General features: G+C 38.8%; 1 protein-coding gene across 4 annotated transcripts; it reads right to left on the reverse strand.

Moving 5' to 3' along the window:
- Window positions 1-32,574: 32,574 nt before the first annotated feature.
- On the reverse strand, window positions 32,575-47,263 carry LOC107816983 (tyrosine decarboxylase 2). 4 transcript variants are annotated; one of them, XM_016642741.2, is made up of 13 exons: window positions 47,010-47,263; window positions 46,776-46,896; window positions 46,459-46,531; window positions 46,110-46,340; window positions 45,589-45,752; window positions 45,225-45,365; window positions 44,340-44,399; window positions 42,987-43,151; window positions 42,626-42,682; window positions 41,908-41,972; window positions 40,853-40,976; window positions 33,086-33,223; window positions 32,575-32,964 (listed from the first exon to the last, which is right to left on the reverse strand). In XM_016642741.2, coding segments are annotated over exons 1-13 (1,464 nt in total). In that variant the 5' UTR covers window positions 47,012-47,263; the 3' UTR covers window positions 32,575-32,841. The 4 variants fall into 4 exon arrangements, with proteins under 4 accessions (XP_016498227.1, XP_016498230.1, XP_016498226.1 ...); XM_016642744.2 differs by having other exon boundaries at window positions 46,110-46,374; window positions 47,010-47,178; XM_016642740.2 differs by having other exon boundaries at window positions 46,110-46,382; window positions 47,010-47,178.
- Window positions 47,264-72,089: the final 24,826 nt, after the last annotated feature.

The raw sequence follows: 72,089 nt of genomic DNA on the forward strand, positions 1-72,089 counted from the left end.
CAGTAGAAACTTTCAAACCGAATTTTAACCAATTCAACTACTCAAGCCATTTCATAATTTCAGCAGTAAGATCATGAAATTTCCAAGAATTCTACACTACTAAAGAATCAAAACTGTGAACCAGAAGCAGAAATTTTAGTCTTCAACCAAAACGCAGAAGTTCCAGATTTTCTAAGAAAACTCAGCTGTTTTTATTTTCAGTATTTTTTTCCTCTCTATCTCTTGGGTCTGTATTTTTAAATTCTTTCAATCCTTGCCTTGAAAGGCAAGATAGAGATGTCTTTATAGGCAAGGCATTAGGGCAGGCCTTAAGAGTTCATTTTTGCCCTTTGGTCCCTTTTTAATTTTCATTTTAGCTTAAACACCCCTAGTTTAAATTCTGTTTTTGCAAAACAGTCCCCTCCCCAGCTTCCTAGAAGCTTCCTCAATCAGTTATAGAGAGATTCTCTACTTACAATTCCCAGATCACCCTTAAAACCCCCTGTTATTTACCCCTCAATTATTAACAAGGGTTAAGATAAACCACAGTCCAAATAAACCAACCTCTTAACTGGGTCAGTGGTGACCATAATTACTATAAGAGGCTTGAATACTCGGAAACGATTAAACGAAACCATAGAAAAAGAACAAATCTAAAACTGGAGGACAAACTCAAACGCTTCAGATTTTAGGTATGCATTAAATTTAACTAATCACACTCAGAATTGCACTTGACTACTAAAGATCATCAGAAAAGAAACAAATAAAAACTAAGCACATGAAAGCAGGAAATACTACAACGTATAAAATTAGTGAGAAAAAAGGAGGGGGGAAATCAGAAACTTAATCCTAAAACTAAACAAAAATGGACAAACAAAATCAGGGCACAATTATTAGAAATTGAGAAGAAAGAAAACTAAAAATGAAGGGAAATAAATACAAACAAACAGATTAACCTAAAGGGGAGAAACTAGGTTCGAAACTAATTTCAGTTAGAAGAAGGCCCAAATACACGGAGAAGAAAAAGAAGAAGAAGAATAAAAGGTGAAATAACAAGAACGAACAAAAGACTAAGAAAACTCACCGATTATATTCGAAATCCATCGGAGACAAAAGCCCTAACAAAGCTAAGGTCGATCGTTTGAACTTCAAAACTCGAAGAACGGTGCCTTCTGACCATGCATGTACCGGGATTGACGGAAAGTGGTTTTAAACTTTTGGGGTTGACCTCAGATTCAAGATTCGCGGAGCTCCGGACAGATTTGAAGGAGAGTAGTTGTGGATTTGGTATGAGGGGATCCTGGGGCTCATGGGGTGTAATTTTGGGGCCAATCGGATGAGTTAGGTTTTCGGTCATTCCTTTCGACTCAAGATTCGAGAGACTGGGTTAGGATTTGAGAGTGGGGATTTGTAGATTCGGAAAGAGGAGAAGGAGGGGAGTGTTTGGTGTAAGTTTTGTGGCGATTGGACGTCGGCGCCACCATCAATGGTGGTGGGGAATCCCGGAGGCTTCTAGGGTTTCTCGGAGGGGATTTGAGAGAGATGAAAGCTGGGGGGAGGGTAACATTTGGACATTAATATATTATGTGACCCAGGTTTCTCGTCCATTCGATCAAAAGACCTCGACGGTCCTGATCTACTACCCCTGAAACGACGTCGTTTCGTTTTGGAGGGGGGAAGCCGGACCGGGTTAAGGTGGTTTGGGTCAGGTATTGGGGCGATTTGTTTTGGTCTGGGGACAATTAATCGGGTTTTAGCCCAGATTTTCCTTTTCATTATTTCCTTCTTCTTCTTTTTTCTTTTTTCTTTTTTTTTCAATTCATTTTTCTCTTAAAAATTCTTTTTTCCAAAATTAAAATTAAAACCTAAATTAAATCCTAAAACAAATTATCCCACCAAATTAAATTAATTAACCCCAATAATTGTTACTACAAATAATTAAAAACCAAATTAAAGGAAAAACTACCAAAATTCAAAAATAAAAATTAAAAGTGCAAAATAAACTAGTTTTATGATTTTTCCCATTTTTATAAAATAACTAACTTGTCAATTAATCCTAAAATATAAAATTAAATCCTAAATGCAAATGCAATATATTTTTTGCAATTTTCATTAATTAAATAAAATAAAAATGCACAGACAAATGCAAACAATTACCAAAAAATGCCACGAAAATCCCCAAAATTGCAAACACTGACAGAAATTATTTTGTTTTGAATTTGTTGGAGTAATACATATAGGGCAAAAATCACGTGCTCAAAGCTGCCCCTTTTTGCCGGGAAACATGAAGAGTTTTCGTGCAAAGATAAGTGAGCGGATACGAGCTATTTTTGCCCGTTTGAATGCTCTGCGTGAAGAATTTTTGAAAGATTTGACCGAACCCTGCTTCCGAGGTTGCCTACATATCCTTGGCTAAAAAGGAATCAGGTTAGTGTAGTTCAGGAATGTTTGGTAGCTCGGACTACCATGAAGTTGGGCTTCCACTGCTGCTGCTGCTACTGCTTACTAAACCTCCTTATTGCACCATGTCAAAACAAAACAAAAAGCTAGACTAGACTATGATCTAGGGATTACAAAAGTCCTATCTTTATCTTCAAATTTGCTCTTGTGTTTCTTGTTGTCCTCTATTCTCTCTGTGGAATCTCTTTGTTGTCAGCTTGAATTGTAATCTGAGATATTTTCCCATTCTCCAGGTGGACGCCTGATTGCTGAACTCGAATTGTGCTCTGAGATGCTTTTCTTTTCTCCAGGTGGGTGCCTGATCATTGAGCTCGAACTGTATTCCCATGCTATTCAGGTGGGCTTCTGACTCCAACTTGAAATGTATTCCCTACTCTCCAGGCAGGCTCCTGACTTCAAAATAGACAAAATCGAGAATTTGAAAGCTAAAAACTTAAATTGTACTCCCTTGTTCTCCAGGCGGGCTCCTGACTGTTGTGCTTGAAAGTATTCCCTGCTCTTCAGGCGGGCTCCTGACTTCAAAATAGACAAATCCAAGAATTTGAAAGCTAAACACTTAAATTGTACTCCCTTTTTCTCCGGGCGGGCTCCTGACTGTTGCGCTTGAAAGTATTCCCTGCTCTTCAGGCGGGCTCCTGACTGCTGTATTTGAAAGTATTCCCTGCTCTCCAGGCGGGCTCCTGACTTCAACTTGAAATGTATTCTCTGCTCTCCAGGCGGGCTCCTGACTTTAACAAAACAGACAAAAACAAATAAAATTTTCTGCCCCAGTTTGGTGGCTGGGGACAAATGTGATTGTAAAGCTAAATCATATTTCCAAGCATTACTAAGGATTTGAAAGTTATGTCTCATTATTCAGGGGGGTCCTGACAACTCTTAACTAAACGCCAATTTAAAATCTAAGTTATATCTTCTACAGGTGTGACTTCTGCTAAATCTTGCTATCTAGAAGGATCTTTAAACAACTCCCAATTATCCAGGAGGGTCCTGAAAATCAAAGGTCAAATTTTATCTTAAGGGTGACAACTTTCATGTCTGAATTATACTACCCTACAGCAGTATTTACGCTAAATATTGTTATCTAATCGAAATCTTAAAGCTAAGTCTCATTATTCATGAGGGTCCTGGAAACTCTTAATTGATTCTTACCTCAAGCATGCAAACTTCTAAACCAACTTATATTCCTTTGGGATACATGTATGCTAGATTATGCTATTCCTGAACTTTAAACTAGGTCCCATTTTATAGGAGGGTCCTAAAATCAAAAATCAAACCTGTTTGGTGACTGCCTTTCTCAACGGAGGGTTTCTCCGAAACAACTGAAATTTCCTGCCCCCATTTCAATCAAAGAAAATTTTGTCAGTTTAAAATGGTGGTTAGCTGATGGCATTCTTGCTGAAGATCACTTTGTTGCATTGTTTTGTTCTGACTGGCTTCCCCGAACTGACCTTGAACCGATTTGCCTTTCTGACTGATTTTCACACCCCATGACCTTTGACGAACCAAATGTTCTATACCCATGTTGATGTTCTACCTCTGACCCCCTTTATCCGAACCTTTGCATCCCCCATGACATTACCAATCCATTCCACCGATGAGACTTCCGGTGATTCCTTGTACCCTCCCCTTACATCATGTTATCCTTAGTATGCTACGACCACGATGTGCTTTGCAATTTTGGAAGTTGGTAGTGAGTTTTGACTTGCTTTGAACAAGACTGACATTGAAACATCTTTGACAAATAAACCCAAAGAAAAACAAAATGCCATGACTTTGCGGGTTAAGGATAAGAAGAATCCAAAACCAGATGACTGCTACAAAAGGAAAAAGAAAAAGAAACTTATCTGAGTGGAACAGTTGGTACCAATGATCATGACATGCATTTCGGATTAATCGGCCTAATATGTCCAACCAATCAACTTTTAGTTGTCGTACTTCGTTGCCCTAGAATTCCATGACCTGATTACTTTACCCAAACCTTGACCTTGTTCATCCTGCGGTGCCTTGAAAGATTTTCACCAGCAGATCTCTTTCATTCGTTCATCTCTCAACTCACTTTCGCCTTACGGTGCCCATGAGGGTTTTCACCAATAAGACTCTCATTTTAATTTCTCTCAACTCCCATCGCCTTACGGTGCCTGTGAGGGTTTTCACCAATAAGACTCTCATTTTATTTCCCTCCTTGCTTGAACCAGAGTGTTATCCCTACATAAATTACCTTTACCTACTTGACTTTGAATTTCTCAAAGAATGATCAGAAGGTCTTTCTTTGAACCGTAATATAGGTTTTTGGACAAGGTTAAAAAGAAAGAGTATAAAAGACTCAAAACAATTCAAATGGGTTAGAATTACAACTTTCGGAATCAGGTTTCTCACAACAACCACAACTTCTGCCCCAGTTTCTTGCTTGGGGACTTTTGGATTTTTGTCTTGATGGGACCGAACCATGAGGCTGTCTACGTATCCTTAAAAGGAATCAGGTCGAACGTAGTTCATGTCATAGAAATTACTTTGTCGTTGTGATTTTTCTTTTCTCTCTTTATTTTCTTTCTCCCTCTTTTTTTCTTTTGTTGTTCTTCTTTTTTCTTTTCTTTTCTTTTCTTTTCTTTTTGCTTTTCTCTTTTCTTTTCTTTTCTTTCTCTTTCTTCTCTTTTTTCATTTTTCTTCTCTTTTTCCTTTCTTGTTCATTCTTTCTTTTCTTTCCACTTACTTAACCTCCACACTTGCGTTTCTGAATTATGTCGTTGATCCCGAAAGAGGGGTATGAAAGAAAGTAAATAAGGCTCGAAAGGGGTGACAAGGGATAAAGTGTTTAGATAGCAGAACAAAATGCCTTCGTCATTACAATCTTCGAAATATGCCAAATACAAACAAGATAATCAAACAAAGAAATCATACATAGTATCTCTTGACTACATCGGAATTGATAGCCATTTCTACACATTTGCCTTCTATATCTGTCAAATACAATGCGCCATTGGACAATACTCTGGAAACAACAAATGGCCCCTGCCAGTTTGGGGCAAACTTTCCTTTTGCTTCAGCCTGATGAGGCAAAATACGTTTCAACACTAACTGACCCACTTCGAACTTCCGTGGATGTACCTTCTTGTTATATTCCCTCGCCATTCTCTATTGGTTCAATTGGCCATGACCCACTGCAGCCAATCTCTTTTCATCAATCAGACTTAATTGTTCCAAACGGGTTTTGACCCATTCAAGGTCATCAATTTCTGCCTCAGCGACAATCCGAAGGGATGGGATTTCAATTTCTGCGGGTATTACTGCCTCCGTGCCGTACACCAATAAATAAGGAGTGGCCCCTACTGAAGTATGGACAATAGTGCGATAACCCAGCAACGCAAATGGCAGCTTTTCATGCCACTGCCTAGAACCTTCCACCATTTTTCGAAGTATCTTTTTTATATTCTTGTTGGCTGCCTCGACTACTCCATTCGCCTTAGGGCGATATGGGGTGGAATTGCGATGTATAATCTTAAACTGCTGACATGTCTCCTTCATCAGATGACTATTGAGATTAGCACCATTGTCCGTGATGATTACCTTCGGAATCCCAAACTGACAGATGATATTTGAATGCACAAAATCGACCACTGCTTTCTTGGTCACGGATTTGAAAGTTTTTGCTTCAACCCACTTGGTGAAATAATCAATGGCTACCAGAATAAATCTATGTCCGTTTGATGCTGCTGGCTCGATTGGCCCAATGACATCCATGCCCCAAGCAATAAAAGGCCATGGTGCAAACATTGTATGTAATTCAGATGGTGGAGAATGAATCAAATCTCCATGCACTTGGCACTGATGACATTTATGCACAAAACTGATGCAATCCCACTCCATAGTGAGCCAGTAATAACCTGCTCGGAGAATCTTCTTTGCCAGAACGTACCCACTCATATGCGGTCCACAAACTCCGGAATGTACCTCAGTCATGATAGTTGTGGCCTGTCTTGCATTTATGCATCTTAGCAATCCCAGATCTGGAGTTCTTTCATACAATACCCCTCCACTGAAGAAAAATCCACTAGCCAATCGTCGGATTGTTCTTTTTCCGATCACCTGTGGCCTCTAACGGATATACTCCCATCCTGATGTATTCTTTGATATCATGGAACCATGGCTCCCCATCAAGTTCTTCTTCCACCATATTACAGTAAGCATGTTGGTTATGGACCTGAATCTGTAAAGGGTCCACATAAGCCTTATCTGGATGATGTAGCATTGACGCCAGAGTAGCCGAAGCATCAGCAACTTCATTATGGATCCTTGGGATATGCTTGAATTCTATCGACTGAAACCATTGGCAAAGATCATGCAAACATTGTCTGTACGGTATGAGTTTCAAATCCCGTGTTTCCCATTCTCCCTGAATTTTGTGCACCAGGAGGTCCGAGTCACCCAAGACTAAGACTTCTTGGACACCCATATCCACAGCTAACCTCAAACCCAGAATGCAGGCCTCGTATTCAGCCATGTTGTTGGTATAGTAAAAACGAAGCTGAGCCGTAATAGGGTAGTGCTGCCTTGTTTCAGAAATAAGTACTGCTTCTATCCCCATGCCCTTCATGTTTGTAGCCCCATCAAAGAAAAGATTCCATCCCGGCCTCTCAACTTGTTCCAACTCATCAACATGCATCACCTCTTCATCAGGTAAATAAGTTTTCAAAGGTTCATAATCTTCATCAACCGGATTCTCGGCCAAATGGTCCGCCAAGGCCTGTGTTTTCATTGTAGTTCGAGTCACGTAGACAATGTCAAACTCTGTGAGCAGGATCTGCCACTTTGCAAGCCTCCTTGTGGGCATAGGCTTCTGGAAGATATACTTCAATGGATCCAAGCGAGATATGAGGTAAGTAGTATAAGATGACAAATAATGTTTTAGCTTCTGTGCCACCCAAGTTAGGGCGCAACATGTCCTCTCAAGATGAGTGTACTTAACCTCGTAGGGTGTGAATTTTTTGCTGAGATAATAGATGGCCTGCTCCTTCCTGCCAGTGATATCATGTTGACCCAATACACAGCCGAATGAATTATCCAATACCGTCAAATATAGAATCAAAGGTCACCCTGGTTCTGGCGGGACCAACACGGGTAGATTTGACAAGTACCTCTTTATCATATCAAACGCCTCCTAACATTCATCTGTCCACTTGACCGCAGCATCTTTCTTTAACAGTTTGAAGATAGGCTCACAAGTTGTCGTGAGCTGAGCGATGAACCTGCTGATATAATTCAATCTCCCCAACAAACTCATCACCTCGGCCTTGTTCCTCGAAGGTGGCAATTCCTGGGTGGCCTTGACTTTCGATGGATCCAGTTCAATACCTCGGCGGCTGACTACGAACCCCAACAACCTTCCAGACAGAACCCCGAATACGCATTTTGCAGGATAAAGATTGACATTGTACCTGCGAAGCCTTTGGAAGAACTTTCTCAGATCTCTGACATGGTCAGACTGCTTTCTAGACTTCACGATCACATCATCCACGTACACCTCGATTTTCTGGTGTATCATATCATGAAATATTGTTGTCATTGCCATCATTTAGGTTTCCCCAGCATTCTTCAAGCCAAATGGCATGACCCGATAGCAGTACATTCCCCATGGCATGATGAATGCCGTCTTTTCTGCATCTTTCTCATCCATTAAGATCTGATGATAACCCGCGTAACAATCCACAAAAGAACTAATCTCATGTTTGGCACAATTATCAATCAATATATGGATGTTTGGCAGGGGAAAATTATCCTTCGGACTTGCCTTGTTGAGATCCCGATAATTAACACACACCCTGGTCTTGCCATCCTTTTTTGGCACCGGCACAATGTTGGCCAACCATGTGGGATACCGCGTGACCTGAATAACTTTTGCATCGAACTGCTTGGTGACCTCTTCTTTGATCTTTACACTCATATCCATCTTGAACTTTCTCAGCTTCTATTTGATAGGAGGAAATGCCGGGTCAGTGGGCAATTTGTGAACTACTAAGTCAGTGCTTAAACCCGGCATGTCGTTATAGGACCATGCAAAAATATCTTTGAATTCGAGCAATGCTTTTATTATCTCCTCCCTGAGTTGAGGTTCCAGATGGATGCTTATTTTAGTTTCACGAACATTATCTTGGTCCCCTAGATTAACTGCTTTTGTAACGTTCAAGTTAGGTTTGGGCTTTTCCTCAAAATGACTTAGTTCCTTACTAATTTCTTCATAGGCCTCATCATCATCAAATTCCAACTCGTCATCACACTCAATTTCTTGTATTATTATTTCAGTTGGATTGGCTTTTAAAACTGGGTCGGAGATTCGTCATACATGTCATGTCATTGATATCAGCATAAAAAGAACAAGACTCCCTCCGGATAGGAAGAGGAGTAGCTTCCTAGTTGTTGACTTTTGCACGTGGTCCCACAAATTGCACATCTGCCTTGCTGGACCCTTCCCCAGCCTGAACCATATTAACCTCAGCGAATGAACTTTCGAACCCCTTCTCCAAGTCTCCATCGGCTTCAATCAGTGGTCCAGAGACCTTTGACAACAGTTGCTTTCTGGTACCCGGCCTGACGAATGACCTAGACAGACTGGCTTTGGCAAAGCCCATGCTTTCTTTTTCATTTTCCTAGATCTTCTCACGTATGCAACGGTAGGGTTGAACCCCAGACCAAAAGTATCTAGATTCCTTGGAAGGGAGACTGGCTGCACAATACCTTGCAGAGATGTACCCAAACCCTTGCCCGATACAAAACTGTTTTTCAACATTTCGACAGCTACCATGACTGATGCCGCAACCATCTTTGGAGTTGGCACGCACTTTCCTTCCAAAATTTTCTCTACCGATACTGTATCGGAAACCTGATAAACACATGGTCCCTTGACATCGTCAACCTCTATGAACGGAACAATGGCACCATTGGGCACACATAAATTATCTTCGCCATGTACAATAATTTCCTGTCGATCCCATTCAAACTTGACCATTTGATGCAGAGTAGACGGGACTGCTTTGGAAGCATGGATCCAGGGTCATCCCAACAACATATTGTACGAAACAGCCACATCGAGCACCTGGAATTCCATAGTAAATTCAACTGGCCCTATTGTGAGCTCAAGCACTATGTCCCCGACTGAATCCTTCCCTCCACCGTCGAATCCCCAGACGCAAATATTGTTCTTGTGAATCCTTTCATCCTACACTTGCAATTTGTTCAATGTGGAGAGAGGACATATGTTTGTACTAGATCCATTATCAACCAGCACCCGAGTAACCACGGAATCTTCACATTTCACCGTCAGATAGAGGGCTCTATTGTGCTCGGTACCCTCCATGGGTAACTCATCATCAGAAAAAGTGACTCAGTTTACCTCAAATATCTTGTTAGCTATCTTTTCCAAGTGGTTTACTGAGATTTTGTCAGGAACGTGGGCTTCGTTCAAGATCTTCATCAAAGCACGACGGTGTTCGTCTGAATGGATCAGTAATGACAAGAGCGAGATCTGAGCTGGTGTCTTCCTTAACTGCTCCACAATGGAATAGTCTTGCGCTTTCATCTTTCTCAGAAATTCTTCTGCTTCTTCCTCAGAAATTATCTTTTGACATTGGATTATCCTTTGAGGTCTTAGCTTTTTTCAACTCTTCGGGAGCAAAGCATCTCCCCGATCGAGTCAAGCCATGGTTCTGACACACTTCTTCTCTGACCTCTTCCCCCTTGTAAGTTACTGTCACTCGTTTATAGTTCCACGGGACCGCCTTGCTGTTGATCATTGGAAGCTGAGTTACTGGTTTTATGATAACAGGCTCTGCGTGAGCACCCTTCACGACCACAACAAGTTTACTTGTAACCCCAGGTACCACCACTTTAGCTTTTTTTGGTTTCATTGTGACAGCGCTTGACGACCCTTTCCCGGTTACCACAACTGGCTTATTATCTACCCCTTTCAACTAGACCACTGATTTCCCACTGGTTACCTTTTCCTTTGAACTGGTTTCACTGGAGCAGATCATCATCACCGTCTGCGAGGGTTTCTTATCCTCCCCTCTCTTGTGTATCAACTCAATCATATGGGTCTCATAATGAGCTGGTAGCGGATTCTGGTTGATATTTGGTATTTCTGGGGCCTGAACCTCGATCTGATGAGTATCAATGAGCTCTTGTACAGCTGTTTTTAGTTTCCAGCATTTCTCTGTGTCATGGCCCAGGGCCCCTGAACAATACTCACAACTCATCGAGCGATCAAGATTTCTGGGAAGGGGATTCGGCATTTTGGCCTCGATCGGATTCAACATACCCAACTGTCTCAGTCTGTGGAATAGGCTGGTATATGATTCTCCCAATGGAGTGAAAGTCTTCTGCTTCTGCAACCTTTCATTCTTAAAGTCTTGATTGGGTCGAAAACCTGTTCCAGGAGGGGTTTTGTAGGCTTTTGGGGGTGAATGGGTATTTTGTGGAGATTGGTAGGGACTTTGTGGGGCTGGCTCACACCATTATGCGTTAGCGGGAGGTTGGGTATAGGCTTGTGCGTGATAGACAGAAACATGGGGATCTGGCGGTGGGTAGTAGTATTGTGGTGGGCTATATGGAGTGTGGGAGTATGTTTGGGGATAGGGTTGAGGCTGGTTGTAGAATGGTGGAAGGTTCCTGGATCCACCTCAAGCTGCCGATTCGATCGTTACAACATCTTCTTTCTTCTTCTTTCCGAGTACACCCCCAGTACCGTTTTGAATGGCCTGGGTGATTGCTTTGATTGCTGAGTAACTCATGTTCTTATTGGAATTGAGTCCCTCCTCAACCATGCCTCCCATTTTCACAACTTCATTAAAGGACTTGCCCACTGCTGACACCAAATGACCAAAATAAGTGGGCTCCAAAGCCTGCAAGAAATAATCAACCATCTCACTCTCTTTCATCGGGGGGTCAACCCTCACTGCTTTCTCTCTCCAACGGAACCCATATTCTCGGAAACTCTCACCGTGCTTCTTCTCAATATTCGTTAATGACAGACGGTCTGGGATGATTTCAAGACTATACTGAAAATGACAGGCGAAGGCTTGGGCCAAATCATCCCATGTGTACCACCTGCTATGATCTTGTCTGGTGTACCATTCTAGCGGTGGCCCACTTAAACTTTGGCTGAAATATGCCATCAGCAATTCGTCTCTTCCACCTGGCTCCTCTCATCTTACTACAGAATCCTCTCAAGTGATCTACCGGGTCACCATGCCCATCGTACAGATCAAACTTGGGCATTTTGAACCTTGCTAGCAACTAAACATCTGGGAACAAACACAAGTCCTTATAGGCTACACTCACTTGACCTCTCAGCCCCCTCATATCTCGGAACGATTGCTCTAAGCTTTTAACCTTTCTGATCATTTCTTCATGCTCGAGATTTTTGGGCGGTTTCTCGGTCTCTACCGAGATATCAAGATGAGGAGTGTAAGGATATGGTTCTGGAACTTTGAAGGTGGGTTCGGGGGGATAGTACTGGTTATCGTGAGTTTGGAACAGGGGTTCACTGGAAGATCGGTGTAATGTAGCAGGTGGAGGTGCCACAAAAACAGGTGTAATTGGTGGAGGAGGGTATGAGACCTATTTGGGTGGTGGAGCTTGAGAAGTATGAGAAGTGGCGCCATGACATTGTTGGTAGAGGGGAAAGGCTGGAGATGAGTTCACAGTGGGAGGCTCCGGAGGTTGGGCTGATGGCGGTATATAAGCAGGATTGGTGAGATAAACCGGTGGTAGATGCCCCTTCACCCAAGCTTGGTACATTTCAGCCATCTGATGTTTCAGCTTATACATTTCTTCCCTCATTGCATTAAAGTCCATTTCTTCCACCTCTTTTGATGGGTCGACAATACTTGTTTCTGGTTCCTGGTCAACCATATTCAGCATGTCTTTCGATCGAGTATTGTATGAGTGAGTTGCCAGAATGCCGACCAGCTAACCACCTGCCTGAACTCAATTCATTAACAACAACATTTTTAGTGGTTAGCTTTTCAACAAGTTGGTAATCGCACATTTGAGGGATGAATACACCTAAGCAGTTAACTGTTTCTATCATGCATTTGTTCGACCGTATGCGTCATCCCGGCTTGATCATTTGCAACCTTCTTTCTTTTTCTTTCTTTGCTTTTATTTGTTTCTCTTTCTTTCTTTATCCTCTCATCGTCATCGTTTCTTTCCTTTTATTTCCCTTATTTTCTTTTCTTTTTCTCTTTCTCTCTTATTTTTCCCCTCTTTTCTTTTTTTTTTCTTTTTCTTTCTTTTGGTTATGGTCGAATCCTATGGAGATTGCCTACGTATCATGACCCCGCATGAATCAGACCGAACGTAGTTCTGGAAGATAAGTGGGAAAGTAAATAAAATGTTTTTGGGGTTTTCAGTTTTTATAAAAAAAGATGCTTCGATTACAGAGACTCAATACTAACAAATTCCAAAAGACTAACATACTCAGATGCAGAGACAAAATACAGACTCCGTAAATAAGCTATCATACTCCAAAGAAATAAAGACTCAAACAGAAAGAAAATACAAGCCCAACATGACTTACAGACTCTGACAGAAAAGTAAATACAGACTCAAACGACAAATCACGAGTACATCAATGCTCATGGTGCCCACGGGACATCATTCGGTCTCTCCGCGGGCCTATGTGCAAGATCCCTTTGAACTCGGTCCAAATCATTCATTATCTGTTTAAAAAAGGTCATCACTGCTGCAAAGAATGTAGTGCGAGTCATATCCTGATAGATGTGGCACTTCATAATGATGTAGTCGGCGATGTTTCTAATTCTCTCTCTTATGATGCCCTTTTCTTGTAACAAACGCCCAATCTGTTGGGCCCTGGCCTCCAAAGTTTGCTCAGCAGCATAATTTTGTTCCTGAAGCTGTTGTAAATATATTTCTAACTGCGTCAGTGCTGTATAACAATGTTCCCTTTCAACTTTGAAGTCTTTTGCGTGCTTGATCATTTTGTTTTCCGTGGCGATGACCTTTTTCTTTAACCCTGCGACCTCATCGTCGTGCCTTTATCTCAACTGCTTAACCAGGCGCACCCGCTCATCTGCGTTTTTAGCCAATTGTTTTTGAGTCTTGGCTAGTTCACTTTCTACTTTAGTCAAATCGAAACTATAGTTACTCACTTTCTGCCTTAGGTTAGCTAATGCGTTTTTCATCCCTATCGCTTCGGGCTGGATTCTGCCACTACTTTCCTCTTCTGAATTTGAGCTCGAAGGGCTTCATTCTCTTTGGCTAGCCTTTTCTTTTCCCCTTCATCCGCTGCAACCTGCAAGCTACTCTCGAATTGAAGCTCTCTGACTTGCTTTTCCAATTTTCCTATTGTGGCACTGTACTCATTTTCCTTAGCCACCCAAGCCCACTGTTCTTGTGACGCTTCAACGAATTCCTGAACGTGAGGCTTTTTGGCTGGTCTTTCTGGTTCAGCCCTTGTAGTGTTCTTCTTTCTATACCAAGCAAGATAGGTGGGTGAGACTTCGCCTCTAGATAAATCACGCACACGAGTGTTTACTGTCAAGTACTGGCTTTCATTCCAAATAGAACGAACTGTCTCTTCATGAAATTGACCGTCAGAACTAACCTCGACCGCATGCGTACTAAGATCTTCGTATGGATGCATCACCTAACACCTTCCCAACTGCCTTATCGCCCGATAAGGAGCGTAAGGTTGAATACCTCGCAGACCCATCAGTAGGAAATAAGGACCAGTGGCGGGTATATACACAATTTCTTCAACAGGAAGCCAACCCAATGTCCATTCTATTTGCCCTGCAGTAATGGAGCGAAGGCAGGATACCCAATCTTCAAAAACCTCTGGCAGCTTAAACCCTGCAATTCTTGTGTCAAACTCTTTAATACAACTTTTCTCTGTAGATTCGTAACTCATATACTGAAGGCGATGGCACAGGTGCTCGATCATCCACATCTGTAATAGCAAATTGCACCCCTCGAAGAAAGCTGCCCAAGCTTTGCAGGCTGTGAGAGCTCGGTATATCTCAGACACTATCATAGGGGCGAGAATGCTCTTGTTATTGGTAATCAGTACCTTGACGACTCCGGCCACCCGCAAATCAATATTCCCATCTTTTCGGGGAAATACCACAAGGCCTAAAAAAGCTACCATGAAGGCGAAACGCCTATGCTCATCCCATTTTGTTCGGTTCCCTTTGTTACAAACCCCGCTTGCCGGATCATTGAACCCTCCTACATGTCTGTACCTCTGGTATATAAAGCGTAGAGTAGCAAAACCATCCTCCAACTCAGAATACGGGACTCCCTTGCTTATCTTTAGCAAATCCATGAACTTGTGAGAGTTAACGGCTCTTGGAGCGATCGGATACTTATGCCTCAGCCCTTCAGTACTTCCCATATAACCTGCTATCTCTTCCAAGGTTGGGGTGAGTTCAAAATCCGAAAAGTGAAACACGTTATGGGCCGGGTCCCAAAACGTAACCAAAGTCATTATGACATCTCCTCTGGGCCTGATTTTTAACAACCCGGTGAGACCTCCTAAATGTATGTTGACCTTATCTTGCTCTGATTTTCCTAGATCTTCCCACCACATATGCAACTCCAAAGGGATCTTGTTCATGACTGTTACCAGCAAACTCGAACTCGTGCTCATTCTCCACATTTATTAAGGTGATTAAGCAAAAACCAAGGCTCATTTGACTCAAAGACAAAATTGACACACTTTTTCTCTCTTTTTTTCAAAGATATAATCCGATTTTGCAAATACGGCTTTTTAGCACCTCGAAGACGAAGATTTTAAGGCTGTGTTGGCTAACCGGTGAAAACCTTAAAAATGACCACAGGCAGCTATTCTTGCAAAAACAACCTTCCGGTGCCCTTTTAGGGACATTCGGCTATTTCTGACAAGAATGGCGTCACCCCAACTATTTTCAAATAAAAGTAAAATTTTGTTCTTTTGGGTTATTTTTGCAAAAAGGAAGTTGGACCCGATGGGGGTTGCCTACGTATCTCGCACCCTGTGAGAATCAAACTGGCGTAGTTCGGGCAGATAAAATAAACTGTTTTTGAAAATAAGACTCTCTTTTTTTCATTTCATTGGCAAATAAAACAATTATATATATTTTATTTTTTGAAAACAAAAATGCTTTCTCTCTTTTTTCATTTTATAAATATTTTTCCTCCTCCCTTCATTTTCTCAAAAATTCGGTAGAGTTTCGACACTATTTGGACATTGGGTTTTTTTTCTAAAAAAACAGGCGATTAACTCTCTTTAGCCCTCATACTGACATTTCTTTTCCAAATTCTCCTTTTATTCAAGAGCCGGTCAACATGCCAATCCGATATAAATGCACAAGCAGCAAGTAAAATGCATCAGGATGGTCTTTTGTTTCGGGTGCACCTGTCCTAGACAGACTCAACCCCTGTGTTGAGTCTCCAATGTCAAATATGCACATGATGCAAACAACGTTCCTACTAGGGATCCGACATGAGGTATTGTTATACTAGGTTTAAAACCTTGGGTTTATTTGTTCTAGACCTGGCTTACCCGAGCGGGCAACTCGAGCCGAGGAGAGGGCTGCGTACCGGTAACCAAATGATCATCCGGATTTGCAACTTGTCCGAGCCTCGTTCTATTAGGGATTTGACACTAACGGGAAGAAGTCACGACCAGCGTGCACTCCTCAGGAGAGAGAAGAGAGGGGTTTCGTAGCAGTTTATGTATACAGTTCAGATAATATCAAAGCGATAAAAAACAACATTTAGCACATTAGGCGCAAACATGTAAATAAAATCAGATAATAAATAAAGCCAAATACAACAATTCATCTAAGCTCGAATTCTGAACCCTGAACCAGAGATTCTGAGTTCGATCCCCAGCAGAGTCGCTAGAGCTGTCACACCTCCTTTTTACCCATACCCCATAAAGCGCACGAATATTAGGAAGTTTTTCCAATTAAAGGACAATCGAAACGGGATATATTGTTTTAAAAAAATTTCAGAGTCGCCACTTGGGAGATTTAGGGTGTCCCAAGTCACCAATTTTAATCCCGAATCGAGGAAAAGAATGACTCTATATTACAGTCTGCGTACCAGAAATCCGGATAAGGAATTCTGTTAACCCGGGAGAAGGTGTTAGGCATTCCCGAGTTCCGTGGTTCTAGCACGGTCGCTCAACTGTTATGTTCAGCTTAATTATCTGATTTTAATACATGTTTAAACCTATGTGCATTTTAATACTTTAACCGCTTTGTTTATTTTAGGAATATTGCAACACTGTTAAAACATGTCTCGAACCACGTCACATAAATGCACCCGCGGTCTTCGACATATTTTGACATTGTTGAGATTTAGATTTGGGTCACATAGATGCGCACCGAATTTAGGAAGATAATTTTATTAAAATGACGCGCCTAAAGCAACTATGCGTTAGCAACTTCGTGAGGGCCATGAAAATTCACTAAATGGCACGCCTCGAATTCTAAAGATTAAATCAAAATTAATTAAACGAGGGTCGTACATTTAAGATTTTTGTTTGGCACGGTACGCATCGAATTATTCTAACCAAGAGGTTGCTAAACTAAAATAGGAGGGCCATAATTATACCTTACTTAGCATGGCTCACCTCAAGCTTACCTTTTAAGAGCCCGATTAATTGACTAAAACAAGACTTGATATGATTCGGATATTTGTCAAGGTTCGATCCTGCCCAGCAGCTAATGGGCCTTGGTTAACTTGTACTCTTAGCCAGAGAACGGACCAATAGAGGCAAGAACAATCCAAGTCCAATTCACAAGTATTTGGGCCCAAGGTGAGCCCAATTTCAGAACCCCGGAGTTACCTTAACAGGGCTCAGCGTTGAGCTTTCACAACGTATAAGCAGTGATCAAAACAGCAGAAGATTGTGATAACTACAAATGGCTAAACAAAGAATTACCATACACGCGACAGTTTTAAGATCATCCTTTAATTTGACCAATAGATAACTACATGAAAGTTTTAACGATGCCATGATTTTGAAAACAATCAGAAGTCCAACTCTTGGGCCACGGCACAGCAGATGACTCTGAAATTTCCAAACCTTAGATTAACTAGAAGTGCTGATATGGAATAGATCTCTAGTTGATATGACCTATAGGATTAAATATCCAATTCCTACAATAAACAAACATGCTCAATTGAACACTGATAGTATCCAACCCAGCAATTAAAATCCCACTTTACTTGAATTTCAACAATCAGACCAAAGATCTCAGCATGGCTCAGGCATTTCACACAGACTAAACAACAAATGCGAAACACAAAGCATGCCTGCGACCGTAGCTAACACTTTAATTAGCAGAACAACAACTGGGAAACATCATATACATTTGATCCCAAGTAGGAACCTCAGCCTATATGCATATTCAAATATCTATACAAAACTTGTTCACACCACTTCTGAACATGCTATTCACCCTAAAACTGAACATTTAACTGTAACCCCAAACCAGATTTATAATGTGCAAATGTTGGCTCATATAACATTTATCACTACAGTTTTACTACATAATGCTAAAGCAGTAAGGACAGGGAAACATTAAATTGGCACAACTTGTATTCCATCAAATTTCTACTCGATTTACACAGTCAATCATGAGACAAAGAGATACCTAGAAAGCAAAACAACAGAAAGATGAGAAGGTCAGCAACAGACAATAGCAATCAGCCCCAGATTCGACAACTCAGCAGATGAAATCAACTCAGGAATACCAATAGAACAGTGGAAACTTTCAAACCAAATTTTAACCAATTCAACTACTCAAGCCATTTCCTAATTTCAGCAGTAAGATCATGAAATTTCCAAGAATTCTACACTACCAAAGAATCAAAACTCCGAACCAGAAGCAGAAATTTTAGTCTTCAACCAAAACGCAAAAGTTCCAGATTTTCTAAGAAAACTCAACTGTTTTTATTTTCAGTATTTTTTTCCTCTCTATCTCTTGGGTCTGTATTTTTAAATTCTTCCAATCCTTGCCTTGAAAGGCAAGATAGAGATGCCTTTATAGGCAATGCATTAGGGCAGGCCTTAAGAGATCATTTTTTCCCTTTGGTCCCTTTTTAATTTTCATTTTAGCTTAAACACCCCTAGTTTAAATTCTGTTTTTGCGAAACAATCCCCTCCCCAGCTTCCTAGAAGCTTCCTCAATCAGTTATAGAGAGATTCTCTACTTACAATTCCCAGATCACCCTTAAAACCCCGGTTATTTACTCCTCAATTATTAACTAAGGTTAAGCTAAACCACAGTCCAAATAAACCAACCTCTTAACTGGGTCAGTGGTGACCATAGTTACTATGAGAGGCTTGAATACTTGGAAACGATTAAACAAAACCATAGAAAAAGAACAAATCCAAAACTGGAGGGCAAACTCAAACGCTTCTGATTTTAGGTATACATTAAATTTAACTAATCACACTCAGAATTGCACTTGACTACTAAATATCATCAGAAAAGAAACAAATAAAAACTAAGCACATGAAAGCAGGAAATACTACAACGTATAAAATTAGTGAGAAAAAGGAGGGGGGGGGAATCAGAAACTTAAACCTAAAACTAAACAAAAATGGACAAACAAAATCAAGGCACAATTATTAGAAATTGAGTAGAAAGAAAACTAAAAATGAAGGGAAATAAATACAAACAAACAGATTAACCTAAAGGGGAGAAACTAGGTTCGAAACTAATTTCAGTTAGAAGAAGACCCAAATACACGGAGAAGAAAAAGAAGAAGAAGAATAAAAGGTGAAATAACAAGAACGAACAAAAGACTAAGAAAACTCACCGATTATATTCGAAATCCATCGGAGACAAAAGCCCTAACAAAGCTAAGGTCGATCGTTTGAACTTCAAAACTCGAAGAATGGTGCCTTCTGACCATGCATGTACCAGGATTGACGGAAAAGTGGTTTTGAACTTTTGGGGTTGACCTCAGATTCAAGATTCGCGGAGCTCCGGGCAGATTCGAAGGAGAGTAGTTGTGGATTTGGTATGAGGGGATCCTGGGGCTCATGGGGTGTAATTTTGGGGCCAAACGGATGAGTTAGGTTTTCGGTCATTCCTTTCGACTCAAGATTCGAGAAGCTGGGTTAGGAATCGACAGTGGGGATTTGTAGATTCGGAAAGAGGAGAATGAGGAGAGTGTTTGGTGTAAGTTTGGTGGAGATTGGATGCCGACGCCGCCATCAATGGTGGTGGGGAATCCCGATGGCTTCTAGGGCTTCTCGGAGGGGATTTGAGAGAGACGAAAGCTGGGGGTAGGGTAACATTTGGATATTAATATATTAAGTGACCCAGGCTTCTCGTCCGTTCGATCAAAAGACCTCGACGGTCCTAATCTACTGCCCCTGAAACGACGTCGTTCGTTTGGGGGGTGAAGCCGGACCGGGTTAAGGTGGTTTGGACCAGGTATTGGGGCGATTTGTTTGGGCTGGGGACAATTAATCGGGTTTTAGCCCAGATTTTCCTTTTCATTATTTCCTTCTTCTTCTTTTTTTTCTTTTTTTCAATTCATTTTTCTCTTAAAAATTCTTTTTTCCAAAATTAAAATTAAATCCTAAACCAAATTATCCTACCAAATTAAATTAATTAACCCCAATAATTGTTACTGCAAATAATTAAAAACCAAATTAAAGGAAAAACTACCAAAATTCAAAAATAAAAATTAAAAGTGCAAAATAAACTATTTTTATGATTTTCCCCATTTTTATAAAATAACTAACTTGTTAATTAATCCTAAAATGTAAAATTAAATCATAAATGCAAATGCAACATATTTTTTGCAATTTTCATTAATTAATTAAATAAAAATGCACAGACAAATGCAAACAATTACCAGAAAATGCCACGAAAATCTTCAAAATTGCAAACACTGACAGAAAGTATTTTGTTTTGAATTTGTTGGAGTAATACATATAGGGCAAAAATTACGTGCTCACAGAGACCACTAAAAATATGTGTACCTGCACAAAATGTATAGCAAGTGTAACATGAATACGTAAATCAACGCGTACCCAGTAAGCATCTAGTCTAATCTCGAAAAAGTAGTGATGAAGGGTCGATTCCGATACTTACTATGGGCTAACAATAAAATATCAATATTATAATTAAGCATGAATTATGTAAAAACAGTTGAAAACTCGATAACAAGAAATAAGTAAATAATTCTTTCACTGATAGTAAATTCCAAGTTTATTTTCATCATTTAACAAATTAATCTCTCAAGCCAATGAAACAATATCGATTAAAATTGAACTCCAAGAAATTTTCACGCACGAATTATGCCAAGGTCGTACGGCCCGATCTAACATATAAATATATAAACTGTGCACTGCCGAGGGTCGAATGACACGAACCATAAATGCATCTATTTGCTAGCGAAGAGTTCGGCCCGCTCCACAAGAAGAGAAAATACATTAAAATAACCGATTCAAGATTATTAAAGGGCTAATATTCAAGAAATACCAATTCTCATTAACGGTCAAGTGACCCATCCAAAATTCAAGTAAACAAAGTTTAACCTTTTACAATTCCTTTATCAAGTTCCAATATGATTTAAGCAACTAAATTAACAAGTAGGGTGCAAGCATCGCAAGTATAACAAGATTTGGGTCCTAGACTACCGAACATAAGCATAATTAGTATCTACGCATGCACTATCATCACCTCGTGCATATGTAGCCCCCACAAATAGAAGCACATATTAAATCAATTCACCTGTGGGGTTAATTGCCTCTTACAAGGTTAGAAAAGAGACTTACCTCGCTCTGAAGTTCCATAACCGGCTCTAACGGCACTCTAACACTTCAAACCAATGCTTGACGGTCCAGAACTATGCAACCAATGTGCAAACCAATCAAAACGTGTTCTAATATCCATAATTAATCAATTTAAATAATTTCCAACTCTGCTCAGAAAGTCGATAAAATCAACCATCGGGCCCACGTACCCGGATTCTAAAAAATTTCAAATATAAACATTACCCATAACATTACAAACTCAAATACATAATTTATTCTCAACTCCATGTCCAATTTCGTGGTCAAAATCCAAAAATACCAATTTCTAGGTTTTTCCTAAAAATCCCAAATTTTTACAAATTTTCATGCCTATATCCATATGTAAACCTTGTACTTAACTCACAATATGCGAGAATCACTTACCTTGACATAGATGATGAAAACCTCCTCTTGAAGCCACTTCAAAATCGCCCAAACCAAGAGAGAAATGAGTGGAATGAGCTAAATCTCACTTTAAAACAAATCTGCCCAGGCCCGACCTTCATCGCGTTCACGATCGCCTTAGCGCGTTCGCGAATGCTAGCTGACCCTGCCTCTTCGAATTCGTGTTCCCCTCTTTGCGTTCGCGTAGGCCAAACGGCCTCAGGCCCAGCTCCCCCTTTTCCTTCTACACGTTCGCGACTGACCCTTCGCGTTCGCGTAGGTTCCTCGGGCATCTCTCCGCGTTCTCTGCCTCGCGTTTGCGAAGGCCAAAACCCAACAGCCCTAAAATTCCTTTTCGCGAACGCATGAGCTTCTTCACGTTCGTGAAAGAGGAAACCAGATACCAGCATAGCAGTTCCAAATCAGCCCAACTTGGTCTGAAACCACCCCGAAACACCCCTTCGGACCCCGTCCAATCACACCGACATGTCCCAAAATATGATGTGAACTTGCTCGAGGCCTCAAATCAAAATCATACCAAACAACATCGAAATCATGCATCTCACCCCAGTTCAAGCTCAATGAACTTTAGAACTTTAAACTTCTACATTCGATGCCGAAACTTATCAAATCACGTTCGATTGACTTTAAATTTTGCACACAAGTCATTTTCGATATTACGGACCTACTCCAACTTCCGAAATCGGAATCCAATCCCGATATCAAAAAGTCCACTCCCGGTGAAACTTCCAAAAACCTCCAACTTCCAACTTTCGCCAAATGACATACGGACCTCCAAATCCACATCTGGACGCGCTCCTAAGACCAGAATCACTATACAGAGCTATTTCTAGGCTCGTAAAATCCAAACTGACACCGATAGCATTAAAATACACTTCAACCCAAATTTATGAAATCTTTTCAAAATGCCAACTTTCCACAATAAGCGCTGAAACGCTCCCGGGTCATCCGAAAATCGATCCGGACATACACCCAAGTCCAAAATCATAATATGAACCTGTTGGAAACTTCAAATCCCGATTCCGAGGTCGTTTACTCAAAATTCAAACCTTGGTCAATTCCTCCAACTTGAGGCTTCCGAAATTAGAATTTTCTTTCCAAATCCATTCCGAACTTTCTGAGAATTATTTCCGACCACACGTATAAGTCATAATACCTGAAGTGAAGCTACTCATGACCTCAAACCACTGAAAAACGCGCTAGAGCTCAGAATGATCGGTTGGATCGTTACTCATTTTTAGTGAAATTCAATGATATGCGAGTAGTTCAATAAGATATTACATGAAGATATTAGCGAGTTATACCATCATCATTCATCATTTTTCCATTATTGAGAAACTTGGATTTTCCCTTTATTTTTATTTTATAAGTCAAATAATAATCAATGTTATTTATCTGGTTATAAATAGTTTACATGTTGATACTGGTACACACATGTAATGCTCGCAATCCTCCTCTATTATTCGAATTTTTGATTGAGACATGAATTGAAATCTGGACAACAAAGTTGGAAATACTTCATGCATTAATTTTGTTCCTCTAACAATTACGGCTAATACAAACCAATTATTCCTCAACCTACTGTTAAATATTTGGGCGACTCAATAGTTTTTGTGGCCTAGACTAAAACATAATAAGTGGTATATTTCCATCATTATATTTCCCTAATAATGATGGTATACCTACCATCTTGTATGTATATATCTTGATCATTCATTCAACCTGCTAGCTCTTCATTGCAAATATTTGATAACTCTATTCACTAATAATTGTAGATAATATTTTTATATGAAAAATATTTGACTATTAAGATAATTTTTATAAACTCTCATAATCACATTACCGCAATTTCATACCACAAAATAGATGTTAGTATAATTTTATCCATTTAAAATAATTTATCTATTTCGAAGTGCAAATGACTTAATCCACTTTTTATAAGAAATAATCAACTCTATAAGATACTACAAGAGACTTTTGTTACGTCCTTTAATTATCAAAGTCATCATCACATTATTTATTTTTATATGTATTGTATATTTATAATAAAACTCGAGTTATTTATTTGAATAATTTTTATCACATTCCAAAATAAGAAATATAAAATCTAGTATCTTTTGTTAATAATGTTATAATATGTAATAATATATAATTTAAAATTTTTGGGGCCCTTCAATTCTAGGGGCCCCTAAATGGCTTCCTCTAGAGCTGGCACTGGTTAAATATTTAGTTTCCCTTATACGATTATTAAAAGTATAGTTAAAAACTTGGATAGCTATGTGTGCAGGCTAGTGGACGTGTGCTTTACCATAAATAATTAAATATATGTAATTACGGGAGCACGTTAGGTCACAAACTGATTAGCTTTTCCTTTTTTGGTAAAGCATAACAAAGGAAAACGTTTTATTAAGAAATACTATAAAAGTAAATCTTATGCAACTTTCCTTTTGTATAGAATGATAAGTCCGAAAACTAAATTTTAAGAAAATGGATATTATTTTTGGTCGCCTTAAAGGAAATCCATACAGAAATATGTGAGATCTCATCATGACTGATAGTGGAGTCAGGAACTATATATAACAAAGGAATTAAACCAGAAAATGCAATAACTGTATAATTTTCTCACAAAGAGGATTTGATTAGTTAATTCTGCCCTGATCACGTAAGCCTTTCCTCTCCTATTTCACTTTTCTTGGAAGGGAAAAGAAAAATAAAGGGGAGAGGAAAAACAGGAAAAAATAATTAAGCATACCGTGCAAGTATTGAAGATACTGTACCAACATTTGACATTAATTTCCTCCTTTTTACCTTCATTTCTTGTCTACTGCATGTTCGGCAAGAAACTTAGACACTATTATAAGAACATTCATTTGCTTATAATTCCATGTCATAAGAGATCCCGACAGAATTTAAAACTTATGAATTCGAACGTTTATAGTCTTTAATATTAATTAAGTACTTTATTTATACATATTAAATAAATTTTATAAGACAAATAATTATAATTCTGCACGTCACTACTGAGCAGGAGTACTTAGTTGTCAGCTTATCTGGACAACAGTAACATGCAAATGTACACAAGACTTTGCTGTTTTCCACTATGAAAGTGGATTCTGTGGATATGCCAATTAATAGTACAACTTTTCAGCATTGTCGTTTTTGTCATTTCTTTATTCATATCTGCAAACCCTTTAAACAAAAAAGGCCCACCATTTTGTTTTTTTTTTTAAATATTGGGGATAATATAATGAAGAACACGTTCTTTCTTAATTTTGATCGATCAATGTTTTCAACTTGGGGCAGAATCCAAACCTTCTATTTATAACACGAACAATGATTCAAGTTCCAGTTGAGCGTATAGATCCCCCAAATAGATGCAAATATAGTCCTTCAATTCGTACTTAAGATTAGCCATTTTGTTGCTTGTTAGTGTTCAGGGTTGGGTTAACAGATCAAAGAGCAAACATCAGTGAAGAAACCAAAAATTTTGTAAAAGTATTCAAGATAAAATATACATCAAAAAATATTTTTGACATATACTTAATATAAGTTTTTATATACATAATATATTTTTTTGATGAAAAATATTTAGTTAACCAGATTTCAATGTATGTGGCTACCCCACCGCCACCGGTAAACATAAGCAAAAGCGAAACCTATTTAAAACGATATTTATGGAAACAGACTAAAAAATATGACGTCGACACCATATAAAAATAATAACTAAGACTATATATGAATTAACTTTGGTCACTATAAATTGCTTTCGAAATCCGTACTTAACTAATATGGAACAAGTACAACTTTAGGAACAATCAAACTCGTTTTCTAGCCAACACGTATATTCCTACGAGTACCAATCTTTGTTAGCCAGCACGTGCCCCTGAGATGAACTAGGCATTTCTTATAAAACGTAAAAGTTAAATGAAAGATCAAAGTAGAAATAGCCTTTCGGCATGAAAGGTGAGAAAAGGTGAAGAGTGTGATATTGCTTTCTTGGGGAATGGGCGTCATTCCCAATGTAGTAAAATATTGTATCACATTCAATTTGCAAAGCTTGTCAAAACACTTGTTAGTGATATTTTACACATCAGATACCTCACTTTTATCGGCGGATTTTTCCAAATACGTTTAAAACCAAGCACAACCAGCAACTCTATGTCCTATGTAAGAACATTGACATAATATAACCTAAGATTAAATATGGTATTAGGACACAAAATTAAATTCAGATTAGGAAGAATAGATATTTAGGTCTTACCGAATTACATGTAGAGATATTGATGACACACATGAAGATAATGGTATTTCATAATTAATTGATTGAGCAATTGTCTGTAAAGCACCTAAAAGGAAATATTTATTATTTGATTCATATCCCAACATAAGAAGTCCAATGAGAACAATACTTGCAATGACAATACTAAAATCGGCTAGAACAAGGTGACCACCAAAACGAATTAACTGAATAACTTAGAAAGATAAACATTACTATTACATATATGTTTAAGTTATATTGCGAATTGATGAAAGATTAGGTATTTCTCTCCGATATCATTCCTTTAATATGACAGGTTAATGGACAACTATCACACACATCAAATGTTATGAAATAATTATGATTGTGTATTTATATAAGCGCTAGAGAGGGGAAAGTGTAATTAATGAAATTGTGATGGGCCTTCTTATTACGAGCCTCATTGGGTTGAGCTTACACTTATCGCAACACTAGAACCACCAAACACATAAAGTGCACAACCCGAAAACTAATTATCACACTTATAATTGGGCTCACATTTATGGTCTATCATCAAATCATATTTAAATGAGATATTTGTCTTCCTACACACTATTTGAAACTTCATTCTCTTCGTACTTAAGTTTTAATTTGATTACATGGTCAATGAATAAGGAATATCAGTTATTTCATTATCCCTTTATGCTTGCACACTCTCTTTGTCTCTATCTCTCTCTGTCATTGCCTCTCTCTTCGTCTCTATCTCTGTCTTTGTCTCTCTCTCTTCGTCTCTCTACTCTCCTTCTCCGTTTTTTCCCAATTTTTCTTCATTTGATTCTTTATTTTTTAATGCTTTCTTGTTGTATAGAGTTTTAATGGAATTCATCAATGGATTTCAATTGTTTTTAACTTAGCCATTTCCTTTTATGTTGCAGAATTGGTGTTCAAATTGAAATTACCAATCAATAAATTTTGAAAATATTTGACTCTCCACCATTGACAACCATTAAAAAGCTTTGAAGCTTTGAAATCAAATTTGGGTTTTCAAAAATCATTATTTGTTTGGATTGGGTGTTGTTGCAAATAATTGGGGATATTGTTTGGAATTTATATCTCAATTTTCAGAATGTTTTGGTGAATATTAGACTTAATTTTGGTTGAATTTCATATTGAAACTCGAAGAAGAAGAACAACAAGAAGAAGAACACATGACATACAATGTACTTGCAAATTGTAGTAAAGTTGTAGTATAATTGTATGTAAATTGTATTCTGTTGTAGTTATATATTTTTTTATTTGAATGTTGTATGAAAGTTGAAAAATAGTTGTATAATGTATGAATCGTTGTATAAAAATTTTATTTAAGTTATCAATACTATCTTTTTACATAAAATTATTGATATGTATCAAAATTGTATTAAAAGAGTAAGTTTTGATTGAAATTTTAGAGAGGAAGAAACACACACCACAGACAAAATATATACAAATCAGACACAAAATATATACAAAAACACATTGTATAAAATTTGTATAAAAATTGTATTTAAGTTGTATGATATTGTAGTTGTATTTAATTGGGTAAAAATAATGTTTGAAAGGTGTAGATAAGTTGTATAATATATAATTAGTTGTATGAAATTTGTTTTTAGTTTATATATTGTTGTAGATATTCATATTTGCATTAAATTTGTACAAAATTTATTTTTAATTTGCATGTTGATATACCATATATTGTTCTTAGAGATAGAGATTTATGTGTTTAGTTTGAATGTAAATATGCAATGAAGTTTAGATTCAGTAGAAGTTCTATTTTAGATTGTGCTGATGAATAATTGTTGATTCCTTTGAAAAACATAATTCGAACTCTGTCTTATGTATTATATAAGAATTTCTATTATATACAAACTAAAGGACAGGCATTTGGTGATTGTGCAAGAACAATATTTGGATCATAGATTTCATAGTACTCGCGTTGTTTCTTTTATACGGTATTATTTCCTTATTAATCAGTTTTAAAAGAACGTCAGCTTTCTATCTATGAAAACAATTTAATTTTAAACTTCGCCATTTGTCTCCAATAACATGATTTTTTAGTCACAGTAATCTATTGCTTGTTTACAACCAATATATATTCTGGAGGTTCTAACATTTCCATCACAAAAAAAAGGCAGCACATAATTCAACTAGAAAATAAATTGGCAATATTGTATACCTTTACGGGATTGCAAATACAGTGAGACCGCCAATTTTAAATTATATTTGTGCAGAGTAGAAATCCAAAGTATAATAAAAAATAAAAGAGATTACCAACTTCTAATAGTTGAGGCTTCACTCATTGATCGCTTTCAATCACGTTTACGATTGGTTTAACATATGAATATAAATAGAATACAATTACATTTTTTTCCATTTTTTGGTTTTGTTTTTTGAGTCTACTTTGGAGAGGAATTCCTGGGAATTATCCATGAAACTAACTGATGCTCCTAGTAAGTGTGGAATAGGATTATTTAGCAATTGGTATTCAACTACAGTACATTGTAGAGCATGACTATCAGCTTTGTAGTACGTAGTTTAAAAAATGGAACTCGAGTTTTAGTTGAATACGATACTCTTCGTGAAAAATTTAGTTACTTGATTTGTTTTGTGGAAAATATTGACCGTTGGGAGTATCTTTGGTCCCAATATTCCGGAGAGAAAAGGGGAGAGATGAGAGAAAAAAGGAAAATGGTATAACTAAATCCCTTTATTGAAGGCACTAATAATGGATTGGGAGCCTTTTAAGGTGGAATGTATATAATTTGTAAGTAATCCTTGTTTAGGGCGGATAATATACAAAATTAGAATAATTTTGGTAAATAAGTTTCAAATATTGTATAGGATGGAAAAAATAAAATATTTTAGTAATGTAAGCCCATTTTTCTTACACTATATGTATAATATTATTTGCAATTTACTTTATCCTTCTTTTCACATCAAAGTTTATTATACATTATGCGTATTTTCATTATCTTTTGACCTACTCATTTGGTTTAACTCACATCATCTTTTTTTAGGTACCTTAATTAAGAGAAAAAAACTTACTTATATCCGATCTTTACACCATATAAATACACTATGAATTAAGATGATAATATGCATGCACTAACTAGTCATGATAACTAATGTATGCAAAAGACATTAATTATATATTTAATAGGTTTTAGTATAATTATCGAGTATGAATAAAAAATCTTTAATCGTGTAGTAAATATGGTATGGTGTAGTAGTTGTGGCCTAGCGCTTGGGAAAATTAGTTAACGTTTTTATCAAGGATGAAATCAGGAAAAACTCGAACACTCATTATGATTATTTCATTCATTTTTCATTTATATGACATTCTTTTTCATTCTATAGTGTATATAATTTCTAACATCACTTTACAAATAAGATTATTTTATATGAGTAAAACTTTTACAAGTTTCACATCTTTTAATTAAACTCAGCTCATTGATATATTTACCTTAAACTTTGATGTGATTCTATTCAATAAAAAAAATTATGACGTAACTAGGGAAGACTCCATTCGAAAGCCACTAAATGAGTTCGTCGCAGAGCAGATTCATAAATTTAATACTTAATTTTCTCCCATTATTATAGGTCAAACAAGTTAAAAATCATTATATAAACTAAACGGAGGAGAATTGTACGTTACATGATTTAGGTGAATGGAGAATGTTTCTAAACTCTCAACACTGCAAATACTGGTCAATATCTTATCACTAGAATAATGTGGCACATCATTTTATTCCTACGAATTCCAAGGACCCTGACCAGTTGAGCTGCATGACGCAAATCACACATGATAGTTATCTAACTTTGGATCTTAACTCGTAATATTATAATTCGAATTTGAATATCTATGTTGAAATCAAGTTCTACTACTCTTTAATTTCAATAAATCAAGTCTTACTATTCTTTAATTTCAATCGTTCTAATTTCAAATAGTTCATATAACAAATTGTAAAGTTTTATGTTCCACAGCAATCAACTTGAGTTGAGGTTCCACATGCATACGAAGATAATTAGCAATGTTCGTTCTCTATCCAATTCAGTTGTCTCACATTAAATGCTTTTATTAACTTTGCCAAAAATACAGTAAATTCGGAGGTTGAATATAGGAACCGTTAAACACATTGTTCAACAAGATGAGTCATCATTGTTTCAAATAGGACCCACAGGCTTTTTATAATAAACGAAGAACGCTGTATATAAATGATAAAAATTTAACCATCCAATATTTATACCAAAGTATATTAATTTATTATAATTAAGTGATAAAGTCAATGTAAAATACATATTAATTAATTATAATTTAATAATGATTATATGCGTGAAATATATATCATGTATTTATTAAATTGATATAAATACCTAATGCGCGTGAGCATTTACCGTCCATATGACGCCCAACTTTGTTTGGCAATTCCGACCAAATGGCTGCATTCTCAGACACAGAACGGAAAATTGGGCCATTGTCGGCCATAACCTATATATTATATAAAATCTCACCTGAGGAGCAAGTGCACAGATAACCATATTCAGGAATGTTATTTTGAAATTAGTCAGTACTTATTTTATCCTGAAATTCTAAATTAAAAATCTTAATTTCTAGACAATTTAGAATATTTTTATCCCGAAAAATTAAACTGGAAAACTAAAATTTAGGACGCAATGGCTAATTCTTAAATAGCACCCGTTAGAGTAGCTACCTGAATATGTTTACTTCAAAATAGAAGGCAACAATTTCTTTTGTGCCTTTTATGCAAGAACTGCTCAGGACTAACCATAATCATATTCAACAGACCAAGGACTATGCTATTGAATTAAATGAAATTGGTATTGATAGAAAGCATTGCAATCTATCAATAAATTCTAGGTTCATAAATTAATGATCATACTCCCTTCATTCCAAGTTATTTACACACCCGTCCTTTTGGGACATCTTAACATGCCTGGTATACTTCAATGAGAGCACAAAAACTCAAAAATTCTAAATTCTATTCATAAAAGTCGCAACTTTAGATTAACCCTTTGCACAAAATGACTTAATATTCAAACTACGAAGTTATCTGGCTCGAATATTAGTCGTTCATTTATTCACCTAAGAAAAATTAAAGGCAGAGGTTGTGCAGTGGCTTGTTTCTCAATTTGATTGGTGAGAAGTAAAAGACCACGACATAACAGAGATTTAAGTTTTATACTTGAAAATATAAGAAGGAAGTCCGGCTAGGACCTATACTTTCAGTTTCACACAAAAGAGCAAACTCAGAACACAAAGCAAATATCTTAATCATGTTGAATTAAATGAAGCAGAGAGCCATTACCGGTGATATTTGTAACTTAACTGCATTTGCCACTCTTGTTACGGACCACAAATACAAGCAAATGAAACTTCAAAGTACAATTGATAAAAATTTAAGTACAAGATTAGCACTTCTCACCTTGAACTTCAGTGGATACAACCAATTTTGAGTGGAAGTGCATGGAAATTCAGCTGAGATCCATTAAAAAACTAGATGGGAGATTTGCCACAAACTGCATTTTGTTCACTACGCATTTAACTTGCAGATTCTAACAGAATACCTTTTTCCATCTCCTCCGGTATTGCAGCTATCAATGTAAAGGTTGGTTCTTCGTTCTAGAGAATGAAAGCTAACTGGAATGAACCAGATGCAAGGTTCTACTAGATCAGTTTGTTACTTATGATGAGGCTGAAAAGAGAAATATTTTATACAGGGATAGAGTGACAACTTGGGGCAAGTTCTATGCTGCTAACACAAGTGTTGGTGGGCGGTAGAGGGCCTTTGACACAGACAGATTTCCCCATGGATGAGTGAAGCATAGTGGAACACAAGGATGTGATCGGCCTCGGAGGTATTAGCCCCTTGTGTCAGTGTGATGGTCTAATCTCTCTTTATGGGAAAATACATATCATCAGAAAGCCAATTGGAGACTGCATGACTACTCCCTTTCTTTTACTGCATATCATGAATATAATAAATAATATAATACTTATTTCACTCATCTCAATAGCAACACAGCTCTTTCCCGTGCTGTTACTAAAAGATTATCATTAACTAGTGATCCCCACATAAACCTCAGCTACCAATTCACACTTTAGAAGACATATAGATCCTCTCATTGATTATCGTGCCGCAGCAACTCAGGAAATTGAATTTAGGACTAACTAGTTTAAATTTTGGCTGTTCACTGATGTAAGCACCAAAAATTACAACAGAAAGGAAATCAAATAGAACTTTAGATAAAGCCTAAGAGTGCTAGTTGTGCCGCATGCGGAGTTAGATTTATTGTCAGATGTCTACACTTTTACATTGCAATACAGTGTGCACCTTATCTCTTCTCAATGTGCCTTGATTTTCTGCTCTTCATGATGATCCCAATCTCATACAGTTCGTAACTGAAATCTTCTTGCATCCTCAAGTCTTTGCAGTATTATTCTGTCCAATTTAATAGACGAGGTATACCTCCCCTTTCTTACCATGCATATAATCATTTCATTAGCCCTAAGAAGTCAATTAAGATTCGGGATAAGAATTCAATAACGTAAGTGGTTATTTTGGCTATTCGAAAAGTATCATATCAGTTACATAACAAATATGACTCTAACTTATATAAATGGGTCACTAATATATTATTGAAAGCAAAAATGATTCTTTCAGCCAACCATCAGAACTAAAGATCTTCTGAGTTCGAGTGGCATCGCGTGATCAAAGATAACAAGAAAAATCCTAGCAGTATTCTAAGCTTAGTTAAAAGTGGAACAGAAAAGTCATTCAAGTAAAATACTGTAATAGAAGTGTCAACGAGAACAAGACAAAAGAAGTTACATTTCAATATTGTGATCAATTAATAATGACGTGAAATAATTGGCTTAGTATTAACATTTGCTTAACAATGTAGCAGCCTCATCTTGAAAAACTTTCCAAGCTGCAAGAATGTGCCTCTCTTCTGTCAGTGGGGCCCCTACTGCAAGGCGTAGTATGTATCTATTTGAAAGAACCTGCACAATTTTTTGACATTAAGTAAGATATATATTATTAAATTACTGAAGATCTATTTAATCTCCAATTCTGAATCGAAAACAAGGTTATCAGGAAATAGTTGGCAAAATTCAAACATACCGTGTGAGAAATAAACAATTTCCCAGTTGAGTTAACAGCATCTAGCAGGTCATGGTTCAGTTTATTGGCATAATCTTCATTACTCTGAGGTGGTCGTAAGCGAAAGCAAACCAAAGAGAACTTCCGAGGGGTGACAATCTGCAGCCAATGAATTTCTCAGGGGACAGATTTCTTATATAGAAAGAGATATTAGGACTCTTTTGATACAAACAATAATAAGTGTCTATCATCTCCCAAAAAAGAAAATGCTATCAAAAATGAATCAACAAATGGGTATAATGCTGTACAACAATACATGGTTTAGTCAAAAAAACAAGTCTCCATTGCACAATCATGTTTTCATTTAGTTAAAACCAGAAGTTCTCATTCTAATGATCATCGTTACAATTCAAGGATCACCATGTTGGAAGTAGGGAAAAAACAGCTTTCTTAAAGTTGGTAAATGGTAAATACTACAGGTAAGACCAACCAACGTTTCTGTCATCCAACATTCTGCATATACGGGATAAATTGATAGGATGGCAGCCCCATAACTTATCCCGGACCCCAAGATTTTAGGGAAGGGATTCAAAGCTAACGAGGCTTGAACATGAGATCTTATACAAAGTTTGAAACCCCGTAACTGTTATTGTTGTTAGAATATGTATATATGTAATTAGTCCTAATCCCATATGTAGGAGTAGATGTATTATATATAGGGCTCATTGTATCATTGCTAATATATCAATAATATTTTTTCCGTGTATTATTTCTTACATGGTAACGGAAAGGCAATGAGAAAACACCCGGGAAAGAAAACCCAGCCAAAACAGTCGTCGTGCTTCAATTCCGACGACCTTTATAGGGCGCGTCCCACCTTTTTCCTTGGTGTAGTGCAAAATCCAACACCACCATAAGGTTCCCAAGAAAGAGGCGACCATACCCCAGAAAGATTCTCCGGCAAAGACCTCTCGACGTGCCCCCACGCGCCTGTCGGAGATCTGTTTCCAACAGCACGTCTGCCTCACGCGCCTGAGCGCGAGGCTAGTTCCGGCCAGATTTTGAAAACATTTCTTTTGGACAGTTTGATCGCCTAGTAATTCCGAGCCTACCCATAATATTCTCTTTTTATTCCGATCAAAGTTTGAAACCTCGTAACTATTATTGTTGTTAGAATATGTATATATGTAATTAGCCAAAGTCCCATATATAATAGGAATAGATGTATTATATATAGGGCTCATTGTATCATTGTTTATATGTCAATAATATTTTTTCCGTGTATTATTTCTTACATAGTAACAGAGCAGCAGTGAGAAAACACCCAGGAAAGAAAACCCAGCCAAAACAACCGTCGTGCTTCAATTCCGACGATCTTTTTAGGGCGCGTTCCCACCTTTTTCCTTGGTGTTGTGCAAAATCCAACACCACCACTAGGTTCCCAAGACAAAGGCGACCATACCCCAGAAAGATTCTCTGACAAAGACCTCTCAACGCGCCCCCGCGTGCCTGTCGGAGATCTGTTTCCAACGGTGCGTCTGCCTCACTCGCCGGAGCGTGAGGCCTATTCCGGCCAGATTTTGAAAATATTTCATTTGGACAGTTTGATTGCCTAGTAATTCCGAGCCTACCCATAATATTCTCTTTTTATTCCGATCACTTTTAATTTTTTGCGGCACCCGGCAGACACAGTGTTTCCCCTGTTTCAGCGAGATACAATTGATTATTTTTGTAATTTGTTTCTAGACCTCTCCAATCCAACGATGTCTTTGGGATTTAATATATTTGGTTCCAAAAAACACGAGTTCCGGAAATTCATGATTACTTAAGAGCTCTTAATGGGAAGTTCAAACTAATTAGCTTGGGCTTCCTATGTTGAATCGCGGTGCAAGGGTCAAGGTGTTCAAGATCACTTAACCAAAAAGGCTAGTGAGGGAGATGAAAAGGCCAAAGCACTTAAGGAAAAGATTGATGCTCAATTATGTAGTATTTTGTGGCAATCTAATGATCCCTAACTGATGCCCTTGTTTCGTCCATTCCAAACATGTTACTCTCTCTGTTCCAGTTTATGTGAACCTATTTCCTTTTTGGTCCGCTCCAAAAAGAATGACCTCTTTCTAAATTTGGTAGCAATTTCGCTTAAACTTATAATTCTACCCTTAATAAGAAGCTTTTATAACCACACAAATACTCTGGGTCCTTTTTTGACTTGTTTAGGACCATAAATTCCAAAAGTCTTTATTCTTTCTTAAACTTTGTGCCCAGTCAAACAAGTTCACATAAATTGGAACGGAGGGAGTATTTAGTTTGAGAAAAAGCTCGCAATACATACACTAATGACTATCTTGTTTCTATGATGTGATATCGTGAATGACAAGCTTGAAGAAATAGGAATTGGATATGTCTACTTATTTGGGATAAGTACATGGAAGAATTTGAGAAGTTGATGTCAAGCATTGAAAAGCAACAAGAGCAACGACAGAAGATGTTTCTTGATGGCCTTGATTCAATACGTGACCAGATTTTGGCTAGTCCAACTGTCCCTACAGTTGATGAATTATTCTCTCAATTACTTTGCCTTGCTGCAGCACCAAGTCACCTAATCACAGACACTTGCTCCTTTGTTCTTGCATCACAGATACCGGTGTTCATTATTCGGTTTGGATCGGTTTCCCTAAAAAGAAACTAAACCAAGTCGATTCTTCAAATATTGGAACCAAACCAAACCAATTAAGACGTTTTTTATCGATTCGGTGTATGTCGGTTTTTCTCGATTTTTTGATTTTTTCGATTATTTATCAATTTTTTCTTAAATATGAGATATAACTACCAAACACATATTCCGATGACTACATTTTCAACATAACACTGTCAAACCAATTGCTCTTTGAGAAATCTATCATTTACCAAGATATGTTGATGATAATTGAACTAAATAGTGATGAATAATTTTAAAACTCAACTAAAATAAATTATTTTTAACATGATATAAATTCTTGTACTTAGCAAAAGAAAACTACTAATCAAACTAGAATGTAAAGGCAAAGAATTAGATTAAAAGTGCAAATTATTAAAATGTAACATAAAATTTTAGAAACTTTGTACACACACACACACATATATATATATATAACTACTTCTATATTCGGTTTGGTTCGGTTTTTCGGTTATTTTTTTATTAAAACCAAAACCAAACCACATTTGGTCGGTTTTTAAAATTCAAAACCAAAACCAAACCAAAACGAAAAGGTATCGGTTTTTTTAGTCGGTTTGGTTCTGTTTTTCAGGTTTTTATGAACACCCCTAATCCCAGACTGTGGAAAATTGGGCATTTCAAACTATGGAGAATAGACGAGGAGGAGGTCGTTTTGGAAGATCTCGACCCAAGCGTTCTCATTGTAATAAACTTGGACACACTCGTGAAGTGTGTTATTCTTTACATGGTCGATCACCCAAAAATGCTTATATTGCTCAGATCGAGACTACAGGTAACCATGGATTTTCTTTATCTGAAGGGGAATATAATGAGTTTGTTCTGTATCGAGCCAGTAAGCAGACATCTCCACAAGTAGCCTCGGTTACTCAGACTGATACTTCTGTTGCAGGTAATTCTTTTGCTTGTGTTTCTCAGTTTAGTACTCTTGGACCGTGGGTCATGGACTCAGACGCTTTTGATCATATCTCTAGTAATAAATCACTTTTGTCGAATATTGTGTATTCACAGTCTCTTCCTACTGTTACTTTAGCCAATGTGTTCTAAACTAAAGCAATAGGAGTTGGACAAGATAACCCCATATCTTCTATCACTCTAGATTTTGTTCTTTATGTCCCTGGTTGTCCTTTTAATTGGGCATCTGTTAGTCATTTGACTCGTGCCCCCATTATGGTATATAATTTATTGATGATTCTTTTTTTTTTTGATGAAATAAATTGTTGTATTAAAAGGCATCAAGAAGATGCAAGAGTACAAGAAGCTACTTACAAGAAGTAGATATACAAAAAAACAAAAGTGAGTTGCTAGCCCCTATACAATGTCTCAATCTAGGACAAGAGAGCTAATAAACTCCAAAAAGTGTTCAGTACTAACTATTGGGGACAACTTTGTCCAGCAAAAAAGATTGGTTAAACATTTGGCTTTAATAGAGTGGTTTGGAGTTGAGATGCCATCAAAACATCTTTTGTTTCTCTCATTCCATAGACACCAAAAAATAACTGCAGGTATCATAATCCAGATCTTTTTGATGGACTTATCAACTGGCCAAAGACTCCAACTCAAGTACGACGTCTCTCAGATTCTGTGACATGACCCATCTTATCCCAAAAATACAATAGAACATGTTCCATATATCAATGGGTACTGGACAGTGCAGGAAGAGGTGACTGATAGATTTCTGGTTCCTCCTGCATAGATAACATCTATTAACCAATTGAAACCCTCTTCTGTTGAGATTATCTTGAGATTATTGATGATTCTTTTATTATGCAAGACCGAGTACGGGACAGACAATTGGCACAGGACGTGAATCACAAGGCCTTTACTACCTTAACTCACTCAATCCTTCCACAGCATGTCCAGTAACAAATCCTCCAGACCTAATTCACACACATTTAGGACATCCGAGTTTATCCAAGCTTCAGAAGATGGTGCATTTTTTGTCTAGTTTGTCTACTTTAGATTATGAGTCATGCCAGCTTGGGAAACATACCCAAGCCACCTTTCATGTAGTGTTGAGAGTCATGCAAAGTCTATTTTCTCTTTAGTTCACTATGATACATGGGGTCCTAGTAGAGTCAGTTCAACTTGGCTTGGATTTTCGTTATTTTGTTAGTTTCATTAATGATTATTCAAGATGTACTTGGCTTTCTTAATTAAATATCGTTCTGAGTTGTTTCCTATATTCCAGAGTTTTTGTGCTGAAATCAACAATCAATTTGGTGTTTCTATTTGCACTTTTCGCAGTGATAATGCCTTAGAATATTTATCCTCTCAATTTTAGCAGTTTGACTTCTCAAGGATTATTCATCAGACATCTTGCCCTTATACCCCTCAGCAGAATATGTTGCAGAAAGAAAGAATAGGCATCTCATTGAGACTTCTCGCACGCTTCTCATTAAGTCTCATGTTCCATTGCATTTTTGGGGCGATGCAATTCTCGCAGCTTGTTATTTGATTAATCAGATGCCTTCATTTCCCATCCAGAATCAGATTCCGCATTGAGTATTATGTCCCTGATCACCCTTATACTCTCTTCTCCTCGTATTTTTGGGAGTATATGTTATGTTCATAGGTTAGCCCTTGGGAAAGATAAGTTAGCTCATCGTGCTCTCAAGTGTGTCTTCCTTTTATTTTTTTTTGATTTGCACCGGGTGTCCGAGTCTCTAAGAACCCCGACTAATCCCGGGGGTCCACAGGCCCTCGGCAAGGAGCTTCCCGCAAGTGTGTCTTCCTTGGTTATTCTCGTGTTTGGATATTGTTGTTACTCATATGATTTTCGTAGGTACCTTATATCAGTTGATGTCATATTTTTGAGTCTAGACTTTTACCTCTTTTGACCACCTTAATATATCTAAGGTCTTGCCTATACCAATCTTTGAGGAGTTTACTATAGCTCTCCCTACACCCTCAGGCACAGAAATTTTACCCATACCAACCATTGAGGAGTCTAGTATTGCTCCTCCTAGATTACCAGCTACAGAAATACCACTCTTGACTTATTGTGGGCGGCGGCACCCAGCATCTGATTCACGTCTTGCACCTAACCTTGCTCCTACTATGAACTGGTCTCCTCCTAGTCCACCGATCGCACTTCGGAAAGGTATACAAATCACACTAAATCCTAATCCCCATTGTGTCGGTTTAAGTTATCACCACCTGTCATCACCCCATTATGCTTTTGTATTTTTTTTGTCCTCTATTTTCATCCTTAAGTCTACAAGTAAAGCATTGTCGCCATCTTGGTCTCATCCAAGATGGCGACAGGCTATGATTGACGAGATGTCTGCTTTACATATTAGTGGTACTTGGGAGCTTGTTCATCTTCCTTCAGGTAAATCTATTGTTGGTTGTCGCTGGGTTTATGCAATCAAAGCTGGTCCGAATGGCCAAGTTGATCGACTTAAGGTCTGTCTTATTGCCAAAGATATACTCAGACATTTCGCCTCGATTACAGGGATACTTTCTCTCCCGTGGCTAAAATAGCGTCAGTCCACCTTTTTCTATCCATGGTTGTTCGCCATTGGCCTCTCTATCAATTAGACATTAAGAATGTTTTTCTTCACGGTGATCCTAAGAATGAAATTTATATGGAGCAACCACTTAGTTTTGTTGCTCATGGAGAGTCTAGTGACCATGTGTGTCGCTTGCGCCGGTCACTTTATAGTCTAAGCCTGGTTTTGTAAGTTCAGCATAGTTACCCAGGAGTTTGGCATGACTCGTAGTGAAGCTGATCTCTCTGTGTTTTATCGGCATTCTGCTTCAAATCTATGTATTTATTTGGTGGTTTATATTGACTATATTGTTATTACCAGCAATGATCAAGATGGTATTACTAAGTTGAAGCAACATCTCTTTCAACACTTTTAGACTAAGGATCTCAGCAGATTAAAGTCGCTTAGTCTAGCTCTGGTATTGAGGTCGCTTAGTCTAGCTCAGATATTGTAATCTCACAACGGAAGAGACATTCTTGAGGAGACATGAATGATAGGTTGTAGACCCATTTGACACTTGGACGGATCCAAATTATAAACTTTTGCCAGGTCAGGGGGAGCCGCTTAGCAATCCTGCAAGATATAGGTGGCTGGTTGGTAAATTAAATTACCTTACAATGACTAGACCTGACATTTCTTCTCCTTTAAGTGTTGTAAGTCGGTTTATAGATTCTCCCCGTGATAATCATTTTGATGTAATTGTTTGCATTCTTATGCAAAGTTAGCTTCAGGCAAGGGTTATTATTTGAGGATCGAGGCCATGAGCAGATTGTTAGATACTCAGATGTTGATTGGGCAGGATCACCTAATGATAGATGTTCTACGTCTAGATATTGTGTTTTAGAAGGAAGGTAATTTGGTGTCTTGGAAGAGCAAGAAACAGAATGGTTGCTCGGTCTAGTGTAGAAGTAGAATATCGAGCAATGGCTATGGCAACATGTGAGCTAGTTTGGACAGTTGCTCAAGGAGTTGAAATTTGGTGAAATGAGCCAGATGGAACTTGTGTATGATAATCAAGTTGCCCTTCATATTGCACCAAATCCGGTGTTTCATGAGAGAACTAAACACATTGAGATTGATTGTCACTTCGTCAGATAAAGGATACTCTCAGGAGATATTGCTACAAAATTTGTGAAGTCGAATAATCAACTTGCAGATACTTTTACCAAGTCCCTATTAGTTACATATGTAACAAGTTCGGTACATAGGATTTGTATGCACCGACTTGAGGGGGAGTGTTAGAATATGTATACGTGTAATTAGTTCTAGTCCTATATATAGTAGGAGTAGATGTATTATATATAGGGCTCACTATATCATTGTTGATACATCAATAATATTTTTTCCTATGTATTATTTCTCACAATTGTAAAGATATTTCTTGTAGCAACAGCGTTCAATAGCATAAATACATACATATTTTTTATTTTTCAACATGTAATTAACATGTATAAACAGTGAAGTTTACCAATCAAAGGGAATTCCCTTTCTGAAAGGTAGATATGTCTGTGCCTGTAAATCTCCTACTTCAGTTAGTCAGCATTCCTTATTGGTTACTTTGCATTGATATGAAAATTTTACCTCAAACCTCTGGTCTTGAGCAATGTGTTCCTCAAAACGCCTTGCTAGTTCTATATGATTTCTTACGTAAGCTTGAAGCTTTTCCAGCCCATAGAGTCTCAATACCATCCACAGCTTCAATGATCTGGTTAATAAACCAATATAGATATTAGAATTAAGAATATATTAGAATTAAGAAAGAAACAAGGCTTGCTTTGAAGGACATAGAAATAACATTATTAGAATTAAGAATATATGTCTTCATAATCTGTATTTTTGCTGTAGATGTAGCCAGTTAGGAAATTTGAATCAATTTATGGACTTTCTAGAGGTGTTGGGAGGGGGAGAATAGTTTGCTGATGTTGTAATTTGGGATGTTTTTCTGTAACTTTAATGTACCATCTTGGTACCTTATTAATAAAAGTTTTACCTTATCAAAAAAAAAAAAAAACAATATAGATATGAGATAATTGAAGCCTAATGCTGCAATAAGTTCATATGAACTTCCTAAAAAAATGTTCTTTGAGTATCCTACCAAAGCAAATTGAAATGATGTTGAATTACAGAAAAATTGTAAGAATTCAAGCACTTCATCTTATGAACCATTAAGCTGGTATCACTTTATTTTTTAAAGTCCAAGGTACTACAAAAACCCTCTATGTCAGGCTAACTTTCAAGAGCCATCATAGTATCTGCATAAACAGGTTGTACATGTAATTCTTTCACCCCCTGGAGCAGTAACGCTTATCAGCTCGCAAAATCAGAGATGATGTTACTTTTTCAGTGTCCAGTGTTTCATAGTATTTGTCATTTAGGTTTAAGACATGCTTTCACTGTGTTTCACATTATTTCTTGTTTTGCTTTTAAGGCATGTTTCCACTTGTAACAGCTGTGTGGACTTCGTTGCAGAGCTAACATAAATAAATAATGTGTCTCCTCTCTAACAACTTAAAATTTTAGACGGAGTGGCATACAATTCAACACGCACCAACACGGCACATGCCATAGTGCGATAACCTCGGCAACTAGCAAAATCATTATTTGCTAGCAAACTTTATACAACGTTGATGGCATACCTGAACCTGCGCCCAAGAGGAATTTGCCAGTCTTTGTAATCCACAACCAAGTTTCCTTGAGAAGCCTGGATTATCAAGTTTATCACTATAGGTGAGGCAAAATTTTCACAAGAAAACTGGTTATCATGCATGATTAAACTATTTGACAATGTTGTACCAAAAAGAAAATTCAACCTGTTGAAAAGTAACATTTACTTTCGAAATAACTTCAAAGGAAAAAAGTTACATATTGAACTCCAAAAACAGTTTGTTTCATGCAATAAAAAGCATTTTAATCAGCAGTTTGGCTATCAGATCCGAAGAACTGATAGAGCTGATGCCTCAAAAGCACAAGATAACAAGTTTACAAAACAAATTTAAGTTACAGATCTGCAGAGAAATCCATTCAGTCAAAGACAATGATATGCGTAGCAAAGAACAATTCATAAAAAAGGAGATAAAAGTTTGAAGCCGTCTTCACAAGGGTGAAAGGGAGCTGTCACCAAACTCCTATCAAGCAACACAAGCACTGATCGTTATTGGTTGGGGAAGTAAAAATAACCTGATGCGTGATTACATTTCACAAATTCAATTTCCATGTTCATACTTTGATAAACAAGAAATAAGCCTTATTTTATCTGTGTCAGAAGGTGGAATTATATTATTGTTCCTGATATTATAGTTATTTATTCTACTGACAAAAACTGAAAATATGAGTATTGAACCTAAGGATACTTACTTTGTTTTTGAGAAATTCAGGATTTGTTGACAGTGACTGGATAAGTGCACTCCGGTCCTGTTCAGATGCAAATACCATTAAGCCCAGTTTCCCAAACTATACAAAGTCATGTTATCTCCAGTGTCCAGAAAAGTATGTGTCCAGTAATTGAACTATTAAAAAGATGAATTACCAAAGCAGCAACTCAAACAAAATCTGGCCAACTATAAAGCTGTTTCCAGTATCGGTTAAGATGACATGCATTGCTATTCAGTCAGGAGTATTTGGAGATGTCCTAAGGTCACCGACGTACTCCCGTAATAGTAGAATTGCATACACTTCTATTTAGTTTATGGAATAACACCAGAAGATAGCACTGTACCTTGACCCAGAGAGCTGAACAGTCAAAGTTTGTCAGGAACCACTTATGTGCATTCATGTTGAAAGAATCAGCTTCTTCTACACCATCAATATAGTGCCGGAATTCTGGACAGATACATGCACTTCCAGCGTAGGCAGCATCCACATGAAACCACATGCTATTACTCTGTCAAATAGGCATGTGACTTAGCCTTGTTCCCTATGGACTAGACACTGACTGTATGGACTCACTAGCAATGATGCAAAACAACATGGTTTCAGTACACTGCTGATAATTACAAGACATCTGATACAAAATCATTAATACTTAAGAAACTGAGTTCAAGAATCAAAAGGTTCATTAAATGGCTTACAGGAGCGGACACAGAGAAGTATGAGATGCTTCCATTATCTACTCCACAACATATACAAGATATGTGTTTATGTAGCTTTGGGCATAACGTATATGGTTTGTGCTTGACAACAGTGAGGCTAAACCCTATCTGTTTATGTGTTATGGTTTTAATTTAGTGTGGCATCTTGAAGTGAAGTTCTGAATACTTGAGCTAGTACAACAACCACCCAGTGGAATCCCACAAGTGGGGTCTGGAATACTTGAGCTAGTAGTGAGCAACAAATATAGTGTTGCAAGTAGAGAAATTATCATATCTGTTTCTGTTTGGATTAATGTAAAGAAGTCTATCAATCACAATACAGGGAAAGTTTAGTGATATCTAAATTTGTTGGACACTTAACATTGTTGTTTCATGGTTACAATTCAAAAGCAGCATTTTAGCTTCACTCTAGAGCATCCAAGTACCTTTGGACCTTTAAAATTAGAGAAGTTAATATCTGAGCTAGTGGTGAGTTATATGCAACCCGAAAAAAACGACCGGCCTGAAAAGTTCGTTTTCTGATTCGACCCAAAGCAGAGAACTAAAGTTATGACAAACAGAATTAAAAATATACACTTGAAGTATGTAAATTCAAATTTATACATGAAATATGATGAATGCCGCAATTAATGACTAAATGTAGATAATAAGGGATATCTTAGAGATTATATATCGATTCTGTTGGTCCACAAGGTATAATGAGGAAGCAGCAGAGAAAACACTTAAAGCCAAAGTGAAAATCCCAAGTCCCAACACTGAAAAACCCAACAGTCAAAACGATCCAAATGAAAAAGATTGAACTTCTTGGTTTGCCCATCTAAAAACTGAGAACGAATAAAACAAAGCAGACTGAAATAACCAATGGCCAGCCCTAATTTGAGAAATGGCCATACTTCCTTTCTTCGCCTATAAGCTAAATAAATTATCCCCCCTAACAGATTCTCCCCTCATGATGTCAAACCCCTTTTACCAGGCTTTACCTTGGTAATCTTTCCCAGGGCAGGCAAAGGATCCACAGCAGTGGAAGATGTTGTACCAATCTGTGAATGAATAGCAAAAGACTGCTTTAGCATTTTAGAAATTAGAATCCACAGCAAGGAAATTACATGTCAAAAACAAGCAAAAGAGATGTTAGAAAATTTCAAAATGTGGCATCCTTCAATTTTTACTACACAATAACTTTATGTACTAAATTTACTGTTTTATGCTTTTCACACATCTGAATAAATTCCTAAAGACTGATTACCAACAATTTGCATCCAACACTATAACCAAGCTCACACTCGTGATGTCTCACATTTTAAGCATCTCAAAGTGCTTATATCTCAACCAACTTACTGTCACATAAACAAAAGTAAAAGAACACTTGTGCATGGAAAATCACCGAGATAAGTTTTACTTTTTGTAAATGAGAGAAAGGGTCCTTATTGATGTTATCAATACAGAAATCACTATATGCTAACTAGACAAGCCAATATAAATAGCTTCGTAATTCACTGAAAGGAATGAATACAGAAAATGCAATTTTTTTAAAATGTAAAGGAATATGTATACTAAAAGGTTAGGACAACCTTAAAAAGTCTCAAACTCGAAGTTAAGTTCAAGATACCTATATCCTAACAATGTAAAGTGATCACTATTTGACGTCATCAAAGTTCTGAGGTGGATTTAATGCTTTACTTTCTCTTTTCGAGAACAGGATTCTGCAGTCTTATCTTGTCAGTGAGACCTAAGGGATATGCAGCATCTTACACGAAATGAAAGAGACCCAAGAGTAAACCGAAGAAAAAAGTTCTTTTCCTAATACGTTGAAAGACATGGTTTGGAAGATATACATGGTATCTTCTTTTTTCTATTTTCCTTACAGTAGCACAAAAGAAGAAGGGTATTAAACCAGTGGCCAGGTCATGTGATACAGCTTCTGAAAGTGCGTCAGGAGAAAGAGCATAATCCCTGCATGAGACTGCTTTCAGCATCCGAAAATTCTCAGGATGAATTCCTCCTATCTGCCACAATAAAGAAACGAAAAGTAACTAATCTCAAAGACGAAGCCAATGGGTTAGAGGAAAAAAAAATTATTTGCAGAAAAACATTCTTTTTCGCATGTTTGATGCAGATAAAAATTGGTGAACCGAACATGAATTCCTGTCATCCTCAACCTTTCCTTGTTACTTCTTTTGTCAATTAAATTAGCAATCATGCACAACGTCAAACAATTTTGACATATACCTGGCAAGCTTTCTGTAAAGCAGAATGAGTTTGATCAGAACAATAGACCACCAGTTTTCCAATTGCATCTTTTCCGACCCTTCTCAGAACCTTGTCCCGGGCAGCTAAAAGCACAACTAGAACAGCTTCACTTGCTGTGCCCTGTATGACTCCACCTCCTTGACCTGAAAGTCAATTTCAACAAAAGGAAACCATTTTGTATGGCCAATCAACTCCCCTGGTTGACCATAGCAAAGATGTCTTTTGGAAATGGTGGACATATTTAAGTTGATCATCCATCTTCCAACCAGTTTATAAAAGTAAGGTTCTATTCCCTCCGAACTTTTCGCCTATCTCAATTTTCTAGTACACAACTTTTAACCAAAACTCAAGATAAAGTGTGCTCAAAGAGAAGTTGCCTGTAATATCAAATTTTCATCTTGTTCCAATAAGTGCCAAACAAACGATTCATATTTACAAATGTTTTGCACACATATCTGCGATTTGACTTTTTCGAGTGAGTGGAAGACAAGGGTCATTACCTGTTGAAAGGAATTCATCGGGCAACTTAAGTGCTTTAGCAAGCCAATCCAAAACGATCATTTCGAGCTCGGTTGCTGCTGGGGAAGTTATCCAACTAAAACCAACCATGTTAATCCCGGCACTGAGCATCTCCCCCAAAAATCCAGCTACACTACTATTAGAAGGAAAATATGCAAAGTAATCTGGGCTCTGCCAATGAGTCACCCCCGGTAATATTTTTGTCTGAATATCTGGATCAAATGGCACGAGATCCAAATTACACGCCTGCCATCCTTTCTTTTTAAGACGACACAAGATGTCAAATGATTCAATAATTTCAATTATACACAAAATTATTAGATATTTCACCTTCAAGAACGTCTTGCAATGTCTCAGAATGAGCAGGTGCGGTTTCAGGAAGTAGCTTACGTAGATAACCGGGCTGTGAAGAGACAAGGCGTGGAAACAATCAATAACTGATTATTAACAACTAAACAGAACTCTTAGGATGAACGATGATTTCTCATATGTTGACCAACTAGGATAGTAAGACATGTATGCATTCTAAAAGGAGTGAGCTTTACTAATATCATTCAAAATAGGTTTGTTAATTTCTAGTAAATTCACCACAATGTATTTAAAAGGATTGTGCATGGGAAATAAACTGAAGGTTGTTATAGAAAAACCTGAACTTGACTGAGAACAGGAAAGTTCTCGATATTCTTGTAATAATCAGCAATGAAATCCACCATTTTGTGACCATATTCTCTCAGTTGCTCTGCATCCATGGGCTTCAATTCACCCTCCCTAACCATAACAAACAAAGAAAAACCCCTAACTTATACACAAAATCACATTCATCAAAACATAGCAAACATAACTCTAAAGTCAGAATTTTATTTTTGCAGATTGGCACTTACATTTTCGTTCTCAGTTAATGTATGAACTCAGCGAAAAAATGAGAGTGAAAAGACTAGTGGTGTGGACTGGAGGGAGGATGAAATCGCAAATGATGCAGCAAGGGACAACTGGAAGACGTCAATCTCCCACGTTACATTTACCAACTCCTCTTCTTTCAGAGGAAGATGGGTTTTGAGTGCATCTTCTTATCTAAAATTTTGATTTTATTTTATTCTATAATTGAAGTTAGTACTATTTATTTAATTAAACGTGTATATATTTTATATTTTAACACTTACTTATATAAATTTAGATTGAAGTTCTATTTTATGTTAGAACATTTTTGTGACGGTCTTATGATTTAAGTGGTCTTATTTTTTGATTTGCAAATAGGAAATATTACTATGCTTCTAACTAAAATTAAAAAATACGGCCAAATTAATTAAGTAGTAGTAATAGATATGTGGTCCTTTCTTATTATTCTTTTGCATCTCCTCATTATTTTTACACAATTGGCTCCTTTTAGTAAAATCTCACTTTGTGAATAACCAATTTGTGCGCATTGCCATTATTTGGTATAGCAACACATATTTGTATGTGTTTCCTTTTCTTTTCTTTTTTTGATTCTTTCTTTCTTCTTCTTTTTTATCTAAGATTCCAAAGTAATTAATTAAAGTGAGTGCGATAAATATATGTTTTTAAAAGAAAAATAGTTCATTTTCTTAGGCCAAAAGAAAATAATTCATTATCATTATTAGAAATAGTTTCAGGAAACTAATCGCATCGTTTTCGAAAAGGGATGCATACACAGATACACTAGCGGACAAAAACATGATCCATGTGAACTTTTATATATAAAATAGAGAAAATACATAAATTGCCCATCAAATTTGTTCGAAAAAATTATTTACACACCTTAACTTTACAGGCGACCTATGTCCCCCTATTTTTGTTTGGGGTGAATTTAATACCCCATTGATAACACTTAGTCACTCTTGTGGTGGGATGACACTACACGCGTTCCACGTGTCAAAAGCTATTTTATTTTTATTTTTCACTTATTTAATTACTTTTTTATTTAACTCTTTTTTTCCATGTCATCTTCATCACCACCTACACCACCATGGAACCAGCTCTAAACCACCTTAAAAAGCTGCAAAAATAGAAAGAAAACCCCAAAGCAGTAGCCATGTCTTTATAACGACCCGACGTGTCATTTTGAGCTCTAGCGCGTCGTTCAGCAGTTTGGGGCCATGAGCAGCTTCACTTCAGGTATTATGACTTGTACGCATGGTCGGAATTGAATCCTGGGGAATTCGGAGTTGATTTGGAAAGGGAATTCTTATTTTGAAAGATTTAAGTTGAAAGAATTGACTAAGATTGGATTTCAAAGTAATCGACCTCGGAATCGGGATCTGAAGGTTCCAGTAGGTTCGTATGATGATTTCGGACTTGGGCGTATGCCCGGATCGGGTTTTGGATGACCCGGGGGCATTTTGGCGCCTATTGTGGAAGTTAGCATTTTGGAAGAAATTTCATAAGTTTGGGTTGAAGTGCATTTCAGTGTTATCGATGTCCGTTTGGGATTCCGAGTCTGGGAGTAGCTCCGTATGGTGATTCTGGAGTTGGGAGCGCGATCGAAAGTGAATTCGGAGGTCCGTAGGTCATTTTAAAGTCATTTGGCTAAAGATAGAAATTTGAAGGTTTTTGAGAAGTTTGACTGAGAGTTTGACTTTTTGATATCGGGGTCGGATTCCAATTCCAAAAGTTGGAGCAGGTCCGTAATGTCGCTTTTGTGCAAAATTTGAGATCAATCGGACGTGATTTGACGGGTTTCGGCATCGAATGTAGAAGTTTGAAATTTTAAAGTTCATAAAGTTTAGATTGGAGTATGATTCATGATTTCGACGTTGTTTGATGTGATTTGAGGCCTCAAGCGAGTTCGTATCATGTTTTGGACATGTTGGTATAATTGGTTAAGTTCCCAGGGGCCTCGGATGGATTTCGAAAGGTTAACGGAATGAATTTCGGACCAAAGAGTTGCTGAAATTTTCTGCAGAAAGTTGTTTTGACAGCAACTAGTGCAATCGCGGAGCTGGATTTGGAAGCTTATATCTTGAAATTTATAAGGAATCTGAAAATTTGCAAAACATAAAAGTTTTTTTCCTTGCATTCTAGTTTTCAGAAAGATAAATCATTTACGATTTGGACATTTTATCAGAAAGTTATGATCGATTGAAGATGGCTGATGGAGCAGTTTCGACAGAATTTTCTGATACATGAAGCCAATTTTAGAAGCTCATATCTCGGAATATATAAAGAGTTTATGGTATGCAACCTATCAAATGAAAGATCTTAGAGTCTAGTTTCTAAATCTTCAAATCGTTTATCATTTGGATATTTCCACAAGGAGTTATGGGCGTTTTAACAGAAGGTGTACAGCAGGGAAAATTGTAATAGGATGTACAACATGCACTGTGCAAGGTACAACTCGATGAAGCCTAGGCAGATTGTTTTAAACACGAGTTTTGGCCCATTTCTTTCATTTCTTTCATTTGGCTTGGGCCATTTTGGAGCTTTTTGAGAGGATTTGAAGAGGGATTCAAGAGATAACACCTCGAGGTAAGATTTTTGAACTCAATACTCGATTCTTATGTAAATTCTACCTAATTAATCATGGAAATTAAGCCTAAAATTGAGGAATTACGGCTTTGAATTTGGAGAGTATAAATTGGGGATTTGAAGGGACAATTGAGGTCCGATTTTGAGGTTCTTGGTATGTATAGACTCGTGAGAGGATAAGGAACCTATTGATGTAAAATTTATCGGAATCTGAGACGTGGGCTCGGGGGCGGGTTTGAGCAATTTCGAGATTTTTGTTGTAAATTGGATATTTTCGAGTGGGCTTTATTCCCTTAGCATATTTTAATGGTTATGTACTGATTATGGCTAGATTTGGAGCATCCGGAGGTCGATTCGTGAGGGCAAAGGCATCGCGGGCTAGAGTTTGGACCGGATCGAGGTAAGTAATGATTGTAAATACTGTCCTGAGGGTTTGAAACCCTGGATTTCACCTCGTTGTGCTATTTTGAGGTGACACACATGCTAGATGACGAGCGTGGAGTCATGCACCGTTGGAGATTGTGACTTGGTCCGTCCCGTACGATTGTCAAGTCACGTATTTGATTTGAAATCTTATGATATTTCATATTTTAGAGATTGATATTATATTTTGGGTTGTATGCCATGTTTGGAGCCTTGTGCTGACCTATTAAGACCCTTAGGGGCATTTTCACTACTTTTTCTCACTCTATTTGTTTTGAAAGAATATCCTCAGTCATGTTTTACCTGTTATCGTTTAAATCTAGTTTTGTCACTTTACTTCTTAAAATGTGAAAACTGTTTGGACTGAGTTCCCTAATTTACTAATGGCACGAGTGATTGTGAGGTTGATGACTGAGATAGACCGAGGGTCTGATTGTGAGGTTGATGACTGAGATAGACCGAGAGTCTGATTATGAGGTTAATGACTAAGAGAGGCCGAGGGCCTAGTTGTGAGGATTATATAGTTATGGATAGGATATATATATATATATATATATATATATATATATATATATATATATATATATGTGTGTGTGTGTGTGTGTGTGTGTGTGTGTGTGTGTGTGTGTGTGTGTGTGTGTGTGTGTGTGTGTGTGTGTGACCTCGATTTGATGCCACGAGATGGCTTGATATTGCGCTTGGGCCGTAAGAGGCCCCTCCTGGAGTCTGCACACCCCCAGTGAGCGCCGTCGACGAGATATATAGATCGGGCTGCACGCCGCAGCAATATATGGATCGGGCTACGGACCACAACGGTTACTATATGGTACCTATTGAGTGTGAATGCTGAGTGTGAGCGCTGACCAGTAAGAGTGAGTCATGAGTGACTAAGAGGCTTGGCCGAGGGGCTATAGATATACATGTACATGAGTGATACTTTGCCTGAGGAGCCTGTTAATGAACTTACTATTTTTCACTCCTCCTTAAAGTGAGTTTTATCGAATATGTTGATTTAATTACTGCTTTCACTCATCTTTAGACCGAGCCTCTATTGAAAATGTTGGGCAAACGCTTTAAACAACTTTCATTCAAACTGAAGTTTTTAAGTTATGAAATGGGTATAAATTCTGTTTTGCCGAGGGGCTGTATACGAACTATGTTTTGCCCGAGGGGCCGATTATGATTTTCATCACTTCCACTATAAATATATATATTTCATTAAACCTATATTGAAAAGGTTAGAAAGATAAATTTTAAAGGATTTTACTGAAGTTGGGAGTTTAATGAAATGATTTGAATGGTATCCTGATTTGGGAACATGTTGTAATCAGTGTGGTGCTATGACATGGTTGACGTGTTTCTTACTGCTCAGTCTTTATTTACTCTTATTACTTACTGGGTTGGAGTACTCACATTATTCCCTGCACCTCATGTGCAGATTCAGGTATTTCGGAACCCGGTAGCGGGTGTTAATTGCTCAGAGGCGGAGTCGTCGGAGTTAGCAAGGTGGCTACACGACGTTCGCATCATTGCTTTCCTTCCTCTCATTATAATTATTGTATTTAGTATATTTTTAGACTCTGGTTGTATTCGGACCTTGGTAGATGCTCATGACTAGTGACACCCTGATGGCAAGCTTGTGTAATTATTCCGCATTTTTCTTTAAAATTTCATTATGAGAACTATTGTTTATAAATGGTATAAAAACAACTTTTATTGGAAAAATGGTTGATTCGGGAGTTTCATCAGCTGGCCTAGTTTCATGATAGGCGCCATCACGACCGGGTCGGTTTTGGGTCGTGACAAGTTGGTATTAGAGCACTAGGTTTCCTTAGGTCTCACGAGTCATGAGCAAGTCTAGTAGAATCTCGTGGATCGGTATGGAGACGTCTATACTTATCTTCGGGAGACTACAGGGCTGTTATGAGCATTTCCCTTTTTGATTTCTTTATCGTACGACTTGATTCCTTGAGGCTTATGACCTTGTTTCCTTCCTACTAAATCTTACGCGATGTGAACCGCTTGTTATAAATCGAGAATTGAAGAATTGTAATGGTACTACAGATGTGGTGCGGGATGTTTCTCTCGGTATAGTTGGGTGAGCTATTGTCGTCGCCTTGGGGAAAGAGTTTTCTATCGTTTCGGCTTGATAGTTGTGCTTCTAAGAGCTTGGAGGCTATGCACATGTTTCTATGATGCTCGCAATTAGTTATCTCACAGTATTGACTTGATGGTAGGAGACATGCCTATGTGTTGGGGTAGTGAATGAGTTGAAAGGAAATCTACCCAGTGCACGATTCAGAGATATGATATTTCACTTCCGGTGGAGGAAAAACAATTGGCCTATGAATGTCCAAATTTGGGGTGATGGAGCAACGAGACTTGGTAATTTCGAGCATGGTGGAATTTTTATCTGCGATGTAGTGTCATCGTCTTTGATTGTATGTGTTAAGTTTGCCGGTGTTATAGTCTTCTACAATTCGCCCTTGGGGTAGGATATTGTGAAATAATATTGGAGAAACGACTGTTGGATATCGTGGGGTGCGGTGGTTCAGGATTGAGTCGGTGTTTCTAATGTCGACGGCTCGAGAAAGATGATCTCCGGAAAGGTTTAAAGTTAGTAGCAATTTGTAGGTTCAAGCTCTACGAAGATAGATTTTATTAAGGCAACAACTGAGTAGCAAAGGATGACGAAAGACATGTAGGGAGTGTCAGGCGGTGGTTAAAATTTCTAGAAGGCCAGGTATAAGAAGCAAAGGTTGAGTGGTCGATTAGAGGGGTGAGTTCCGCCAAAGTGGTAGAGTGGCGGAGTTGCATATGGGCTTTGTGTTAGGATGACTACGCACCTTAAGGAGAGTTTGGAACGACTTGGGAATTTTAGTGATTGATGATTGGGGTCTACGGATATAATTTGAAGTATGGGCTATTATGCAGCAATATATTTGATATAACGGAATGGAGCTACTTGAAATGAAGAAGGATACAATGTAACTTTGAATTGGAAGGATGTTGCCGCACATTTAATTGATGTCCACAAGGGCTGAATGGACTTATGCAACTAGAGAGTGAGCTCGGACTCAGGATGGGGTATTGATGTCGTAGTGATTATACCCAGTGCAGCAGCGTTGGAAGATGTCGACACGTAAATTCCACAGGCGGGTTATCTCTAGTGAGCAGATCGGCAGTCGCATGGTTGGTGAAGCTTCTGCGAAGAATTTTATTGGTTATATAGCAAAGAGATCGGTCGTGCGAATGTGGTTGATGATTTAGAATATAAAAAGGGGTTTTACAAAAAGATTCCGAGAATTATGGTGGTTGATTGCGCAAGGTTATGTCAATAAGAGATAAAGAATCCTGATGAATTTCAGAGTTGTGTAATAGTGGCTCAAGCTAAGTGGTAATTTGTGCAAAGGAATTGTTAAAGGTATGCTATGGTTGGCCTTATTGGCTCATATTCAGACTTGGGGAAGGATTCAGGATTTATGCCTTGTATAGATGCGGGTTTCAAGGGAAGAGATTCTGCCAAGTGCTTCATCGAGAGGGTATTAATGTGCTAGAAGATTCATGGAGTTGATTATATTCGGGGCCAAGTCAGAGCGGGTGGCTCTCAACAACAGTCCTAGTGGATTCAAAGGGGCAAAGTGTGGTCCCTAATAATTGCGAGCCTATAGGTACGATTAAGAATCAAGCTTTGTAGCAGCTTATGAGAAGGGGCACAAAATATTCTATGATGTTTTGACTTGCTGTGTAGTATTTGGGAGGTATGAAATGGTTTGTGGGATTTGAGACAGCATGGTCTCGTGATTCAAGGTCACTCGGGATGAGTGCGGATAGAGTGTGTTATGTGTTGAATGGAGTTATTATTATTATTATTATTTCTAAGGCAATCAAGAATTAATTTGGAAGAAGATAGATTTGTTAGCCATAGTTGAATTGGCATATTGGTGGTAGTGATCAATTCCTTCAACATGATCAAGTTATGCAAGTGATTTGTGACGGCACGTGTGAGGCTTGTCGACCGCCGTAATTGATGCTATCTAGAAGTATTCCACTGTTATGGCCTATTATGGGTAGGCGGATCCCAGAAGGGCTGTGGTGGCTTAGACCACTACTTAGATATTTGTATATTCTACGGTTATGAGAATTCACCTGTGTGTTGCTATGGTTCTCCTGAAGTGAGTTAAGTGAAAAGTTTTATATGATAAAGTGTTAATCTATTAGTGGTTACGGAGTTATGATGAAAATCATGTTCCATCGTATATTGGCATGTTGGGTGCAGTGAGTGGTATGGAATTTGAAGTGAGGATCAAGGTTGCAGTTCGGTGTTGACAAGGATGTCACGAGCTCAGATGAGTAGTAAAGGAGTTTCAATGTTTAAAGTAAATAGGTATCGTCTTCAGCGTCACCTGAGATCAGTGTTTTGTGAAAAAGTCCTTGCATCCTGGTTATGGATTCTTGAATGCTTTCTCAATGTTAGTGCGGCTGGTGGTATGGATACGCATACTTGTTGTCTATTACGGAAGGTCATGGGAGCATGCCCCACAGGAAGATTGTATAAGTGTGGCATGTAGTCATTTGATTGATTGAAGATTTAAACCAAGTATGAAGACTGTGGTGATATCGCTAATTTGAGAATTTATGCTTGGAGGGCACTCGACTTATTGGGTTGTGGACCGTGGAGGATTGCCCGGTTATGATGGTAGTTCTCGTATGTTATGAGAAAACGGGAGTTACTATGGACCTTCAAAAGGTTATTAGCCAAGTTCAGTCTGATCAGAATCAGCTTGAGGTCTGTGGATGGATCTAAATATGAATATGGGCTCTATATCAGGCCAGATGTGTTCATTTCAGCAATGCACTCCTTTAGACAAGTAGTCGGGGTACTATTTCGTCGTCAGCTATTTCATGTAATGATATATTGCGCTGTATAAGTTGTGAGACGGCTTGGTGAATTTCTTATGTGCTGAGGTTCCGCATAGAGATGATGTTATATGAGCAGGATGGCTCTCGAGATTCAGATCGTATATCGTACCTCACTTGTGCTTGAGTTTTGTAGCCTATGGCACTATATGTCTCCCCAGAGATGGTATTATGCACTTAGCGTGCTTGTGACCGATATTCCGTATTTTGTTGTAATAAGAAATTTAGCTCGATGTATATCTCCTTATGTGAATTCTATGTGTGAATCGGGTGGCACGCCGCCATGGGTATGTTATTTGGATCGGGTTGCACGTCGCAACAGTGTGATGTTGAGTACATTTTTCTATATGCTATTTTTGTATGCCTTGTTTCCTATTTTCTAAGGAAAGTCCATATTAGTGCGTGAGTTGAGTAGTTCTTTCCACAGTTCGTTTTCCTTTTATAACGTTCGAGTTCATAGCCTATTGGCATATTGTGGCATCATATGAGACTTTTGATCATGTTCGGGGTGGCTTATTGCCTGAGCGGTTCGTACTGGGTGAGACAAGATCATTGGATTTAGGGTCAGTGCAATCTGATTATATGAAGTATATTGAGGAGATAAGACCATTATTTGGTTCAGAATGAGGTGATGGTTCTTGTCAGGAGTATAGACCCAATGATTTGTTTATTTGGCAGTTGGGTATGAATTTCTACACACCTCTTCTGTCTTGTCGGTATTGTAAGAGTTCGAGCAAGACCTATATAGGTCATGAGGTGCAATGGGAGCATCAGATTCGTGGAATTTCGACTAATTTGATCAGAGAATGTTATTGTGGTCCTATGAGTAAAGTGGTGCAAAGTCTGAATTCAGCTAAGGTATGCAGTCATATTTTGGTGTTGTGGGTAGTTATTGATACGGTGAGCGTATATTGGAACAGGCCTAGTAGAGAATTCCGGATGTATGAATTGGGCTCTAAGGCTTATTTGCTTAAGTGAAAAAGGATATCTTCAGATTTATCGAGCTAGGGTGCCTAGTTGAGTTGTGGTAGCACAGGTAGGTTCTCGAGGTGTTAAACAATGATTTTGGACAACCCCAACACAGTTCTTAGCACGTTCGAGGACGAACGTATGTTTAAGTGGGAGAGAATGTAACGACTCGACCGATCGTTTTGAGCTCTAGTACATCGTTCAATAGTTTGGGGCCATGAGCAGCTTCACTTCAGGTATTATGACTTGTACGCATGGTCAGAATTGAATTTCGGGGAATTCAAAGTTGATTTGGAAAGAGAATTCTCATTTCAGAAGCTTTAAGTTGAAAGAATTGACTAAGATTGAATTTCAGAGTAAACGACCTAGGAATCGGGATCTGAAGGTTCCAGTAGGTTCGTATGATGATTTCGGACTTAGGCGTATGCCCGAATTGGGTTTTGAATGATCCGGGGGCATTTTGGCGCCTATTGTGGAAGTTAGCATTTTGGAAGAAATTTTATAAGTTTGGGTTGAAGTGCATTTTAGTGTTATCGATGTCCGTTTGGGATTCCGAGTCTGGGAGTAGCTCCGTATGGTGATTCTGGAGTTGGGAGCACGATCGGAAGTGAATTCGGAGGTCCGTAGGTCATTTTGAAGTCATTTGGCTAAAGATAGAAATTTGAAGGTTTTTGAGGAGTTTGACCGAGAGTTTGACTTTTTGATATCAGGATCGGATTTCAATTCCAAAAGTAGGAGCCGGTCTGTAATGTCGAATATGACTTATGTGCAAAATTTGAGGTCAATCGGACGTGATTTGACGAGTTTCGGCATCGAATGTAGAAGTTTGAAATTTCAAAGTTCATAAAGTTTAGATTGGAGTATGATTCATGATTTCAACGTTGTTTGATGTAATTTGAGGCCTCGAGCGAGTTCGTATCATGTTTTGGGACATGTTGGTATAATTGGTTAAGGTCCCGCGGGCCTCAGGTGGATTTCGGAAGGTTAACGAAATGAATTTCGGAGCAAAGAGTTGCTGAAATTTTCTACAGAAAGCTGTTTTGACAGCAACTAGTGCAATCGCGGGGCTAGATTTGGAAGCTTATATCTCGAAATTTATAAGGAATCTGAAAATTTACAAAACATAAAAGTTTTTTTTCCTTGCATTATAGTTTCCAAAAAGATAAACCATTCATGATTTGGACATTTTATCAGAAAGTTATGATAGATTGAAGATGGCTGGTGGAGGAGTTTCGACATAATTTTCTAATGCATGGAGCCGAATTTAGTAGCTCATATCTCGGAATATATAAAGCGTTATATGGTGTGCAACCTATAAAATGAAATATCTTAGAGTCTAGTTTCTAAATCTTCAAACCGTTTATCATTTGGATATTTTCACAAGGAGTTATGGGCGTTTTAACAGAAGGTGTACAACAGGGGAAAATTGTAATAGGATGTACATCCTGCACAACGCAAGGTACAACTCGTTGAAGCCTGGGCAGATTGTTTTAAACACGAGTTTTGGCCCATTTCTTTCATTTCTTTCATTTGGCTTGGGCAATATTGGAGCTTTTTGAGAGGATTTGAAGAGGGATTCAAAAGATAACACCTGGAGGTAAGTTTTTCCAACTCAATACTAGATTCTTGTGTAAATTCTAACTAATTAATTATGGAAATTAAGCCTAAAATTGAGGAATTAGGGCTTGACTTTAGAGAGTGTAAATTGAGGATTTGAAGGGGCAATTGAGGTCCGATTTTGAGGTTTTTGGTATGTATATACTCGTGAGAGGATAAGGAACCTATTGATGTAAAATTTATCGGAATCTGAGACGTGGGCCCGAGGGCCAGATTTGAGCAATTTCGGGATTTTTGATGTAAATTGGATATTTTCGAGTGGACTTTGTTCCCTTAGAATATTTTAATGGTTATGTACTGATTATGGCTAGATTTGGAGCATCCGAAGGTCGATTCGTGAGGGCAAAGGCATCGCGGGCTAGAGTTTGGACCGGATCGAGGTAAGTAATGATTGTAAATGCTGTCCTGAGAGTTTGAAACCCCGGATTTTACCTCGTTGTGCTATTTTGAGGTGACGCACACGCTAGATGATTAGCGTGAGTCATGCACCGTTGGGTATTGTGACTTGGTCCGTCCCGTACGACTGTGAAGTCGCGTATTTGATTTGAAATCTTATGATATTCCATATTTTAGAGATTGATATTATATTTTGGGTTGTATGCCATGTTTGGGGCCTTGTGCTGACCTGTTGAAACCCTTAAGGGCATTTTCACTATTTTTCCTCACTCCTTTTGTTTTGAAAGCATATCATCAGTCATATTTTACCTGTTATCGTTTAAATATGGTTTTGTCACTTTACTTCTTAAAATGTGAAAACTGTTTGGGCTGAGTTCCCTGATTTACTGATGGCCTGAGCGATTGTGAGGTTGATGACTGAGATAGACCGAGGGTTTGATTGTGAGGTTGATGACTGAGATAGACCGAGAGTCTGATTGTGAGGTTAATGACTGAGAGAGGCCGAGGGCTTGGTTGTGAGGATTATATAGTTATGGATCGGGCTGCACGCCACAACAATATATATATATATATATTATATGTGTGTGTGTGTGTATGGATCGGGCTTCACACCGCAGCGATATGTTGGATCGGGTTGCACGCCGCATCGATATAGCGCTTAGGCTATAGGAGCCCCTCCGGAGTCTGCACACCCCCAGTGAGCATCGTCGACGAGATATATGGATCGGGCTGTGCACCACAACGGTTACTATATGGTACCTATTGAGTGTGAGCGCTAACCGATAAGAGTGAGTCATGAGTGACTCAGAGGCTTGGCCAAGGGGCTATAAATATACATGTACATGAGTGATGCTTTGCCTGAGGAGCCTGTTAATGAACTTACTGTTTTTCACTCCTCCTTAAAGTGAGTTTTATTGAATATGTTGATTTAATTACTGCTTTCACTCATCTTTAGACCAAGCCTCTATTGAATGTTGAGCAAACGCTTTAAACAACTTTCATTCAAACTGGAGATTTTACGTTATGAAATGGGTATAAATTTCTGTTTTGCCAAAGGGCTGTATACGAACTATGTTTTACCCGAGGGGCCGATTATGATTTTCATCACTTCCACTATAAATATATATATTTCATTAAACCTATATTGAAAAGGTTAGAAAGATAAAATTTTAAAGGATTTTACTGAAGTTGGGAGTTTAACGAAATGATTTGAATGGTATCCTAATTTGGGAACATGTTGTAATCACTGTGGTGCTATGACGTGGTTGACGTGTTTCTTACTGCTCAGTCTTTATTTACTCTTATTACTTACTGTATTGGAGCTCACATTACTCCCTGCACCTCATGTGCAGATTCAGGTATTTCGGAACCCGGTAGCGGGTGTTGATTGCTCAGAGGCAGAGTCGTCAAAGTTAGCAAGGTGGCTGCACGACGTTCGCAACACTGCTTTCCTTCCTCTCATTATCATTACTGTATTTAGTTTATTTTTAGACTCTGGTTGTATTCGGACCTTGGTAGATGCTCATGACTAGTGATACCTCGATGTCGGGCTTGTGTAATTATTCCACACTTTTTTTAAAAAATTTCATTATGAGAACTTTTGTTTATAAATGGTATAAAAACAACTTTTATTTGAAAAATGGTTGATTCGGGAGTTCCGTCGGCTGGCCTAGTTTCACGATAAGCGCCATCACGACTGGGTCGGTTTTGGGTCGTGACAGTCTTTATCCTTCAAAGTCATGTAAATTCGCCACCAAATGACCGCTATTTTTGCTCCTTTTAACCACTAAAAATTATCTAGCAAAATAGCCCTAAACCAGCCCAAAACAGAGCTCAAACTCCCCACAACTAACCCCAAAATCAGCACCTAAAACTCACACCTCAAAATCCACCCCAAAATCGTAGCAATATCAGCGGCGAAAACCAGAAAAGAGCTGCAAAAATCAGCTTCAAGACACCCCAAATTCTAGCAGTTTTTTTCCCTTTAAAATCACTCTAAAATCACTGAAAATTGCAGCAAATTCCATCCTCGAAACCTCCCCAAAACCTGCTGAAATCATCCCTTAAAACCACTAATTTACAGCTCCAAAACACCTTAAAATCAGTCCAAAAAATAAGCCCTTGATTGTGAGATATTTTGTCTTCTTTCTTTTTAATTCTTTGCAGTAGGATTATATTGATGGAATATGGCGAAGGAAACAGACGAGTGGAAATAGAGACTCAACAAGAAAAAAAAGAGAAGCAAAAAATAAAACATGACTTAGTTTCAAAAAATTGGGAGGAAGATAGTGACACTGGTTTGCTAAAATGAAGAAAGAGAAAAATAAACGAAAAAGAAAAGAAAATGAATAAGAAAAGAGAAAAAAATTAGTATTAAGTTTAATTAGTTAGAGTATCCAATAGGAAAGTGACACCTTGACAATTAAATTAGTTTAAAGCTTCTTTTTTTTACCTCACGCGCATCTACGAAATGAGCTATACTTTTCATGTCAGGTCATCACTCAATGGGGTATTAAATTTAGTTTAGATAAGAATAGTGGGTGTTAGGACACCCGTAAAATTTAGGTATGCAAATGATTTTTGCTGACAAGTTTAATGGGTACTTTGTACATTTTCTCTATAAAATAAGCAGTTTGCAGGCTTATTAATAGAATTAATGTAACCTCACAAATCAAACTGCAGCTATAATTTCAGAAATTAATATTCTATCTCTTTTAATTTATATGGCATATTTTAACTCGCCACAGTATTTAATATAAAAAATAATTAAAATTTATGGTCTTTAAAGTATAAAGGGTAAAGCTTTATGTGACCATAATATTTGTGTAACTATAAAAGTGTAACGACCCGGCCGGTCGTTTCATGTGTTACCGCTTCGTTTTTCCCATTTCTGCTTCTTATTGTCTTGTTCAACGGTATTATGTGTTATCGGGTTAGTTGGCTCGGGTTCAGAAAGGTTTTGGTGAGGTTTGAGATACTTAGTCTCTTTTGAGCAAGCTTAAGTTGGAAAAGTCAACCGGATATTGACTTGTGTGAAAAAGGGCTCGGATGTGAATTTCGATGGTTCGGATAGCTTCGGGAGATGATTTGGGTCTTAGGAGTGTGATCGGAATGTGTTTTGGAGGTCCGTAGTAGGTTTAGGCTTGAATTGGCGAAATTGGTATTTTGACGTTTTCCGGTTGATAGGTGAGATTTTTATATAGGGGTCAAAATGAAATTTCGGGAGTTGCAGTAGTTCCGTTGTGTCATTTGGGATGTGTGTGCAAAATTTCAGGTCATTCGGACGTGGTTTGATAGACTTTTTGATCAAAAGCGGAATTCGGAAGATTGTTGGAACCTTAGGCTTGAATCCGATGTGTTTTGGTTGATTCGATGTTGTTTGAGGTGTTTTGAAGATTGGTATAAGTTTGAATAATGTTATGTGACTTGTTTGTGCTTTTGGTTGAGGTCCCGGGGGCCTCGGGGTCATTTCGGATGGTTGACGGGGAGTTGGGAGTTTTGGAGAAGTTGCAAAATTTTCTACTTTTGATATTTCCGCACCTGCGGATTGGGGACCACAGGTGCGACGCCACAGATGCGTAAAGGAGGCCGCAGAAGCGGAGTTTGTCCATTTGGAGCTTGGCCGCAGATGCGGTGAATTGGGCGCATCTGCAGGACTAGAGGTGCGGTTCCTGGACGCAGATGCGGCCCTGGGGACTTAAGTGAAAACCGCAGAAGCAGTTCGTGGACCGCAGGAGCGTTGTTTGGGCTGCAGGTGCGAAAACCCTGGGCCAGAAAGTATAAAAGGTTTTCTTCACAATTTTTGAGTTGTTCTTCACCATTTTCATTCGGGTTTGAGCTTAAGGGAGCTATTTTGAAAAGGGATTCAAGGGATAACACTTGGAGGTAAGATTTTTGAACCTAATAATCGATCATATGGCATTATTTCACTGATTTGGCCTAAAATTAATGGAAATTAAGGGTTAAATATTAGAAAACTAGGGCTTGAGATTGGAGACCTTTGAGCAAGGGTTTGAGGGGTCATTTGTGAACAAACTTTGGTACTTTTGATATGAATGAACTCGTGGGGAGATAAAGAGTTGATTGATATAAATTTTATCGGATTCGAGACATGGGCCCGGGGGTCGGGTTTGGTTAATTTCGGATTCGCGTTGTATTTTGATTTCTTTGAGTGGGCTTTGTTCTCTTAGCATATTTTGATAGTTATGTACTGATTTTGGTTAGATTTGGAGCATTCGGAGGCCAATTCGAAAGGCAAGGGCATCGTGGGCTAGAGTTTGGATCGGATAGAAGTGAGTAATGATTGTAAATGTTGTTCTGAGGGTATGAAACCCCGGATTACACATCGTTGTGCTATATTGAGGTGACGCACATGCTAGATGACGAGCGTGAGGTCGTGCACCTTTGGGGATTGTGACTTAGTCCATCCCAAATGACTGTTTTACCGTGCATTTGACTGAAAATTGTTTGCTATCATCATGTTTTGGGCTGAATGCCATAATTGGGCCTCGTGCCAACTATTTTGGATCCTTAGGTGATTTTTACTATTATTTCCTCACTGTTTTGATTTTATATCTGTACTCAGTCATGCTATATTCTACTATTTTCATAACTCAGCCATGTTTACTCTGTTTTAATACTTTAAATGATATTTTAGGCTGAGCATCATGTTATACTGTGCCCGAGTGGCTTTTAGAGATTTCTGACTGAGTAGGGCCGAGGGCCTGTGTTATGAGGATTATTATGGGATCGGGCTGCACGCCGCAGCAGTGTTGTACTGATTATGATTATGAGGCCAAGGGCTTGAGTTGTACGCCACAAGGTAGCTTTATATGAGACCGATAGCCTATTTTATTATGCTGCGAGATGGCTTGATATTGCGCTTGGGCCGTAAGGAACCCCTCCCGGAGTCTGTACACCCCCAGTGAGCGCGGGCACCCAGTGTGATATGTGATATAGCCCGAGGGGCTGGTGTTGTTCCATGTTATTGCCCGAGGGGGCTAATTCTGTTGATACTGTGCTCGAGGGGCTGATTTTATGTGTTTATCTTTTCTCGATGCTTTTCATTTACTTGTTTAACTATTAAAAAGGTGTTTTAAGGAAACTTATACTGAACTAAGGTGTTTTTATAAGATTTCATTGTTTTATTGCATTGTATTAGTTTACACTGCCTCTTTGTAGCATTTTGATGTGTTTTACGTGCTTTTTTATTGCTCAGTCTTCATTTATTTTTATTACTCACTGAGTTGGCGTACTCACATTACTCCCTGCACCCTATGTGCATATTCATGAGCTTTGGGTCCTACTAGTGAGGGTTGATTTCTCCCAACAGGCTATTCGGAGTCCACTAGGTAGCTGCTCGGCATTCGCAGCCCAGTGTTTCTCCCTTCTATCTTACTTTCCTTGTTCTAGTTTAGTAATAGACTGTATAAACTCTTTCATACTCTTTGACTTATGTTAGATGCTCATGACTGGTGACACCTCGATGTCGGGCTGTGTTTATTTTCGCATTTGTGTAATTACGCTTATTTTGAGATTTATCACCTGTTAATGCTTTAAATTGAACTATTTTAATTGTTTAAAATGAATTGGGTGTTGTGTCAGCTGGCCTTGTTTCACGATAGGCACCATCACGACCGGGTCTAGGTTTAGGGTCGTGACAAGTTGGTATCAGAGCCTAGGTTACATAGGTCTCATGAGTCATGAGCAGGTTTAGTAGAGTCTCGCGGATCGGTACAAAGACGTCTGTATTTATCCTCAGGAGGCTGCATAACCTTTAGGAAAAACTTCATATTCTTGAAATTCTTGTCATGCGAATCTGTTGATCCGAGTACTAAACTTCTGTTATTCTATTCTCTCAAAGATGGTGAGGACACGCGCTACCGGTCAGGATGGACGACCACCAGTACCACCAGCTGTGGCCACTAGAGGCCGAGGACGCGGTCGTGGTCGTGGTAGGGGCAGGGGTGTAGCCCGTAAAGCAGCTAGGGCAGCACCTGCAGATCAACCAGACGCCCCAGTTCAGGATCAGGTCCTAGTTGTGGATGCTCCAGCAGCACCAGCTCAGGCACCAGCTGTGCCCATTGTGATTCCTGGTCTTCAGGAGGCCCTGGCCCAGGTTCTATCAGTATGCATTGGCCTAGATCAAGCGGTCTCAGTTACTACAGCCACAACTACTTCTCAGGCCGGGCGAGGCACTCAGACTCTCGCCGCTCTCACACCTGAACAGGTCGTGCAGGGACTTCAGACACCGGGGGAACCTCCAACCCAGCCAATTGCAACTTTTCAGGACTATGTAGCTCCTGCTATGCCAGAGGACGAGCAACGCAGGTTGGAGAGGTTTGGTAGACTTTAGCCTCCAACTTTTAGTGGTGTAGAGGGCGAGGATGCCCAGGGTTTCTTGGACAAGTGTCAGAGAATTCTTTGTATAGCGGGTAATCTGGAGACTAGCGGGGTTGCTTTCACTACTTTTCAGTTTTCTGGAGCTGCCTTCACTTGGTGGGAGGCTTATGAGAGGCGTAGGCATGTTGGTGCAGCACCCCTTACCTGGCAGCAGTTCTCCATTCTATTTTTGGAGAAGTATGTGCCATAGTCTCACAGAGAGGAGCTGCGCAGATAGTTCGAGTGGTTGCGTCAGGAAGATTTCAGTATGAGATGAGGTTCTCGGAGTTAGCTCGTCATACTATTTGGTTGGTTCCTCAGAGAGAGAGAGGATTAGGAGGTTCGTTGATGGCCTCACTTATCAGCTTCGTATTCTCATGACCAGGGAGAGGGTGTTTGGTGCTACTTTTGAGGAGGTTGTCAACATTGCTCGTGAGATTGAGTCAGTTTGTCGCTAGGAGCGAGATGAGAGGGAGGACAAGAGGCCTCAGGGATCTGATAGTTATGGTGGTGCTCCTTCGAGGGGTCAGTTCCAACACGGCAGAGGTCGTCCTTTCAGGCATGCTCAGCCAGCTCGCCCAGGTTATCGTGGGGTGTCATCAGGTCATGGTTCTCACAGTTCTTATCAGGGCCAGTCATCACTTAGTGCCCTTCCAGCTCAGAATTCGTCCTGTGCTCCATCAGTTTAGGGCTCTTCTATGCCAGGTGCATCTGCTAGTCATTTCGGTGTTAGGGGTTCCCTTCAGTCCCCGTCTCCAGCACCCGGGACTTGATATGAGTGTGGATAGATGGGTCATATGTGGAGGCAGTATCCTCGTCGTCTTGGTGGTTCATCTCAGTAGAGGAGTCAGCCATCGGCTTTAGTGCCAGTTACTTTACCACCACCTGCCCAGTCAGCTAGGGGTGGAGGTTAGTCAGCTAGGGGTCGCCCTAGAGGGGGAGGTCGATCAGGTGGCGGTCAGGCCCATTTTTATGCACTTCCAGCTAAACTCGATGCTATTTCTTCAGACGTTGTGATCACAGGTATTGTTTCGGTCTGCCACAGAGAGGCCTCTATATTATTTGATCCTGGTTCCACTTATTCTTATGTGTCATCATACTTTGCTCGTTATTTGGATACGCCCCGTGAGTCTCTTATTTCATCTGTTCGTGTATCTACTCTGGTGGGCGATACTATTATTGTAGACCGTGTGTACCGGTCATGTGTGGTGACTATTGGGGGTCTGGAGACCCGAGTGGATCTTTTGTTGTTATGTATGGTAGACTTTGATGTTATATTGGGCATGGATTGGCTATCTTTGTATCATGCTATTTTGGACTGTCATGCTAAGACAATGACATTGGCTATGCTGGGTGTGCCACGGATTGAGTGGTGAGGTTCGACTAATTATGTTCCCAGTAAGGTAATTTCATTCTTGAAGGCCCAACGTATGGTTGGGAAGGATTGTCTTTCATACTTAGCCTTTGTGAGATTTTCCCGATGTATTTCCTGCAGACCTGTCGGGCATGCCACCGGACAAGGATATTGATTTTGGTATTGATCTGGTACCGGGCACTCAGCCCATTTCTATTCCACCGTATCGTATGGCACCAGAGGAGTTGAAGGAGCAGCTTCAGGAGCTCCTTGATAAGGGGTTTATTCAGCCTAGTATGTCGTCTTGGGGTGCGCTGGTTCTATTTGTGAAGAAGAAGACGACTCGATGAGGATGTGCATTGATTACAGGTAGTTGAACAAAGTAACAATCAAGAACAAGTATCATTTGCCTCGTATTGATGATTTGTTTGACCAGCTTCAGGGAGCAAGGGTGTTCTCCAAGATTGATCTCCATTCAAGTTATCACCAGTTGAAGATCAGGGACTCGGATATTCTTAAGACAGCTTTCAGGACCCGATATAGTCATTATGAGTTCTTGGTGATGTCTTTTGGGCTGACCAATGCCCCAGCAGCGTTCATGCATTTGATGAACAACGTGTTTCAGCCTTATCTCGACTCGTTTGTCATAATCTTCATTGATGATATTCTATTGTATTTACGTAGTTAAGAGGAGCACGCGGAGCATTTGAGAGTTGTGTTGCAGAGATTGAGGGAGGAGAAACTTTAAGCAAAGTTCTCCAAGTGCGAGTTTTGGCTTAGTTCAGTGGCTTTCTTGGGCCACATGTTGTCCAGCAAGGTTCATGTTGATCTGAAGAAGATAGAGGCAGTTCAGAGTTGGCCCAAACCGTCCTCAGCCACAGAGATTCGCAACTTTCTTGTTTTGGCGGGTTATTACCGCCAGTTTGTTTAGGGATTCTTATCTATCGCATCGCCCTTGACCAAGTTGACTTAGAAGGGTGCTCCATTCATGTGGTCAGACGAGTGTAAGGAGAGCTTTCAGAAGCTCAAGACAGCCTTGACCATCGCTCCAGTGTTAGGTTTGCCATCAGTTTCAGGTTCATATATAGTGTATAGTGATGCTTCAAGAGTTGGTATTGGGTGTGTGTTGATGTAGGAGGGTAGAGTTATTGCTTATGCTTCTCGTCAGTTGAAGCCCTATGAGAAGAACTACCTTGTTCATGATTTGGAGTTGGCTGCCATTGTTCACGCATTGAAGATTTGGAGGCATTATTTGTATGGTATGTCTTGTGAGGTGTTTACTGATCATCATAAACACCAGCACTTGTTCAAATAGAAGGATCTCAATTTGAGGCAGCGGAGATGGTTGGAGTTGCTAAAGGATTATGATATCACTATTTTGTACCATCCGGGGAAGGCCAATGTGGTGGCCGATGCCTTGAGCCAGAAGGCGGTGAGTATGGGGAGTTTGGCATATATCCTAGTTGGGGAGAGATGTCTTGCAGTTGATGTTCAAGCCTTGTCCAATAGGTTCGTGAGGTTGGATATTTCGGAGCCCAGTCGAGTATTAGCTTGTGTAATTTCTTGGTCTTCCTTATATGATCGCATCAGAGAGCGCCAATATGGTGATCCTCATTTGCCTGTCCTTAAGGACAGAGTTCAGCACAATGATGCCAGAGATGTGATAATTGGTGATGATGGGGTGTTGAGGATGCAGGGCCGGATATGTGTGCCCAATGTAGATGGGCTTCGGGAGTTGATTTTGGAAGAGGCCCATAGCTCGCAGTATTCCATTCATCCGGGTGCCGCGAAGATTTATCAGGATCTGAGACAGCATTATTGGTGGAGGAGAATGAAGAAGGACATTGTGGGATTTGTAGCTTGGTGTCTCAATTGTCAGCAGGTGAAATATGAGCATCAAAGACCGGGTGGCTTGCTTCAACAGCTGGATATTCCACAGTGGAAGTGGGATCGGATCACTATGGACTTTGTAGTTGGGCTCCCACGAACTTTGAAGAAGTTCAATGCTATTTGGGTGATTGTGGATCGGCTGACCAAGTCCGCACACTTTATTCCTGTATGTACTACCCATTCTTCAGAGCGGTTGGTAGAGATCTATATCTAGGAGATTGTTCGTTTGCATGGTGTCCCAGTTTCCATCATTTCAGATAGGGGCACTCAGTTTACTTCGCAGTTTTGGAGGTCTGTGCAGCGAGAGTTTGGTACTCAGGTTGAGTTGAGCATAACTTTTCACCCTCAGATGGACGGGCAGTCCGAGTGCACTATTCAGATATTGGAGGACATGTTGCGTGCTTGTGTTATTGATTTTGGAGGGTCATGGGATCAGTTTCTATCGCTCGCAGAGTTTGCTTATAACAACAGTTACCAGTCGAGTATTCAGATGGCTCCATATGAGGCTTTGTATGGGAGACAGTGTAGATCCCCAATCGGTTAGTTTGAGCGGTGTGAGGCTAGGCTATTGGGTATAAACTTAGTGCAGGATGCTTTAGACAAGATGAAAGTGATTCAGGAGAGGCTTCGTACAGCGCAATCGAGACAAAAGAGTTATGTTGACAGGAAGGTTCGAGATATGTCCTACATGGTTGTGAGAAGGTCTTATTGAAGGTTTCGCCCATGAAGGGTGTTATGAGATTTGGGAAGAAGGGTAAATTGAGTCCTCGATTCATTGGGCCTTTTCAGGTGCTTTAGAGGATTGGGGAGGTGGCATATGAGCTTGCTTTACCACCCAACTTGTCGAGTGTGCATCCAGTATTTCATGTTTCTATGCTTCGAAAGTATATTAGGGATCCGTCTTATATTTTGGACTTCAGCACGGTTCAGTTAGATGATGATTTGACTTATGATGCGGAGCCAGTAGCTATTTTGGAGCGTCAGGTTCAGAAGTTGAGGTCAAAGGATATAGCTTTAGTGAAGGTGCAGTGGAGAGGTCGGCCCGTGGAGGAGGCTACTTGGGAGACCGAGCGGGAGATGCGGAGTAGATATCCTCATCTATTTGTGGCTTCAGGTATGTTTCTTGACCCGTTCGAGGACGAACGTTTGTTTAAGAGGGGGAGGATGTAACGACCTGACCGGTCGTTTCATGTGTTACTGCTCCGTTTCCCCCATTTCTACTTCTTATTGTCTTGTTCAGCGGTATTATGTGTTATCGGGTAGGTTGTCTCGAGTTCGGAAATATTTTGGTGAGGTTTGAGACACTTAGTCTCTTTTGAGTAAGCTTAAGTTGGAAAAGTCAACTGGATGTTGACTTGTGTGAAAAAGGGCTCGGATGTGAATTTTGATGGTTCAAATAGCTTTGGAGGTCCATAGTAGGTTTAGGCTTGAATTGGCGAAATTGGTTTTTTGGGTATTTCCGGTTGATAGGTGAGATTTTGATATAGGGATCGGAATGGAATTCCGGGAGTTGTAGTAGTTCCGTTGTGTCATTTGGGATGTGTGTGCAAAATTCTAGGTCATTTGGACGTGGTTTGATAGATTTTTTGATCAAAAATGGAATTCGGAAGATTTTTGGAACCTTAGGCTTGAATCTGATGTATTTTGGTTGATTCGATGTTATTTGAGGTGTTTTAAAGATTGGTATAAGTTTAAATAGTGTTATGAGACTTGTTTATGCTTTTGGTTGAGGTCCTGGGGGCCTCGGGGTGATTTCAGATGGTTGACGGGGAGTTTGGAGTTTTGGAGAAGTTGCAGAGTTTTCTGCTTCTGATATTTCTGCACCTGCGGTCAGACCGCAGGTGCGATGCTGCAGATGCGTAAAGGAGGTTGCAGAAGCGGAGTTTGGCCATTTGGAGCATGGCCGCAGATGCGGTGAGTTAGGCACATCTGCGGGACCGCAAGTGCGGTTCCTAGACGTAGATGCGGCCCTGGGGGGCTTAAGTGAAAACCGCAGAAGCGGTTCGTGGACTGCAGAAGCGGTACCACAGGAGCGTTGTTTGGCCCGCAGGTGCGAAAACCCTGGGCCAGAAAGTATAAAAATTTTCCTTCGCGATTTTTGAGTTGTTCTTCACCATTTTCATTTGGGTTTGAGCTTGAGGGAGCTATTTTGAAGAGGAATTCAAGGGATAACACTTGGAGGTAAGATTTTTGAACCTAATAATCGATCCTATGGCATTATTTCACTGATTTGGCCTAAAATTAATGGAAATTAAGGGTTAAAAAATTTGAAAACTAGAGCTTGAGATTGGAGGCCTTTAAGCAAGGGTTTGAGGGGTCATTTGTGGTCGGATTTTGGTACTTTTGATATGAATGAACTCGTGGGGAGATAAGGAGTTGATGGATATAAATTTTATCGAATTCTGAGATGTGGGCCCGGGGGTCGGGTTTGGTTAATTTCGGGATTCGAGTTGTATTTTGATTTCTTTTGAGTGGGCTTTGTTCCCTTAGCATATTTTGATAGTTATGTACTGATTTTGGTTAGATTTGGAGCATCTGGAGGCCGATTCGAGAGGTAAGGGCATCACGGGCTAGAGTTTGGACCGGATAGAGGTGAGTAATGATTGTAAATATTGTCCTGAGGGTATAAAACCCCGGATTACACATCGTTGTGCTATATTGAGGTGACACACACGCTAGATGACGAGCGTGGGGTCGTGCACCGTTGGGGATTGTGACTTAGTCCATCCCGAATGACTGTTTTGCCGCGTATTTGACTGAAAACTGTTTGCTATCATCATGTTTTGGGTTGAATGCCATATTTGGGCCTCGTGCCAAATATTTTGGACCCTTAGGGGATTTTTACTATTATTTCCTCATTGTTTTGATTTTATATCTGTACTCAGTCATGCTATATTCTACTGTTTTCATAAGTCAGTCATGTTTACTCTGTTTTAACACTTTAAATAATATTTTGGGCTGAGCATCATGTTTTACTGTGCTCGAGTAGCTTTTAGAGATTTCTGACTGAGTAGGGCTGGGGGCCTGTGTTGTGAGGAATATTATGGGATCGGGCTGCACGCCGAAGCAGTGATGTACTGATTATGATTATGAGGCTGATGGCCTGAGTTGTACGCCACAAGGTGGCTTGATATGAGGCCGAGAGCCTATTTGATTATGCCACGAGATGGCTTGATATTGCGATTGGGCCGTAAGTGGCCCCTCTCGGAGTCTGTACACCCCAATGAGCGCGGGCACCCAGTGTGATATGTGATATAGCCCGAGGGGCTGGTGTTATTCCATGTTATTGCCCGAGCGGGCTGATTCTGTTGATACTTTGCCCGAGGGGCTGATTTTATGTGTTTATCTTTTCTCGCTACTTTTTATTTACTTGTTTAACTGTTAAAAAGGTGTTTTAAGGAAGCTTATACTAAACTAAAGTGTTTTTTATAAGATTTTACTGTTTTATTGCATTGTATTAGTTTACACTGCCTCTTTGTAGCATTTTGTTGTGTTTTACGTGCTTTCTTATCGCTTAGTCTTCATTTATTTTTATTACTCACTGAGTTGACGTACTCACATTACTCCCTGCACCCTGTGTGCAGATTCAGGAGCTTCGGGTCCCGCTAGTGAGGGTTGATTGCTCCCAGCAGGCTATTCGAAGTCCACTAGGTAGCTGCTCAGCGTTCGCAGCCCAGTGTTTCTCCCTCCTATCTTACTTTCCTTGTTCTTGTTCAGTAATAGACGGTATAAACTCTTTCATACTCTTAGACTTATGTTAGATGCTCATGACTGGTGACACCCCGATGTGGGACTGTGTTTATTTCCACGTTTGTGTAATTACGCTTATTTTGGGATTTATCACTTGTTAATGCTTTAAATTGAACTATTTTAATTGTTTAAAATGAATTGGGTGTTGTGTCGGCTGGCCTTGTTTCACGATAGGCGCCATCATGACCGGGTCTGGATTTAGGGTAGTGACAAAAAACTTCTCATTAAAGATAAAATAGGTAAAATGAAAACTTTAAAGTTAAACTATTTTTAACTAAAAATATGTCATTCTTTTTGAAACATATTAATAAGGATGTATGCCATATCATAAGCACGAATTTATATATATATATATATACTAAATGTTGAACAACTAAATCCTGCCCTTTAATATTTACATTAACTTTTACTAGAAGTTACACGAAAAGGACACAACTGGAAATGCAATACTTTAATTTAAGTCCTACATTAGGACATCCAAACTAAAAGTTGGGACTTTGAAACCAAATAGATCACTTAATTTGATTTGCATAAGGAATGATATTGTAAGGTTAATTAATCCTTATGGAGAACAATTTGAGTGACTCTAGGTATTTCGCTAATAAAAATTTGCAATGCGACTGAAACTTCTTTAGACTTACAAGTTCGATTCTCTTAGGAATCAACTGAATACAATTTAATATCTCTAACAGATGCATATGTCTGCCACCTCTGCATTCATAGATGTTATTTTTCTATTGAATTTCCGCATATTTTATGTAGCGTATTTCAATACCGT

This window comes from Nicotiana tabacum, chromosome 22, assembly GCF_000715075.1.
Source record: "Nicotiana tabacum cultivar K326 chromosome 22, ASM71507v2, whole genome shotgun sequence".
NCBI lineage: Eukaryota > Viridiplantae > Streptophyta > Magnoliopsida > Solanales > Solanaceae > Nicotiana > Nicotiana tabacum.

Excerpts from the sequence above, each read along its gene's own strand:
- LOC107816983 (XM_016642740.2), bottom strand. Across the intron at positions 45,366-45,588 it reads CTTTACAGAAAGCTTGCCAG|ATAGGAGGAATTCATCCTGA; the intron begins GTATATGTCAAA and ends TTATTGTGGCAG. Across the intron at positions 43,152-44,339 it reads CCCTGGGAAAGATTACCAAG|AGTAATAGCATGTGGTTTCA; the intron begins GTAAAGCCTGGT and ends CCTATTTGACAG.